The 72,089-nt window shown below is 40.6% G+C and overlaps 3 protein-coding genes across 4 annotated transcripts in view; 1 reads left to right on the top strand and 2 right to left on the bottom strand.

Annotated features, from left to right (window-relative positions):
* Positions 1-7,109, top strand: part of nufip1 (nuclear FMR1 interacting protein 1) — an 8,470-nt gene extending 1,361 nt beyond the window's left edge. The window contains exons 3-10 of the mRNA XM_012849577.3: positions 865-969; positions 1,066-1,128; positions 1,220-1,296; positions 1,404-1,496; positions 3,017-3,183; positions 3,987-4,121; positions 4,206-4,441; positions 6,550-7,109. Coding sequence (XP_012705031.2) covers positions 865-969; positions 1,066-1,128; positions 1,220-1,296; positions 1,404-1,496; positions 3,017-3,183; positions 3,987-4,121; positions 4,206-4,441; positions 6,550-6,984 — 1,311 coding nt within the window. The 3' untranslated portion in view covers positions 6,985-7,109. The remainder of the gene's footprint in view (positions 1-864; positions 970-1,065; positions 1,129-1,219; positions 1,297-1,403; positions 1,497-3,016; positions 3,184-3,986; positions 4,122-4,205; positions 4,442-6,549) is intronic.
* A 4,231-nt stretch (positions 7,110-11,340) lies between these two features.
* On the bottom strand, positions 11,341-21,504 carry LOC105915464 (DNA replication fork stabilization factor DONSON). The gene is made up of 12 exons (XM_012849576.3): positions 21,026-21,504; positions 20,219-20,287; positions 19,935-20,135; positions 19,664-19,842; positions 19,495-19,570; positions 19,323-19,425; positions 17,126-17,216; positions 16,807-16,920; positions 16,504-16,702; positions 15,297-15,366; positions 14,252-14,382; positions 11,341-11,572 (listed from the first exon to the last, which is right to left on the bottom strand). The coding sequence occupies exons 1-12, from the start codon at positions 21,365-21,367 to the stop codon at positions 11,429-11,431; spliced, it is 1,719 nt and encodes a 572-aa protein (XP_012705030.2). The 5' UTR covers positions 21,368-21,504; the 3' UTR covers positions 11,341-11,428.
* Positions 21,505-28,468: 6,964 nt separating this feature from the next.
* runx1 (RUNX family transcription factor 1) lies at positions 28,469-54,417 on the bottom strand. Of its 2 annotated transcripts, XM_036128398.1 has the most exons (9): positions 54,325-54,417; positions 54,073-54,169; positions 44,564-44,715; positions 44,358-44,468; positions 41,267-41,423; positions 35,929-36,033; positions 32,826-33,029; positions 29,820-29,966; positions 28,469-29,722 (listed from the first exon to the last, which is right to left on the bottom strand). In XM_036128398.1, the coding sequence occupies exons 2-9, from the start codon at positions 54,158-54,160 to the stop codon at positions 29,175-29,177; spliced, it is 1,512 nt and encodes a 503-aa protein (XP_035984291.1). In that variant the 5' UTR covers positions 54,161-54,169; positions 54,325-54,417; the 3' UTR covers positions 28,469-29,174. The 2 variants fall into 2 exon arrangements, with proteins under 2 accessions (XP_035984291.1, XP_012705029.2); XM_012849575.3 differs by lacking the exons at positions 54,073-54,169; positions 54,325-54,417 and adding an exon at positions 47,803-48,200.
* Between the last annotated feature and the right edge of the window lie 17,672 nt (positions 54,418-72,089).

Genomic DNA, 72,089 nt, shown 5'->3' with positions numbered 1-72,089 from the left:
ATTCCATAACTGAGCTCCAAGAACAAACATTTCTGTTTTAACACCTTTTTTAGTTTTTAGCACAATAAACTTACAGTCATCTCTTTGGTTGTATTTTGTCTATTGCAGTACAAAATATTTATTATTTTATAATTAACTATATCTTTTAAATTTTATAACTTTAGATTTAAAAAATTATGCATTTGTGTGATCCAAGTACGCTGCCTTATTTATCAGGAGTATGACTTGTTTTTGTTGTAAAACTTTTAATTATTTTAAAAGGTGTTCCCGGTTCTACTCAATAGATCATATATGCAAGTATCAGGGTACAATAAATTGTAAACAATGCGTTGTGATTAAGCAAATCGTTTGTTTTATACAAAATAGCAAGTATTTATGATCCTTTTTTTTTTTTTTTACCTTTATGTAGTTTATATGCTGCCTCCAATGTTAGCCTGCTGTCAACAATGACCCATAAAAACTTTGTCAAAAACTCTCTCAATTTCAATACCATTCATTTAAAATTTTATTTCTCTAAATGCCTCTTTCTTACTTCCAAAAAAACATAGATTATTTTTTTATTTTATTTTTTGCAATATTGAGACAATTTATTGACATCAAACCACGTTTTGAGTAACTTCAGTTCTTTTTTTTGTTGGTCAAGAGAAGATTTAATTTTTTACCAGACAAAACCATACTATCATCTGCAAACGTAATAAACTTACATTGATTTGAAATGTTACATATGTCAATAATAGAAATATTGAAAGAGTTTTGGACCAATCACAGAGCCTTGTGGCACTCCACATGTTATTGTCCTAAACGTTTTCCATACTGTGTTTTTTTTTTTTTTTTTTTTTTTTTTTGTCTTGATTCGACACACAGCAAAAGAACAGGAAGGAGCCGGAGTATTCCCATTACTGCGACACCTGCGACCGGGGCTTTTCAAACCAACAGAAGTACGACGAGCACGTTCTGCAACATGTCAAGGTATCCGACCGCTACTGGTTTGGCATCTTCAGACGCATTTCGCTTTCTGCGTCGGTTCTGACTCGTAACGTTTCCTCCGCTGAACATCCTCAACAGTGTTCTGAACCTGACTGCCGCTTCATGGCTCACGAAAAGTTGGTCGCCATACACTGGAAAAATGTAAGTAGCTTTACACCTGTGTGTGTGTGTGTGACCAAAACGTGTTGGGCTTTTCTATTTCTTAACAAAGAGCACCATGTTCTAACTACAGAACCATGGACCAGGGGCCAAAAGGATCAAGCTGGACACCCCAGAGGAGATCGCCAAATGGAGAGAGGAGAGGCGCAAGTCGGTTCACACCGTTTTTTTTAATTATTTTTTTTTCATGTTTTGCCACATGTAATGGCTTTCCTTAACTGTTCCTGTTATTTTGCTTTTGTTGTTTTTATTTGCAGAAACTACCCAACGCTTCAAAATATCGAGAAGAAGATGAAAGTCATGGCGGTGCGGGAGCAGACTGGAGGGGTTCTGGAAACGGCTCAGTTCGGGTGAATATGCAGATCAAATCTGTTTTGTGCGTCTTTTTCCTGACATGCAGTTACATCGCCTATAAGGAAAATCATTGTGACGTTATTTGAATTCAGCAATTTAATTTAAAAGCTGAAAGTAATATTTTACGTAGACTTATTCCACACATAATGATATATTTAAGCTGTCTGTGTTCATTTTGATAACTCTGGCTTACAGCGGATGAAAACCCCAAATTTTATTTCCTAGTGCAGCCAAATGCCGTATTTTATAAGGTGCACTGAATATTCTTCCCAAGTGTGTAATATCACTCCGCCCCTTCACGTACACAGCTCTCTATCCGTTTTGACTCCGCTTTGACTCTCCAGATGTTTTACCCTTCATAGTCGAGCGTACTGTTGCCTACATTTCTTGTGACAAATTCCTACAATTCCCACACTTTCTGCCAGCGGGATGACGCGGTGGAACGGATGGTAAAAATTTAGCTCTGCACGTAGTACCTGTATGCGCCGAGTACGCACGGACCTCCGCGGAGTTAACTACACCCGAGTATGTGGGGGTCTTTACATGAATGCACTTGTAGTTTAGACATTACAGTCAGGCAGTCTAGTAGACAGCTCAGGGGTCCGATCAGGTAGTGACACAGTGTACCGTAATGCTCTGAATATCTATCGAGCGAATATCCATTGAGCGGAGCGGCCTTGTTGCTTACCAAAGTCATAATTACACATTTTAACAGATTTTCGAGTGCATTGTACCACATAAAATCAGTCAGTAAGCAGAACAGTAGTCATATATAAGGCGCACCATCAATTTTTGAGAAAACTTGAGGATTTTAAGTGCGCCTTATAGTCCAAAAAATACGTTAAGTCTATTAAAAAATCCATTACAGATATTTAAGCCTTCTAGTAAAAATATTTCACTGCACAGTATAAGCACCCAACTCTTCATTGGGACTGCTTTTGCATCAAACAGGAAGTGGTCTGACATTTCCAGCTGTTATGACTTTGGAGTTGATTTAAAAGCTGTATGCAAACGAAATTTCGTTCTGTACGCACTCTGGGCATACAAAATGACAAAGTTGTCTCTTTTTTTCTAAGAAAAAAAAGAGAAGAAAAAATTGGACCAACACCAGCAAATTCTGAGTCTTAATCATGACTGACGGTGCAGCAGGGATGGATTTATGGCTTTTTGGCCTTTCAAATACTTGTGGGTGTATTGCTTTCCAAACAACGGCTAGTTTTTTATTTTTTTATTTTTTTTTTTTTTATTCTGAAGGACCATGTCTGGGATAAGTCGTTTTCTATTTTTCTCCCAAACTTTACCCAACGTTTCCGTCAGCCGAAATGTGCCCTCGGGTGCTGCTGCGTTGTCTCGGCCTCAGACTTTTTATTTCGCCTGCCACTCACTTCAAATGAAGCGTTTATGCCAGGCGTTCTAAAATTTGAGGGCCCGTTAATGTCCAGAGCCACTGAGTTACCAATGGGAACACACCTGGCAGGAAGGTTTTGCCTGATTTGGGTTTTATACTTGTTCTCAGGCAAATGAGAGGCCGAGGCAGGGGTCGGGGCCGAGGCTGGGGTAACAGAGGGCGGCACCAACAAGGGCCACCGCCATCAAACGGCACTGCTGCAAGGACCCCCGAACCGCTCAACCATGTCTCCAAGGGGGGAGATCCACTGGGCATGCTGGCTAAAGCTAACCACGGTGAGTATAGAAGCAAGCTGCAGATACTTTGAGAAAAACTCTTTAGAACAGGGGTGTCAAACTCATTTTGGTTGAGGGGCCGCATACGGCTTAATCTGATCTCAAGAGGGCCACACGACTAAACTCATTGAAAGATTAAATAGAACTAATAAATGTGGACTTGTTGATTTTTATATTAAGTTAATTTCACTTTTACACAATATATTATGAATAACCTCAGCGTTTTTAAGAAAAGTATGTGCAATTTCAACAATACTTTTACTCAGTTAAACATTTACTTGTGCATTATGCATAAGAACTGATCACAGTGATTGTACAATGTTGAAAAACATTTATTCACATTTTTTGGAACTTAAAAACACTGTCCTGCATGACAAAATACATCAAACAGATAAAAATTAAGAAATTATTTGAATTTTTCCACACCTGAAGCTTCATCCGCTAATTAAAACACAGCGCCCCGCGTGGACAATATAGGAACTGCATATTTTCAATTAAACGAAGTACGTGTGTTTTTCAATAATTGTTTTATCATTCTCTTCCTTTTATCTTGTCCACTTGTGAAAGTCAAATCTGATGAGCTCTTTGTGGCATCTTATTGCCACATTGCCAGACAGGACACTGGGAAATTTTTTATTTTTTTTTATATAATGATAATGCATTTAGCCACAGGGCCGGACTAAATTGTTCGGCGGGCCGGACCCGGCCCGCGGACCGTATGTTTGACACCCCTGCTTTAGAAGGAATATCATAAATGGGAATAAATATTACAGATGTGTAACTGGTTTCTGGTGTGCTCCCAGAATCTGATAGAGAGGAGCCAGACCCTGACCACAGTGCAGGTGGCCTGGTCGTGGCCCCGAAAAAGATGAGCTCGGCCCTCGGGTCCTTACTGGCCAACTACGGTTCTACGAGTGAAAGTGATGAAGAACCAGAGGGTGAGCTCATGGGTTTCTCACAAACAGCTCATAGATGTTTCTTCAGTCCTTCTATAGTCGTGTTGACAGCTCTTTGCGTTGTAGATGCTCCTGTTCTGAGAGCCGAAGAAGCAGTTCAAGAAAACCGCGCCCTGCTGCACGGAATGCCGGCAAGTTCTGGGGACGGGGAAAAGTCCGGCGAGAGCCGTGCAGCTCCTCAGCCAGGGTCTGGTCCTAACACGCGGAACGACAGAAGAAGAGGAGGAGGCAGAGGAGGCAGGGGGCGGGGACGTGGATGCAGAGACGTGCCTCGACCACGACGTGCTACCTTACTGGAAATGGTGACGTCATCCGAGATAAAACTGGCATGAGGTTCAAGAGATGCACCAAGAAATGTTCTGCTCGCCCAAATTAGGAGGGTTTCACTTTAAGCAGCATCAGTAGCGATTGGCTGGTTGAAAACCAGCACATATGTTCTTGAAGTCTTTCGTCCTTCCTTCTGAAACCGTTCACTCTTCCCATCATCATCGTCTTTTAGCCATTCAGTTCTTTAGATGATCCACCTGTGGCATCAGCAAGAGGTTCCATTAATCCATCTCGCCCACTTTCTATTGTTTTTCCAGGTTCCATATATAAAGTGAGCCCTGTAGAAATAATTGCTATAACTTCATAGGGAATTCTTGTATTAAGCTTTAAATTGATCTAAAATGTTTAAAAGGAGGCCTGTAGAATTTCAATGCAAAGAATTGGCGGGAACCTTGATGGGCGTGTTTGACTAAGCCAACGTTGGTTTGCAGAAGGAAGCCTGTAGAGTTAAAGGTGAAGTTGGTCAATTTAAGCCAGGCATACACTGTACGATATTTTCAATCGATGTCCTTGGCTACAGCTCAAACTGTACGATGAAACGGCAGGGTTTAAAAGTTCACCGCTCACCATATCTGTTATTACACTGTACGGCCCGACGCTCTGATGCAACGTAAGTGCTCATATTGTACGTCTGAAAACTACACGTAGAAAGATGCCGCTTGTCGGACTCGTCTATTCAGAAGCCAAATGTAAACAGACAAAGAAGAAAAAGACGGAAGTGTCAATGCTCACTAGCACAAAACGCGCTGCCTTGGCAATTCTACGAGTTGCTCCTTCATAGTTTAACTGTTTCGTCTGAGAAGAAGAAGAAGAAGAAATCCCTTGTTTGCACATGCGCAGTGTGCCGGGTTGGGGGAAATCAGCTCGTAGAAGCTCATAGCTCTGCTTCAATAGCAGGGTGCGCCTGCGATCACCTCTGGAGGGCCGGCTGAATGTCAAACATGTTTGATTTTCATCCAAGCGTACGGTTCCTGATCGGGAGGTGGTCGTGAGACGCTAATCGCCCCTCATTACCCACTGGATACTAGACGATGTAGCTAAAATTCGGCCCGATCCAAATAAATTCGCATGATTGAAGAATCTGTCCGAACGGGGCAATAAATCGTACAGTGTATGCCCAGCTTTAAATCAACTATCACCAACTGTACTAAAAGGGCTAATCGCTAATTTAATAGGGCTGCACGATTAATCGCATTTGCAATATAATCACAATTTAAAAAAATAAACGCAATTTCTAAATTGCTGAGGTCTGCAATTTTTGGCTATGTAACAATTAGTGAATCAGACACGTCCTTTAGGTGTCAGTAATATGTTTAAAGTGGGTTTGCCTCCACATGGAAGGGAAGACAGTTGTAACAGTGAGATAATCACTTTTATTTATTTATTTTTTTACTTGTTTTAGATTTGATATAATCACACTGTTTTACCAGAAACTTTCATGAATCTCACCAGAGCAATAAGTACTGGTCAATCAGTTTAATACATAGACTTGCTTGTTGGTTGCACTTTGCACTTCATGTTTTATGTTTATGATTGAATAATGTTCTGTTTGTTTACAAACATCTTTATCTAGAGGCCATTTTTGTTGCTTGTGGTTAATGCAGAGAAAAGTCCAAAATCAAAACGCAATTTTTGGTTTAAATGTATCGTAGACAGAACGCAATCATTTCAACTCCGAGTTGAGATGCAGCGACTCTTTTAGCACCTGATCTGCACAGCGATGAAACAGATTGATTTATCATTTGTATATGTTTAAAAAGACATGATTAATTAAACTGAAAAAAATACTGCATTAAATCGCAATAATAAGATAAAAAATTGCAATTAGATTATTTTCCAAAATCGTTCAGCCCTATAATTTAAGATGCTAAAAGCACTTGACTGCTTGAAGAGAAACCGGAATCAGCTTGAAATCAGTATCGGCTAGTCATAGCTTTAGAAAAACTGGCGATCGGAAACGTTTGATTGGTGCATCTCTTATAAATTAGGTCATAGACTAACTTAATCCACTTTTTTATTCTTCTCTGAGATCAGTATTGATCCCATTACTGATATCGGTATGTTTTTTCCTCCCACTGTGTAGTTATTGGCCCCAGATATCCGCCACGAGAGGAACGTTCTACTGCAGTGTGTACGATATGTTGTCCGCAACCACTTCTTCGGGCTGGAGAGCAGATCTCAGGACCAGGAGGAGACGGAGCACAAAATCCTGCCGGCTTCTCCAACCAGCGAGCACGAGGGGAGTTCAGAAGAAAAACCTCCGTCCCAATCGGACTCCGCCGTCCACGACGAGACGCATTCAGAACGCGTAATCGTCCCGGAGGCCGAACACGTCGACGGTTCAAACGGTGAATCTGCTGGAAGAACTGAAGGAGGGCACGCAGATTGTGTCCAGAGCGTTGACAAAAAGACCGCCACAGATCAAAACAGTCCAGATCCAAGCAGCGCTGATGAAATCACATCTAAATCTAATATCTACGATGATGAAATCTGGGAAACGGCTGCTTCTGCTCTTTAAAATAGTCGTTTTTTTTTTAAAGACTTTAGATTGAGGTACAGGATTATGTTTCTTGTAACGAGAATTATATTGTTGATGATGGACCTTTTTGGTTTTCTTTGTAAAATAAACAAACTAAAATTGTTCAACAGAACATTTATCATAATATAAAGTCTGCTCTGATTCGCCGTTATTTCATCCTTATTCCAGAAGGCATTTGATTTGATCCGTGTGGGGAACAATGAATTTCAGGTGAAGCTGATGGGGTTTTGCAGCTGGGACTTCTTTCCTGGTTTGTGGTCTCCTGCTTCACAATGAGGCGTTGTTTATGGCAGGCTGGAGGTTTGACTGTGGGGGATTTCTGCTGTGCCTCCTATGTGATTACATTTCAACCTTGGGTGAGAGTTCTGGCCCTTTTTCGGACTTTGGTAAAGCCGACTTAGGTCACTCTGAACTTTTTAAAAATTATTTAAACTAGTTACCTAGAATTCGCATGGGTCTTAGACTCTAATGACATACATGGAAACTGAAAATGTCTATTTTTGGCAAAAAAGCTCAGAAGAGTATTCGCAATTTCTACATCTTTTTGTGTATTCATGTTTAATGTAGGTATGGACGTTGAACTTTTCTAACTCAGAAATAGGCTCTGGTTTAAAGCATTCCATAAAAGCCTTTGTGTTTATGGTAAGGAAAATTTATTTGTATAGCACATTTCAGGAAATAGGAAATTAAGAACAGAAGAAAAACAAGTAAATAGGACAGTTGGAATAAGAAGTAGGAAATTGGAAGAAATAAAAACGGGGAAAAAAAAGGAAATAATGAATTCAAAAACGGAGTACAACCTTAAACTAATGTTTCAATTAACAGTTTACCTAGAACAGTAAAAAAAAAATGCATTAACGATAAAGTTATAATGAGGAAAAAGTTGTGTAAATAAGCTTAAATTGTTATATTTTGGAATAAGACTAAAAGCCAAAGAAATCATTGTTTACCATATAAACATACACTGAACACTCCACAAAATATTTCCACTTTCTCTCAATGTTTTGACTTAAATCACCAAACTGAATGTTTACTTTTTTTTCCTTCTCATTTTGACTTGATTGTGTATATATGAAAAGAAAATGCACAAAAAGCATCCAACTTTTTTATATATAGCTGTTGCTCTTTTCAGAACTGTCAATAAATAACTTAAATAGAACCTGTCTGATAACATGAAGTAGTTTAAAACGTTTTCAAAATCACTCTTCAGTGTAAAGAAGTTCAAAAACAGAAACAAAATCACTGGCATCTGTCTTCAAAGGATTATTGGATCACTTGCAATAATTGATGGCGCCATGATTTCTGCGGTCAAACAAAGTACTGATGAAGATGTTTGGTCATCAGCTTGTGACTAAAGTTTAAGAGCACCTGGGTTATGGATCTGAAATATGAACAGTTTTCCGTTTGGACTTTATTTAATTAATTCTAGGGCTGGACCATATAGAAAAAAAATCATACTGGTAAAAAAGAAATATTGATCGATATTGATAATTAACAATATACTTTAAGTGCAGCCTTGGCCATTTTATACTGTTTAACGACCTATTTTTAGATACATAACACACAAACACTGAATTCAATCGGAACTTTTTATTCAACCAACTTTTTACCAAATCTGCAAGTTTAAAAAAAAGAAGAAAAAAACGAATGGTCTCTGAACTCTTTGAAGGGGGTGGAGCTGGGTTCCTGGGTCTGCGTTTGTGATTGGTTGGGAGGATGTAATGACTGTAATATTAACCTACATGATAGGCTAGAATGACCCTTTTTTTTCTATCATAGATACACGTTCTATCGATAGATATATATTGTTATTGAATCATTGTCCAGCCAAAATTAATCCTTTACTAAAACAAATGAAAAGCAAAAAAAAAAAAAAAAAAAAACTATTTAATTCACTTGAATCTTTACTTCTTTATTACCAGGCTGCTGCCTGTCTCAAGCGTTCCCTAAACTTACAGCCAAAGCTATAATAGAATTGCTCAGATCAATAAATTGTTATGAGATTTAGATTCCAACATAAATTAAATTACAATCTGTGGGAAAGTAAAAAAAAAAAATGAAAAAAAAAAAATGTTAACTCTCTCCATCCTGTCCCACAAAAGCAGTATTCAAATCTACGAGGACTATAGGTGAGCTTATTCTGCCAACTAAACCATGCAGCATCCCTATTTTATTTTTGAAAATGCTGGAAAACCACATCTTTTCACAAGTATGTCAGATCGCGTCTTTAAATTAAATCTCAGCTTCAGACACAGTAATGAAGTCTGTGGTTGTAAGTCATAAAAATGTGAGGTTCCAGGGTGGGTGAATGATTTTGCAAGGCGCCATTTTCAGCTCGTTCGCACTTAATTGCTAAAGTTCACTCCAGATACAGAGGAGGAGATCCTCTGGGTTCCAGTAGCAGGGTCACCAATCCACTAAATTAGCAAATTTCATTTGTGGCTGTATCTCTTCTACTGCTGCACCTCTGCTTTTTTCATCGCAGACCCTTTACTAGACTCTGGATGCACTGTCACCAGGAGTCAAGTGGTCAACAAACTTTATTTGATCACCAGTGAGGGATCAGTGTCTGGTAAGTCAAGCGTTTTAATTTGACAGGTATGACACTAGATCTTCATCCAGGCTGTAAAGTTTACAGTGGTTGAAACCCCTCTCTCAAGCGGAATCATAGTCTTTTCTTTTACCAATGCAAGACCAGAGTCCCAACGGTACCTTTAGGCTCAGATTTACAACTTGATGTCATCGGTGGTTTTCTGCTATGATCTTGACCTTCCCACACTATCCTGAGAGCTGTTTCACAAAACCAAGATGGAGGATTATGGCGGGGTTTTCCAGATATCCTGGCTGAATGAAGCTTGGAGTTGGTTTCACAAAAGCAGTGACCTAAATGATCATTGCGATTTATTCTGGGCAGTTAGCCTGCTCCAGATTAGGCTAACAGCCAGGTTTAGTTAATCCTTGTCCCTTCTCTGTTCAGTCAGCGATCCCTCTGCTCAGATATTGTGTTTCATTAGTTTTCTTATCAGTTTTTGGTATTATTTTTAATCAGCCTGCCTTAAAATATCACTGATTCAGCTTGGTGTTCATTATCATATTTTAGTCCTATTATTTTAAAATTATGATGGTTGCCTATTATTAACTTTATTATTTTCCATGCGTGCATTGTTACTGTTCAACTGTGTTTTTGAAGACTGATGCCATAAGTTTGACAGAAAGGTCTTTAATAAAGCATAGCATGTTTTGAGATTAGAGAAATAGCTGATGAAGAAGTAAAGTTGTTAAAGTCCAGTGTTACACCATTTTCCACCAAATTCTATGACTCTAGAGGTCAATGTTTTTCTGACTCTTTCAGAAAAAAAAAATCCCCTAAAGTGTACCAAATAGGCAACCTCACAGCCCCAAAAGGAAGAAAAAAAAAAACTGTTAAAACCATAAGGATCAGTCACTTAACGATTAATAGAAAGAATTATTTTATTTTATATATTTTTTTTCCATCTTGAATAGGTAATTTCATTGCATATCAGATATCCTACATTAACTTCTTTCAATTTGTTTGAGTCTATGCTTAGTGTTTTAAATGCAAACAATATTTGTATTAATAATTAATGCCACTATTCAAATCTGATATGAAATGAACATTATTTTGCAAAGATTATCTGCTGAAAAAGTTTCAACCCTCTACTGCTTTTCTTTCAGGAGTTATGGAAAGGTCAGCGAAACAGCGCCCTCTAGAGTCAGAATCAGATAACTCAGCGACATTTTTTTTTGTTGCCATAGAAGTGGCTCCAAGCAAATGTGTTTTCCTTTGTAAAAGCAGCAGCGTGTCTTTTCTTGAGTATGATGTGCTTCAATTCCTCATAAGGCTCCATCAAAATATGCTGCTTGTTTGGTTTGAAGATTGGCGCACGCAACTCAACCATTATAGGTCGGATCTGCGATCGACCTAGATCACATAAACGTGGAAAAACCGTGTGAATTTATTTATCTTGATATAATTTTTTATACATGACAAGAACCTGGAATTTGAGTAGGGTTGTGTAGACTTTTTATATCCAGGGTATGTGTAATGATTCTATCTAATATAGGAGTTTCTCTGACATATGGATAAAAATGTTGTACTTTTACCCCATACTAGAACTTTTTCAAAATGTACCTGTTTTGTAATCACTACACTCCTACAAATAAGCTCACAAAACACTGATACATTTATTACATGATTGAAAACTCAAAGTTGCAGTGAAATCTTTTGCATAAATATGATTTATTAACAATTTGTAAAAAAATAAAAATAAAACAAAAGCATAAAAAACACACCTATGTTTGATCCACATTTAAAAAAGTCTAAAAGGAGGTAAAAGCAGTGCCATTGGATGCTGTCTCTTCCTTTGAAGTGTGACGGTTTCAGAATTGTGCCGTCTCTGTTCTATCCAGTCTTCCAGGTGTAGCTGTGGTTCTTCATTGTAATGTGCGTCAGAGCAGTCTTGCCCAATGTGGAGGGCTGCTGCAGCTGATCGACCGAAGCAGGAGGAAGACCACAGTGAGCCAAGGTTCCCACTGCCTTGTTACACTGTAATAAACACAAACGGTAAGTGTATTTTTCTAACTTCTTGCTAAATACTTTTCACTGAACAGAAAACGAGGATGCTGACCCTTGCATATCAGAATAAATATCAGCATAGAGTTGAACAGAGGAGTACAACAGTATCAGTTTTGTGCCGTATTAAAATATAAGCAGGTCCTGTGCAGCATTTCTCCTTCTCTGGACTACAATCGATTTCTACAGTCATGCTTTCAATTATGTAAACATCTTTCAGTCTTGGTTGTTCGTTCACATATAGATGGCAGTTTAATAGCATTCCAGTTTAATTATGCTCTTTGCTATTAGGAAACGTCTTCTCACTACAATGCAGAGCAATTCTGTCCAGGGCTGCACTCTGGGCTCGGTGGAGGAAGTGGCAGAGAGGAGGGTGTTGTCTAAGCTTACATCCATTATGGACAACAACTTTCACCCCCTGCACAAGACGGTGAAGGAGCTGAGCAGCTCCTATGGTGAAAGACTTATGCACCCTGTTTGTAGGAAGGAGCGCTACCGCATCAGACTTTACAATGCTGCACTATAACTGCAATAACTTGTGCAACAATTACTGTGCAATTACTATGTAATACCCTGTGTAATAACCTGTTCAACTGTTGTAGTTATCTCAGTACCTCACTGTTGTTCCATACCTGGTACCGCTTTAATGTACAATGTCAAATCCATATGTATGTAAGATACTCCACACTACTCCAGACATTTTAAATTGAGAAAGCTTTCTGGATAGGAAGCGAAACGTCTTCAAATTTCGGAAAAAAGTCCACTGCTTTTTACTTTTTTGGATACCTTTAGTTCTTCACAAAACTTTTTTTTTTAGATCTTTCTACCTAAAATAATGAAGTTTTGCTTACTGCTCCTTTAACCGATAAAAAAAGAAAAGAAATCAAATATAAACAAAACACAAAAAATACAAATAATGTTTGTATAACTGTATAAACAAGATTGTTTTGGATATTTTTTAAGGATAAAATATTCCAACGGGATGAATATACTAATATATACTTTATTTAAAAGTGGACAATGTACAGCTCAAACATAAATGTCACCATTTGATGCACTGCACCAGATTATATCCCATCTAGCTCCCAGATCAGCCTAAACTAATAACAAAATAAGCCACTTTGATGTAAAGTGAGGACCTTGTTTTGGTCTAGAGGTCAGGTTTAGGGCTAAGGTCTTAAATAGGTGTAAATTATGGCTAGGGTTAAGGGTTAGGGTTAAAGGTTATGTTGTCAGGGTTAGGTCATAACAAGGCTTGAAAATGAATGGAAGTCTATAGAAGTCAAGGCACAGTCCTCACTTTGTATTTTAAACAAGGATGTATGTGTCAGAGAGGCAGATGAGGACAAAGTTTGCCTCATGGAGTAAAAATGTAGAGCAGTTTTCAGTGTAAAATGACCTCGCTGATACAGCGCGTCTGCATATAGAAAGCTGAGGTGTCCTTTTTCTTTACTTTTTTCCGACCCCTTCAGGCGTGGTTCATGGTTTGCAAACAATAAAGTTATAGTTCAGTTTGACCCACTCCGTTCATAGTGGTCCTGAATATTAATGTTGAGGCTCTTTAGTTTTTCCAGGACTTCCTCAGAGAAAACCCTCTCGTTTCTCCTCGCCCCTCTGTCAATCATGGAAAAGCAGTGGGTTCATGGCAAAACTCTGCTTAAGTCCACTCGGTTTGACCCTGCTCCTGAGCAGGGCTGGAGAAACCAGGGATACCCCTGAAAAAAAAAAGTCTCTGAAATGCTCGCGAGCGGGCGGAACGCGTCAAACCGAGGCGGTGGAAATGGAGCTTATGAATGATATTATTAAACAATAACATTTATGCTTAAGTTACACCGATACCTGATGAATCTGCACACCCTAAACACCATAAAATGGTGGAAAGAGTGAACTTTAGCCGGAAGCAAGGATACCGCAGGGACAGATGGACCAGGAGGGATCAGGAACGGTTCTTGACATGCATCAATTAGCTTGTCCACTAATTGTGAACTTCTCCCAAATCCTTGAATGGATTTTGCTTGACAATTCACTTAAGGCTGAGGTTCTTTCATCTGCTGGCGCAACTTTTCCTACCACACTTTTTCCTTCCACTCAACTTTCTGTGACTAGGCTCGGATTCAGCCCTCCGAACATCCGGCTTCCTTTTGTGCCTTACCTTCCATGTGCCAATGACTGACTTCTGGAAATATGTTCAGTAAGGAGTCTTCCCCATTAATGTGTAGGCCGTAGTATGATTATTACATAACAGTTACACATTAAACATGCGTTTTAAAAATTGGTCCAAGGCAAAATATTAATTTTGGGATTTAATTAGCCGTAAACCCTAATCATATAAATAACCAGAAATAAAGACTTGAAATATGCCAATATGTGTAATGAATCTACATAATGATTGAGTTTTATTTACTGAAATAAGTGACAATAAACATTGAACTTAATACTTTTGGATGTACCTTCTCTAGGGTAAATCCCATCCGTTTACTAGTTCTGAAAAATAAAATAACTTTATGGTGCCGAGTATAAAGTATAAGGGATCTGTATACAAAAACTAAGTTTTAAGCCAAGTGGGGGATTGGTCAAGACGCGCCATCATGTGACTGACTGCATTTTTGTGTTAACATGCAGATTTTTGAGGATGTCTATATTTCTTCTTACCTGATCCTTGCAGGTCTTTGTGTTCATGACAGCAGTGGGTGTATGAGTGTAAAGAGCAGCGGAGAAGTCGCCTTTTTGGGCGGTTTGAAGAAGAGCCGTGATGGCGTGAAGCGAGGAAGGAAGGATGGGTCCTAGAGTGAAGAAAGAAATGCAGCTCAGTTGATTCACACAACCCCAGCTCATTCATTTCTCACAAATTAAAGTCGCATCGGTCATTCTGATCGCACGGACAGATTACCATCACTGACGCACACTCCAGTCTGATATTTCAATGCAAACCTGAGAACACGGACACTCCCTAGTAAGAGGCAAGTGGAGCCAGTTATCTCCGCACAAACAGCAGCAGAACACATCAACGTGACAAAGTCAACACGAGTAAGTGTGACCTTCCAGGGCGTGGTCTCTGATTGGCTGAAGCCGAACACATAGAAGGCCAAGACGTTGGAAACAACCTGTGTCCCGACGATGCTGCAGGCTTAAATCGGAGGCAAACGGACTATTGCGCAATTTTTCAGAAAACCTTTCGACACCTGAAAGTGTCTGTGAATTCTGGCGGCTCACATGTGAGCAACCTGCAGTTGGAGCGCTGCTGTTTCTAAAGGACACGGAGGCCCATCCTCCAACTGAAGACACACTGTTGCTGGACAACAGTCTTGTGAAGATGCTGAGGGTTGTCTGCAACACTTCATTTTATGAACAATTTGTCCTAGCACCTCTCCAAAATTTCTAGTGTCCCCTGAACAGAACCAGTGTATATCAGCTTTTTGTTGTTTTGTTTTTTTTAAATTGCTGCCTTTGAAATAATAAGATGATGGAGATGAGTTGTTTCTATTTTAAGTGGAAAATTCTTGTTCCACTGGCAGATCAAATCAAGGATATATACACTAATTTTAAGTCAATTTGACTTACTTTTAGCTTGCTTTTGGCAGTGTATGTGCTCATTAATATTCATGTATTAACGGGTTACAGTTTGCATTTCAAAAGGGGACAGAAAAAAACAAAAAAAAAAAACACATTTCCAGCTCATCCTCTGGTGGTTCTGTACCTGTGACCTCCAGGCTGCTTATGTTCTGGTAGGCAGAATCGACCAAGTTCCTCGCATTCACGCTGCGGCCCTGCAACGCACCACAAAATAGATTAGGATAACCAGATATTCCTTCTACTGCCTACCTTTTTCAATGTTTCTAAGAATACTAACTTTTCTTTTCTAAAATGGATTTCCTCCATCCTATAGACTTTTTCAGGGAATCATACCCTTTTTTTTTTTTTTTTTTTTTTTACACAAAAATGGTGTAATCATCAATGTGATCATGTTGATAAAGTGATGTATGACCAAATAACCTTAGACTTCCAACTTCCAACCAATTTCAAGATGCAACGCTTTACATTATGGTACACAAAATTTGATTAACTAGCAGGGAACGCCTTGGGAACTAATCATGTACGAATTGGTAGTTAATCCGTGCTTAATGGGGAACACACAGCCTAGCCTTATTAGGGAACTACTGGTCAGTTACATGGGAAAAACGAAGATGAACTAATGGATAGTTAACCAGTACTTACTGGGGAACACACAGTCCAGCCTTATAAGAGGACTGTTGGTTATTTATTAGGGAATCAAAGAGGAATGAGTCAAGAACTAATGGGTAGTTAACCAGGACAGACTGGGGAACACACAACCAAGCCTTATTAGGGAACTACTGGTTTGTTACCAAAGAACACAGGTTCTAAATAAACCCTACACTAGTGAGGTCACAGCTCGTAATTGTCAAAAACCTGTTTCCTAGTGATTACTTATTTTATTGGATTCTTTCTTTTTTTAAACCTATGGATGCAAGACATTAGCAGTTTTATTTTCTTGTACTGCCGTCATCTTAACGATGTCTGACTATCCCTTACTGAGTACCAATTTAGTGCCTGGCTATTGTTCAATTAACTTCATGTAGTAAAACATCATACCAAGTACTTACTGAGGAACCAATTTTTACTGAATCAGTTCCTGACCAGTCAGATCAGTCTAATGTCCAATATTAACCAATAACTTTTTGATCTCTTACAAATAAAAGATACCTAAACTGATCCGTTAGATACAATTTCTATGATATAGCACTGGCTAATGTGTGTTCTCCAGTAAGTACTGGTTAACTACCCATTAGTACATGATTAGACAATTTCTTCCATGATGCACCCTGAATGAATTCACAGTGAAATAAGTCTTTGTTCCTGAGCGCCAACCAGGACCGTCCCCGTACCTTCAGCACATTCATGGTGGCCCCTCTGAAGGCGGTGGGAGCCAGCAGGGTGGGCGGTAGGCCGGTCTGAGAGCCGGCTGCAGCCACCACGCTCTTGCAGTTGATGAGGAAGTTGATGAGGTTGAAGGAGTGGGATCCCTCCACGCACACAACAGACTCCGGCTTATGGTCCACAGACAGAGCTGGAGCTCCTTTTTGTCTGTACGAGTGGTCAAGGAGAACTTCGGCGTCCGACAAGAACGAGGTGACATATTAGCTCGGATGTGTTAGAAAAAAAACAAAAAGCAAGCAGGAGGAGGATACAGCTGTATGTTAATGCCTTCGGGTGTCCTTATTTTGTCCTGAATTCCCATCTCCTTGAGCCACGACAAGCTGTCTTCTTCGTCTCCTTTCTGGCAGTCGTCGTCCACCTGCAAACTAGAACATTTTAAATGACTACCGCAGTGAAACCAGGAGAAAGCTGAGGATAACACGATTTTAAAAAAATCTGTTGATGGAATAAATGTGGGATATTCTTTTAGGTGGAAAAGCAAAGGAATGAAAAAAAAAATGGACCCATGCCTGTTCAGTTTTGTCATGTCTTAAATGTACAGTGCAGAAAGGGAAACGGGGAAAAGCTCACAACTCTTTGTCCTCCTCTTCCTCCTCCTCTCCTCTCAGTTGCTTACTGATCTTCCTCCTTTCCTTCAGCAGGGGAACACTGAACTCTACACCTTCAGACAGACATGAAATTAAACTACTACAATGTAGTTGAAGTGCAGACTTTAAGGTTTAATTCAAGGGGTTGAACAAAAATATATGATTAAACACTTAGCAATTGTAGCTTTTTTTATACAAATTCTCCTCATTTCAGGAGCTCAAAAGTAATTGGACCAATAAACATAACCCAAAGTAAAAGGTTACTTTTCTCAATTTAAATCGGTACAATCCTAATATATAAGATATATGCACAAAATGTTTAGATGAAAAAGGGACTTTGTTTCATTGTATCCGGGAATGCAGGGAAATTCAAAAAATTTGGAGAGCAACAAAAAAAAAAAACTGTAGAACATCTTGCCTCTAAGGATGTTGCACTAGATCCGGTTTTTCTAATTTTAGGTTTGTATCCAAAAAAAAAAAAACAATTATTGATTGATATGTGCCTACTACAAGCTAAAAGACTGATAGCACTATTCTGGAAGAAAACAACAGGACCAGGTATCAAACAATGGACTTTACCTCTGGAACACTTAACAGATCTCCAAAAAAGGGAAAAGCGAATTATTTGAAAACATTTGGAGACCCTTCCGGAATTTTGTTAAAGGAGTGGACATGTCTCAAGATGAAGAAGCCAGCTAAAATACAAGATTAATGTCGGACCATAAGGTTAAACAAGGGAGAGTCAGCAATGGACTATTATCTTCTGTATACTTCAAGGAATTTATGCAGATATGTGTCTAAGAGGGCGTTTGTTGTTGATTGTATTGGTTATATGGCAGATACATCTGTAAAAAATAGAAATGGAATTGTTTTTTTTTTACTTTTAAATATTTTGCTGAGAATCCTTTGCAGGAGCCTGAAGTCTGGAACCAATGAAAACGCTGGGTTTCCTCCTTAGTGATGCCTTTACTGCAGCTATCTTCAGTCGGTGCTTGTTTGTGGGTCTTTCTGCCCTAAGTTTCTCTTAAGCAAATGAAATGCATTCTCGATTGGGTTGAGGTCTAGTCACTGACTATTGCCATTGCAGAATATTCCATTTCTTTGCTTTAAAAAGCTCTTGGGTTGCTTTTGCTGTAAGTTTTGGATCATTGTCCATCTGTACCGTGAAGCGCCGGCCAATCAACTTTGCTGCATTTGACTGAATCTGAGCAGAAAGTTTATCCCTATACACTTCAGAATTCATCCGGCTGCTTCTGTCTTTTCTCACATCATCAACAAACACAAGTGACCCCGGTGCCATTGGAAGTCATGCATGCCTATGCCATCACACTGCCTTAGAGATGAGACTGATCTTGGTCGCATCTGTCCAAAGACATCCACTTTTTCATGGACATCCAAGGCCTCTTTGAGTTCACACTCTTTTTTTTTTCTCAGAATGTCCCAAACTGTTGTTTTGGCCCCTCCTAACATTTTGTCTGATGGATTTCTTCTTTTTTTTTTTTTTAAGTCTCAGGATGGACTGTTTCACCACCATGGAGAGCTCCTTTGACCGCATGTTGTGTGTTCACAGCAACAGCTTCCAAATGCAAATGCCTCATTTTTGCCCTCGGTTCAAACTAAACAAATTTTGTTTAGAGCCGCAAAAGTTACACATCTCTTTGAAACAAGAGCTTGCTTTTAGTAGTTTAGTATACTATAGGAACTTTTTACTAGTTTTATTAGTTTGGTATACTGTAAGAAACTTGTTTACTTTTAAAAAAAATTAAAGATCAACAGTTTTTATCATTTAAACCAACAGTATTTTTATGTTTAGGTTTAATGCATTTTCTTCAACTGAACATTTGATTTTTATAGCAAACGGCATCAAAATGATGAAAAAGCAACCTATTGATAAAAAGATATTTAATTTAGCTACAGCAAAATATTCTACACACCATTAGTTTCTCTCTTTCTGGAAACGTTATGCATATATTGCAGAACTAAATGCATCCTAAAGCTAGCAATTTTAAATTACCTTTAGATTCAGAAACATTGACCATTGGTCTAAGTTTTTAAGAGCCAAAGCTGAAGGTGTAAAGAGCCACAGGTTGAATGGGCCTCTTTAACTTAACAACAGGGTCACCCCTGAAGATCAGTAACACGTTTAAATGTTCTAAGTGTGTATTTAATCAAAGCCTCACCTTCGGTCCTCATTGCTTCCCTGAGACCTCGGGTCGTCGGAGAAATCAAGGCGGTTATGCAGTGCGACCCTGCGAGGCCTGCTGCCCGGAACAACACTGTGAACTGAGGCGCAGTTAGGTCAGGGGAAGGAAAAAAACAGGAGGCGCGACGCGGCGAGGCGGGTCAACGTACCTGATAGGAGCAGACGTAGAAGTACGGACACAGCCCCGCCTTTAGAAGGCTGTAGAGAGACGACAAACCGACGGACCTGAAGAGAGGGAGGGAGAACGGCTGTCGTTTGGTCGCGGATTTCACAGGAGTGGACCTCCAGGAGAGAGAGTTTATTACGGATCGGCCTCACCATTCCTTCATCAGGCTCTCCTGCACGGCTCCGTCCTGAATCCACGGCGTGTTCTTCCCAGAGAAGCTTTTCTCCGCGTTGATGCGGGGGAACAGAGAGAGCCAGGGAAGGGACGGGTGCTGCCAGTACACCAGGCACCGCTGGAAGGCCGCCCGCAGCTCCGACCACGACCTGGGCTCCTGCAATTCGCACGCAAACAAACCGTAACGAGTGTCATTTTTCATTTAGAAACCCCTCATTGGTGGAGAGTCGTTACACCTTCGGTCACTACCTGCAGGTTGTGCGGCAGGGCGGCGAACTGAGCTCTGCAGCTGTTGCTGAGCCCCAGAGCCTCCTCCTGGGCCTTCGGTTGCTCCGTCCAGGAGAGGGAGGCCGGGGAGGTGAAGAGCACCCGGGTTTTCAAGCTCCAGTCGGCTGGATACTCTGCGCTGCCAGCAGGAGGGGTGGGGACAGGAGCGGCCTGCAGCGGGTCCTGAAACGGAAAACCGTGAGCCCGCCATAGTGTGTGATGTGTAGATCAGAAAAGAAGAAGAAGGGAGGAGAAAAAAAGCCCACCTCAAGCAGCAGATCGGGAACGTGTTGCTCCTCCGTCTCCAGCTGGGAATCACCTTCAGGGAGAGCGGTCTAGGACAAAAAACACAGACCCGTTAATTTTTTTTTTAAATCAGCAGAACAAAGCTGAGCCCGGACCCAGAGATCACCTAATAGTCGGAAATACACGTTTGTCTGTGTATGTAGGAGCATACGGTCAGAAACTCTAAATTATTTCCTTTCATTCTAAGACTTCATACATCAGGAAATATGAATTGGGTCATGATCAGGTTATCATCTATAAAAAAAAAACTAACAGACTGAGCTGAATAGTTTTTTTCTGCAGTCTGATTTCATTGTTTTTATGGGCAGGAGATCCTTAGCCTCGTGAGACAATCCTGATCTCGCGAGCTTTCAAGGTTTCACTCGCAAATCCATCTGGGGGAGTCAGGTTAAGGAGATCCAGCAGAGACGAACTGATGACGCTGCAGCTTCCCTCATCACTCAGGATGATAGCCCACATAACAAATAAGGGACATTGAAGGTTTATTTTACAACTAATGTTTGTAAGAAGAGTCAGGATTTTATTAAAGAGGGGCACTGAGGTGTTTAATGGGTGTGGAATTATTTCAAACTGCTTTGGCAACCTTTCTAGGACATCTTTAGCTTTCTCTTTCTGCTATTTATGTCTCTTTAAGAACAATTTAAAGGGCAAAAACAGAAGAAAGCCTGACGGCAGGAGCACGGACAGGTAGCCGGTGACGTCACGGCCCGCATATAATGGGATAAACGAGGGACTTCCTGCCAGACTTCTAGTCTCGGGCACCCTACCTCCGCCAGGCTGTCTCTGGACGGACACCCTCTGCGGTCCCCCGACGTCCTCTCCGCGGACATCAGTTTTATCAAGCCACCCACGTCCTCATGGTCCTCGTCTATGAGCGCGAATTTCTTCGGGCGACCGAGGGGGCTGTCCGACGTCACAAAAGGATTTCTGCGCGTGCCTCTGCTCCTGGACAGGCCGCGGAGGCCGGGGGAAGCCGTGGGGGGAGCGGACGCCGGAGCGGAGCCGCTGTCTCCGGGACTCTCGCCTCCGTCTCGCGGTCTTTTCCTCTTCAGCCGAATGATGTCAGCAGGCCGCATACAGCTGGACCAGGAGTCGGTCTGCTTATCCATGCTGGAGGTTTTAGTTGAAGGAGACAAAATAACTAAAAATATAGTGAAATAACCCACACACTGAATCACACATTTGGTTATCGCGCCATTCACACTGCGCAAACTCGTTCAACCTTCTTCTTCTCTTGGCACTTTTCCCGTGTAGAGACCAGCGTAAAGGCGCACTACCGCCACCTACTGGAATGGAGTGTAAGATGTTGAATGAACAACAGAAAGCTAAATCTAGATTGCTTTTTTTTAATACACTTGTTAAATAAAACAAAAATACATACGAAATAAATGCAAGTAAATATAAAGTCAGGTTTTCATTCTTTTTCATCTGTCACTATATTTCTGTTCCTTCAAGTTGTATTTAATATCATTCTATTGTTTGCGACACAAACAGTTTGACGTTTTCCTTTCTTAGAAATTGTGTCATTGAATCCTGTGTAATATTGTACATCAAATGGTGACAATTTATTCTTTCCTATTATCAACCCATGTTTGTCTTTTGCCAAAGTAACATTTTAATTTTGTGAATACATTGCATAGAATACAGTAGGTCTAAAGAACTAATGCACACTTATTTGAGCTGATTGTTTAAACACACAGATCAATCAAATCCAACATTTAGCTTACTCAGACTGGACTGAAAAGATGAATCTAACGCAACAAATTCTTGCCTAAGTTTTGAAGTTATGTGGTGAGGAACAGTGACCAGGCATCGGTTTCAGGGTTTAATTGGAGCCAATTAAACCTCGAGGATTTGTTAATGTTTATTAACTATCCAGCAAGTTTGAGCATCTGTGTAAGTCAGAGCCCTTAAAGAAACAGTATGACCTGCATGTCAGCTGTGCGATTGCAGTAGGAAGTATTAATGTCACTTATTAACTCTCCGAGAAGGAGAGAAAGTAAATGATGGAAGGAAATAAGGCCCAACCTCATAGCTTGTGCATCCAATGAAAACTCTGTTAGGTAATTGCTGCTCCTTAAATTTTATCATAATGATTCCTTGTTGTTCTCAGCTGTCACGCCTCCGATATTTTTGCTCTTTTGAGGTTTTCCGTTGTTTGATCAACTGAGTGCCAGCACGCCTGAAATACACCTGTCAACATTTGTTTGTTTTCAACCAAGCGTTGCACTTGTTTGCCATCTGTGTCGATCAGTCTTATAAATTTTCCCTGTTGAACATTTTCATCGGTGTACATAATTTTATCTAAAAAAGCATGTTCCACACTGTTACTCCTCACACAACAATGTCCCCATGTCGTTCTTAGTGTTTTACAATGAGGCTCCCCTTATAGATAGCTAATTAATAGTTTATAACTATGTTATTAATTTATTAATTAATCTGTAAACACTTTATAACTCATTAATAATTGTTTATTACTTATTAACTAAGGATGAGCAAGAGACAAACCTGACCGGTTTGTGCTTCAAAGGTCGTAACTTAGTCTAAAATGTTTGATATAAAGTGAAATACACAGTTGAACAGATTAGGTTCAGTATTTGACAAGAAACCAGTCAATTTTGTCTCGTGCTCACGCTTAAACAATGCAAAATAAACACTTATGAATTAGCTATAATGTTTTTACAGATTATTTCACAACTATTTATTAGCCACCTGTAAGTGGAGCCTTAATGTAAAGTGGTACAGTTTTGTTTAATAAGCCACCCTCAGCATAGGAACAGCCACTTCCTAACCCCCTTTATGCTGCTTACCTTAACAGTGGGTTGAAGCTCATGCAAATGACTTTACTTTTGATCTTCACCTCGTTTATGCTGCTAGGGTTTCATCATGACACTTCAAACCTCTCTTTTACAGATGTTGATGCACATTTGTTTCCTCACTTTTATACTCCTCCAGACTATCCCAGTTTGTCTGTTTCTACAGACTGAGCTAACTATTCAAACATCAATTCTCGCTTACTGCAAAAAAGCAAAAACATATAACTTCTCAACACTGATTATGATTTGAGCGCAGACTCGCACTTTGAACAAACGGATGGCACACTTGAACAAAAAAGCTAAACGAAGACAGGAAGGGATCTATTAACGGGAAAGAGCAGGGGGGGTTGAAAGAGCAGAGGTCAATATTTTTTTTTTTTTTAATGGAGACCACACTCTGACTTGAGCTCCTTCTACAGAACATCTCATACAGTAGATGCCATTTACTTCCATTACAGGAGCTCAGTTTGAGCTTCTGAAACTGGAAAGTACCAGATGTCCTTACACCTACCATGGACGGCAGCTGTACTGCCCTGCAAAAGTACATTTTGCCGTAGAAAATTTTCACATTGCAACCAAAGACATCAATGTATTTTATTTGAAAAGAACTGTATGTCACAGACCGGAAACAAAGGAGTGCATAATCGGGAAGTAGTTCGGTCAATTCTAAACCATCCCATTATATATCTCTCTGCATGTTTTGGGGTTGTTTATACTGCTGGAAGGTGAACGTCCATCCTGGGCTCAGGTCTTCTGCACCCTCTAAAAGTATTCCTTCAAGTTCACAAACATGATAAACCAAAGTGCTTTACATGCTGAAAGATCAACAACTTATTCAAAACATGTAAAAAAAAAAACACACACAGAGATATCCTGCTAAATTTTCTGAATTCAAATACAGCATGTGGTCTGGTTCTGGAGGTGTGCAAGAGCAACTATCCAGTGGACCTAAGAGCCTTGGCTGAAATGTGAAGGTGAAGCAGCTCACATAGGTAGTGCAATGCCAAGCAGTTAAGACCAGTGCAAGGTTGCAATACTGGGGCTATGTGATTGTGCTTTTGGTTCCAGTCAGAAGGCAAGCTGCTGCATTTTGCGCATCCCGCACCAGCGTTTAGCTCCATCCAGCCTCCCCACAGCATGATGCTGCCACCACGTTTCACTTTAGGAATGGTGTGTTCAGGAACATGTACTGCGTTCATTTTTCACCATAAACAGGGTTCTGCATGTAGTTTATGTTCGGTCCCATCTAAAGATGAGACTTCTTATGACTTTCTTTCAACAATCGCTTTCTGCTTGCCACTACTGCCATAAAGGTCAGAGTTGTGGAGAGGAAGATAAAAGGTTTCCCAGTCAACTCGAGCTATGGATTTCTGCAGCTCCTCCAGAGTTACCTTGGGCCTCACAGCGGCTCCTCGTGTCGATGCTCTCTTCCCCCCAGTCAGTGGACGGCAACTTCTTGATAGGTTTGCAGTATTGCCGCACTCTTTCCATTTGTACTTGTGAATTGACCAGTTCTCTATGAGAGACGAGTTTAAACTCTAGCAGATTGACTACTAATCTACAAATTAGTAAGTACTAAATTACTAAATTAGTAAGTACTAATCTACAAATTAGTAAGTACTAATCTACAAATTAGTAAGTACTAATCTACAAATTAGTAAGTACTAATCTACAAATATAGGCCCGGTTCATAGTTCATAGTTCATAGCCCGGTTCATAGCTAGCATAAAAATCCGTCCTGAGAGATCCTAACACACTTACCGGCTGGATATGGGGCTAAACGCCAAGCCACATCACAGAGCGGGCTGTCAACTAAACAATCATGAACCTTGGTAACATCCCAGGTTCATGAAATCCGTTGAACTATGTTGCTATGCAGACATCAGTGCAGCTGAAAGTCATCTGAAAGTCACACTTTTGCAGAGTTATTTTGGCCACAGACTCATTCTTTCTTGTGAAGCTCATCAGAGCGGATGTTAGAACAGAGAATAAATAAAGTGGGGATTTACAAAGCTCAGTATTAGTCGCTGGTTCTCCTTTTACACCAGGCTAGTGTTTTTCACAGTTTTGATTTATTTAGCTACTAATCCAGAATGGACGTGATGCAATGCCGCAGTAGTGAAGATCGGCATCTAAGTTACCATACTAAAATAGTTTTTCACTTACAACCCAGCTGCTGGTAGTCTACTGTAAATGTAAAGAAAATACAATAAATGTACGTTTCTTTTACTACAATAATGTACCGTAACATTGATGACAGTATCATAACTGCATTATAACAGTTTTATTAGTCTTCAGTCCCGACCGAAGGTTTCAAGACTGACAGAAATCTGTTTCACTTTTTAGTCCGGCATTGAGTAAACTTGCATTGTGGCGAACAGTCTAGATTACTACGAGCAGTGTTCAAAAGACATGCAAAGCACGGACGTTCATGAGAATCTATCTAGGCACAAAAACACAATCTGCACTGTGTTTAAGTCCTTCTTCAAAATGACCTGCCAGCATCGTTTCAACAAACTTATTGTTAGCTCAGGGGAAAGCGTGAATACGGGCCAACTGATATCGCTCAGTCCTTCTGACAGAATTAGTGTCAGGGTCTAGTTATGTTCTGGCCTCATTTATTGTTAGTCTTCAGTTTCCTCCTACCCCTCTCACTCAGCTTTCCCTTCACTCCCGCTGCAGTCAGTCACTCCTGTCAATCACTAATTAGCAGTGTTGTAGTACTCGAGTCCGAGACTCGAACTCGAGTCTGAGTCATTAGCTAAATTTAGAGACTCGTGACTTGACTTGGACTTGAGCACTGATGACTCGAACTTGGACTCGGACTTCTACATTCAGATCATTCTGACTCGGAAATTGAGAAAAAGACTCGACTTTTTTTTATATCATTAGGCTATAATTTTAATATGTCATTAGAATATTATTTGGTGTATGATTTTAATATCTAAATTACCACTGCGACACCACAGCTATGTGGATATATTTTTTTTAGTTTAAAAACATGTAGGCTATGCTTACTTTAGTGCGGAACTTGGACTCAACTTGATCAATAAGGATTCGACTCGGACTTGACTCGGATGAGTAGTGGACTTGACTTAGTGTAGTGGACATTTTTAGAGTAGTGGACATTTTTTTTAATGACTTGGACTTGACTCGGACTTGAACACTGGAGACTCGAGCCTGGACTCGGACTCGAGGCATAGTGACTTGACTACAACACTGCCAATTAGTCAGAACTTACTTTACCTGCCAGCCTCCCTATTTAAGCCTCCCTCTGCCCTCACTTCTCTGCCAGTTCGTCTTCAGTACTCCAATACTCCTTGCCTGTCTTCCTGAGTTCTCCCTGCCTTCTGTTGGGACCCTGCCACCTCTGCATCTCAAGTTGAGTTTTGCCTGTTACTGGATTCTTCCTGTTCTGCCACTATCACTAGTTTGCCTCTGCCTGTTTGCTGGACCAATTAGACACCTCTCTGACCCAAGCCTCACCAACAGTTGGTATAACCTGTCTCTCCTGTGCTCCAGTAACCTCAGCCTGCCGTTGATATTACCAGCTGCATCCGTGCTTACCCTCGTGGACTTTATCCGCCAACCTTCTGTGTCTATGCCCAGCAACTGTGGGATTATCCAGCCTCGTCTGTGCAACTATCCTGTTGAGACTCAGATCCGCAAGTATTCATCTAGCCCAGCTGATCATCCTGTTGTAACTCTGACCAGCAAGTATTCGTCTCTACCGTGCTGTGGATCCTGCTACTGAGCTCTGGTTCCCTCGCTTTCGTGCTGTGGATCCTGCTGCTTACTCTGGTCTCCAAGTACCCTCTCTGCCTCTCTGTCTCTGGTCCTGCTTACCAGCTCCTGCACACATCTACACCTTTGCTCCAGTTCAGTCCTGCATCTCTGGTTCCACCTGCCATAATGCATCCACTGTTACAATAAACTCTCAAGTTCAGCTCTGTGTGTGCGTGCTCTGTCCGGGTTCATCCAAAGACCAAATCATGACAATTAGAAGAATAGAATACTTGCTTTAAACTGGAGCTTAAACTCCCTCTTCTTTTACCCCACCATGGTTACCCCCAAGAAAATAAATCCACTGCTGCTTCAGAGGCAAGCAAGCTGTTGCAAGCACCCATATCAACCACATCGGAGAGAGAGCTCATGTCATTGCAGAAAGCATCAGGGTGTGCAAGAAACAATGCTTGAACCATCTTTTAATACAATTAAAAAAAGTAGATCTGTTTGCTAACAATGCAGAGCTTGCTCAGGGATGGCAGCAGGGAGCTGTGAATTTCTGAATGCAAAGTGAGGCTGAGACCTCTGGATTCTGGTCTAGTGTCAAGATGGGGAGAACAGAAACCTCCTCTACTCAAGGAAAAAAATTAATAAAAAATAGGGACAAAGACAGGCGGTAATTACTGGACCAGAGAGATGACAACCCTATTTAGACTGTTAAGGACATCTGGAAAAAAACAAAACCTAATTTGTAGAAGGAAAGCAGAACACTACCCCGTCAGGTGGTCATTTCTCAAAACCCCAAGACCTACTTTGCTCAACGATCCAGGAGCAATATGGTGATGAACAAAAGCTTCTTTTCAAGTATAATGGAGCACCACATCATCATGTTTGATGACTGAGTGCCTTAACCATAACTGAACATTGAAGTATTTGCTTCATGACCAGAACACTACTCAGATCTCCATCCTGTCAAATACCTGTGGTCGTTGTCAAAAAAACAACGACCACAGAAATACAAACACAGCAATTAAAATTCAGCATTGATCGCTGTTAGTCTGGATTTAGCCCTGAATCTGACCGGACGATAATGGAGAGGTCTTAAAGAAGAGAACATAATTCCTTAGTCTGTGAAAGCTTATGACTCGTGAAGTGTTTCAGACTCCAGAGTACCAAACGCCTGACAGTGAACTCTAACAACAATGCCACAGTAACGTTCATAAAATGTGTTTTCGATCGAATCTTGTGGGAATGACTGCAAAGGATGGTAAATGCGAAGGTGCTGAGGGTGAAATCAAGGCTGCAGAGAAGCTCTATGCAGAAAGCGAGGGAGGGTATGCAGAGCTGGCGTGGCAGAGGAGGATGCTTGAAATAGCGTGAGACGGTAGATTTTAACCTGCTGTAGTGATCAACGAAGGAGGGCAGCCAAAATAAGAAGAAATATTATGGTTTCTTGTGTAATGAGTGTTGTTCAGCCTGAAAAATACCATGTGCACAGATACCTGGGATATTGCCTTTTGGAAAATAAGGTCAATACTCAATATTGGTGTAGCCACTATTGTTGTTTTGGGAGGACTCCTACTTCGCTGCTCTACTACATTTACACAGAAATATGAAACAGGCTAAGGTGTTGAATTCTGGTTAGCTAGCATGAAACAAAAGTCTGCAAACTTTCAACCGTTTTATTGACATCCCATGTATAGAACCAAACAACGCCTTGCAACTCTTTCACTGTAACTGTGCGTGTATCCAGATCTGAGACGCTGGATCTCATATGTTGGTGAAGTAGACCTCTTTTACTGTCCGAGCAAAAAAATCTATAAACACTTAATTTAGTGGCTAAGTTGCACAAGCTGACATGTTGATTCATTGGTACAAAACACACACTATACTGAAGGTGATCTCTATTCACAGTCCTACTGCTATGGATTCCATCTTTAGAGCCAACTGGAAATTCATGTTTTTTTTTTTTTTTTTACTGAAAATAGACACCAAAATCTACATTTGTTGTGGTTGAGTAACATTTTGTAAACCCGCATGGAAAATGAGAGCAGTTTTCTGGACAGATCAAGGCTCTTTTTAAGAACCAGAAACCGTAACAGTAACTTTTCAAGACTTCTTGGGATAAAGATGCTCTAAGAAGATGGATCAGTATATCTGGTGCTGACAGAGAGATACCAGGAAGCCAGAAACCTTCAAAAGATTAAATAGTGGATTCCACTTTACAGGGTGTGAGACTTTGGCTTTGCTCCCTCTATCAAACAACTCAAATGATGTAAAGACAAGACTCAATTCACTTAAGTCCTCAAGGTGAAACCACTCTTGGCAGTACTGCCGTGACAAGAGTAGAAAATCTGTCCCCATCTCAGGCGACTCAGTACGGTCTCCACACAGCTTCGGCAGCAGCCATGTTTGTTGGTGAGCTACTGTGGCTGGATTCCACCTCCACCCCTACTCCCTCGTTCTGATTGGGCAAAGAAGGGTGTAGAAGAGAGGAACCCGTGGAAGCGGTGGTGCAAGGCGGGAGGATGCGAGGTGGAGAGTGCGAGTCACTGCTGCTTCCTCCCCCGGGCATCATAGAAAACTGGTATGAGCCAGTGGTGGCGGAGTAGTACAGGTGATAAGGAGACGAAGTGGACTGGAACGGCCCATTCTGGGCTTGGTGAGGGGTGTTTGCCGGGTAAGGTGGAGGCAAATATGTGTGGTACCGTCCTGTTTGGGTGGTGGCCATGGCCGTCGCCATGGTGATGCTGATGGCACCATTGGAGACGGGATTATGAGATGGGGTGTATGTGAACGCGGCTCCTGTGGGAGGGTAGTGGACCCGAGGGTTAGAGAAACGGGAATCGGGCAAAGATGGGAGGGAACTGAAAGGTCGCTCCAAAGCCATCCTGGGGTCACTAAAGGCTGTAAGGTCAGGACCTGAAAAAACAAAACAAACAACAACAACAACAAAACAACAAAGGATTACCACGTGTTTTAGTCTCATTTAAACTCGTTGTGTATATGCATGTGTTACCCGTGAGCCTTGAGGACAGGTCGCCGAGAGACGAGCGACCTGGTGAGAGTGGACCCGCCGTGTGAACAGTAGGAGTAGTTATCTGGCCAAGGTAGGGATACGACTGATCATAGGACCAGGACGGAGAAGACTGTATCTGTCTGGAATCTGAGAGGAATAAACGGACAGAGAAAGGTTAATAGTTCCTAACTTTGCATCAAGTCAAGAGTTGTAGATGGCAGAGCGGCATGATATCGGAAAAAGAGAAATGAGTGTATTTTGTTCTTGAACGTTGTGATACGTCTGTCTGTCTATCTAGGAAGTAATTATTTCCAGGTAATATTCGAGAAACACCGGCACAAACCCCTTTGGAGACTCAACGAAACCTCAACAAAGCAAACACATTACTCGTGACCTCTTCGTGGTCAAACGGCCTGACACGAGTATTCTAGTTAAGGATGACACTCCAACACTTCGAACATAAATCCTGGATGACCACCGCCCAGTGGCACATGCACTTATCATCCTGATATGCAATGAGAAACTGGTGTGGAGTGATATAATGAGCAGGCGGCCAGCAAACCTAGACCGAAACCAGTTTGCCTGTAGGTCCCATTCTTGTGCAGGCAGTTAGGCGCTGTGCTGTATTTTTATCTATTTCTAAACACAGAAGTAGAATAGAGCGGAACCTGGCAGTATGGAGCTGAGGGAGCGGAATAGGGTAGAGCTAAGGAGGTGTAACGCCATCAGCAATACCAGTTGCGCATTCTTCAACTTGCCTGCTTCCGTTCGCATAAGTGCTGTCCGAATAGTGCAGTCAGTAAGGAAGGAGGTAGGAAAAGGAGCCTGTATGTTTCCTATGACAGCTCCTTTAGCATAGGGAGCTCACAATGTCCCTCATTGGCACTAAGGAGCTATAAAGAATCTCACAATCCTTAGGTAACATGAAATATAACATCAGCCCACCTCACGAAAATTTACCCTACTTTACACTTTGTAGTTTTTTTTTCGGAATGCTGTAGACTACAATCATCCATGTGCGTCTCTGCTTTGGTTTACCATGGGAAACCAACGCCTGGACATACACACAGTAGAGTACATAAATATATTTAGAGTTAAACACATTAGTGAATTCAACATCCAGATATTATTCCATTTATACTTGACTGAGCCAAACGGCACCATAATCTTGTTGTTATTCCATGGAAGTGAGAACAACTATAAACATATCTTACTTCTCATTTGTGTTTACTCTATGCTAACATCCTCTCCCCACAAATACCATTTTTCCCCCCTGAACTGCCTCAACAGAATCTTCTTGCACATTATACGGTTGCCATTTCCACTTATCAGACCACTCAGGATGTAAAAAAACAAAAAAAAGACGCAAATTTCTGAAACAGCTGCGTGGCTGGCAAGGTCCAGAGGCATTTCTCCCTCTAGAAGTGCAATTTGTGCAGAAGGACACATGTTACTATACTAAAACTATACTTGTAATATAAATACATATAAAACACTACTTATTTTAATTGTTAGTAATGAATTAGGGCGTGGAAATTTTCACCGGATATGTGTTCCTTTACACGCAGGGATAACCTGGCAAGCCAGATTGATAATGTGTAGCACTCTACGTTCTGCACATTATTAATCAGGGTCCAATCTAACCCATTCTAATCCAACTTTCCAAGCTGACTGGGCGAAGTAACACCTAGTGCCCGCCTCCCAAAGTTGGTTTTAGCCAATCATGGTATCAAATGAAAATGTTGTAAGCAGCAGGTGCCATGAGAAACCACAACAAGTTACACTGGTCAAGGGATAGTGGATAGTGACACTCGTGCATCCAGATGTAACAGCAGCAGCTACGTGTGCGCCCTCTTGCGCTGACATGTTTATTTTGTTTCGGCTGTGGCCTCGGTACCTTTAAATTTCGTCGCAGCTGTATGTCCCGCCTTAAACTATAATACAGCAACATGATTGGCCCGAACCATTGTGGGTCGGTCTCGAACGGTTGAGGTGGGAGCGGGACACGAGACGGATTCCCGTGGGTTTGTGAACGCAACATTCGTTGCCTGATTGTCAACCCATGTAGTGGAGACAAGCCCTCTGAGTTTTCTGAGCATTTGCAGAAGTTCAGTTTCCTAGAGAAAGAACTTCGTTTGATTAACTTCCTCTTTTCTCGTTCCACCTTTTGATCCAGCACCTGCCTGCCTGCTCTTATCATCTTCTCCTCTCCTGAGGAACCCCTTATTTTGGAAAGCTTACCTTCTGCTCACCAGAACCACTTATTACCAGGATCGACATTATCTACACTGCAAAAAGGGAACTAAAAGTAGGTAAAATCCTCTTGAAATTAGTGTATTTTTCATTTCTTTGAGCTGATAAATCAGACTATTTGCCAATAGAATAAGATCTTTGCACTTAAAATAAGAACAATTCATCTCAATCATCTTATTCCAAGTGCAGGATGTCTAATTATCTTAGTTTAGAGGTAGACTTTCTCATTCCATTGGCAAATAGTCTTATTTAGTTGCTCAAATCAAGGGAAAATATGCAAAATTTACGAAAATCTTACTTACTTTTAGCTCCCTTTTTGCAGTGTACCAAGACTGAGCCCCAAGTGGATCAGAAAACTAAACTGAATCCTGACACAAACTGAAGAGTTTCTTTATCGTGCTGTTACAAATCCGGCACAGAGATGTGAAAGAGCCTTAAAATAAATGAACCTTTCATTTAAAACAACACAGCCTGAACTTGAGCATTTTAGTAAAATCTTATCACTAATCTGATTCCTTTTATCTGCTGTGGCACTTTGCATACATCACAAAAACTAAATTCAGTTGAAAAGAAAAAATGAGCCATCAGCTGTTGCTTTGGCTGAAAGGGAGAAACAGCAGATGAGTTGGATGAGGTTCGTTTTGACAATATATATTGAATAGATCTCAAGAATCTAGATAGTTAACTGAGACAATCTAGATAAGCTAACTGAGACAGGTTAGTTTGAATCACTCAGTCTTACTCTCTTCTTACCGGCTGTCAGTCCAGAGTGGGGCGGGCTGGAGAACGTCGCTGAGGTGAGGACCGCCGACTGGTGGCCGTTCGCAGACGGCTGATGGTGATGATTGTGAGGAGGGTTGACTCTGATGGAGCTCCTCCTCAGCTGCTCCAGCTCCGTGAGCCTCTCCGAGAAAGCCAGGGAGCCAGGTTTGACCTCGTCCAGCTTCTGGCGATGACCTGCAGGCCAACAGATCAAGCATTTTTTTTCAGATGGTTCGCCAAGGCGTGATGCGGCACAACACAACACAGGTTTTTTTTCTTCAGTCTAACATGGAGCTCCTTAAACTTGTAGGTAATAACACGGCGTTTATGGAATGGTGATGGGTTGGATGGGGTAAATCTGCCTCCCTCTCAGCGCGTGTGATTACTTTTTGGCTCTATCTGCTGACCAATGCTGCTCATTTTTTCATGGCTATCTTTAAAAAATGACCCAATTCTATTCGACTCGCGGCTTCTGTTAGCAAAGCTCACGTTTGATTCGTCGTTTCCGACTTGCGAGTCAGCTTTGACGGCTGAGTCTGCCGCTGACTCACGAAAACGAAATTCAGGGCTCGCGCAGACGTTTCCTCCTCGCCTCGGAAGTTTAGCAACAGCCAGCTCGCGTTTTTGTCCCCTCAGGGCTTTCTGCTGGTCGGCTTCCTCTGATCCAACAGGAGGTCAACAGGGTTTCAGGAAGCGCCTGTAGTATTGGGATGACGCTTCGCCTTTACTCTTGCTTTCTAGAGAAATAGCTGACTCAGATATTGCAGCCACAGAGTCTTTGGTAAAATTCCAACTCATCTGTACTTAGGATCTCTGACTCCTGTGATGTTTTCAAGACTTTAAAGCTGATTGAGTCCATACTACGCCTAAAAAAAGAGGCTTTCCCCTCCCTGTACATTAGCGTTGGCTTTGAATTAATTTTATTTAGCTGTGCTCTGCGTCACATTGTGGTCTGCCTGATAACTCCCCATCACTAAAATCGTTCCTGAACTTTGCAGAGATTCCTTGAGAATAACCGCCTTTCCTAATATATTTCAAAGCACCTCTTCCGATCCTGATATGGTAACCTTGAGAATACAGAGCAAGCTGAAAGCTTTTCCCATCAGAAGGGATTCTTGAACACAATTTGACACTGAATGCAAGTTTTGACGGCTTTCCATAGAGTCTTTATTATGCTACGCAAATTCTATGAATCTCATCAAGTGAACTCCAGGCGTGTCTTGAAGACAAAAGAACCTGGATGACTTGAAATATTCTGCTTTTAAAGGCAAACAGGTAGCTGTTATCTTTGGACCCGAGTCTTTGAAAAAGAAATTGCTAAGTCGATCATTTAATCTGGTTGGCATTAAATTGGCCTCCGCTAATATATATAAAAAAAAGAAGAAAAAAAAGAACCCACAAACTGGGGGGTGATTTTTTATCAGGGCATTTTATTTCATTTAAGTACCATATTAAACAGGCTTCCAGGGTTTCCTTCTTTCACCTCTGGAATATTGGCAAAATTTGAAATATTCTGTTCAGGAGTGATGCTGAAAAACTAGTCCATGCATTCGTTGCTTCAAGGTTTTCAGCTCATCCAAAACGCTGCAGCAAGAGTTCTGAGGAAAATTAAAAAGATCATATTTCTCCTATTTTAGCTTCCCTTCTTTGGGTTCCTGTTAAATCCAGAATGACATTTAAAGCTCTTAATAATCAAGCTCAGTCATACATCAGATCCTAACAGAACAGTTTGCTCTCAGACTGCAGGTCTACTCGTGGTTCCTAGAGTCTCTAAAAGTAGAACGGGAGGCAGATCCTTTAGTTATCAGGACTCCTCTCCTGTGGAAGCAGCTCCAGGTTTTAGTTCTTAACATAGGTGAGTAGTACTGAAATTGTACTGAATTAAGAATAACACCACTTCAGTAAAAAGTTGTCAGCCAAGAAATCACTCAAGTGAGAGTAAACAATTATTAAGTTAGAAGGCTACTCAAGTACTGAGCAACTAATCATAACATCTGATGATTTAAAATCTAAAATTACGTAACTGGACAAACGAAAATATAAGGTTAGGCGCAAATTCTGTTATTTCAAGGCATGAAAATTAAAAACTATACAAAGAATAACATGATTGCAAAACCAACAGATTCAGGCAAAAGAAGCACTTTTCTAAATCGTTTTTTTTTCAACATTAGTCTTGAAAGCAACACTTACAGAAGTTAATGTATATACAGTATGTTAGAACAGTGCAAAGTATTTCCAATGACAATATCTACTGATTACTGTACGTTTATTTACTATTTATTTATTCAAATGGCTCAAAGAGCTAAGCAGATAGAAAACAATAAAGCTTGTGTACAAATAAGCAGTTTCACTTTAGTTTTTTGTTAAAACAAGTATGTTCTTTATTCATGAAGCAGGTAGAGTAGCAGGAGACTTTACTCAAGTAAGAGTAGCAATACTTGAGTCATAATATTACTCAAGTAAAAGTAAAAAGTATAACGCAGTAAAGCTACTCCTAAAAGTAAATTTTGTTCAAAAAGTTACTCAAATAAATGTAACTGAGTACATGTAACTAGTTACTACCCACCGCTGGTCCTTCAGCATCACGCACATCAGCCGCCCCCTCCCCAGTGTGCCCCCACATTGTTACGATAATATATGGAAAACGTTCATCTTAAATGTTCTAAACTATTAGCAGTTTAGGACTTTTTTTGTGTGCTAACAATAAGCTTGTTTACAGTGGCTACAGCAATGAAACCAGCTGCTGAAATCATTCCCTCTAATATTTCAGACCCTTCGAGACGCTTCAGATGTGGGATAAACGGATTTAGATAAGAAATACCCACGAAGGCCTAAAGGACCTTATGGAACTCGTTGGGTAATAAGCACCAAAGTAGCAGAGAAAACCTGCTTTTATTTGAGGGAGTTTTGCCCCTTTGTTTAGCAGAGCCCACTTACTCCATTCTGCCTCAGGGAGGCTGATTTATTTTCTCAGCTTGCTGTTTGGGAACAAATCAACCTGCCTGCTAGAAAGAGATGGGACCTTGAGAGCAAAAGAAAAAAATAAAATCCCGGATAACCTGAGCTAGGTCTGATGTAAGCACGGGTTACTTACGTCGTGGCTCTCTGGGACCGTCCACCGTGATTTTGATCGCTCTTTGGTACGTAGCTACTTGGGGAGGGTTGGTGAACACCGTGATCGTGAGAGTGAAACTTTTTCCTGAAAGAGAGGAAAAGACGGGGAATGAGGAGAAGGTGGAAGGTGAACCTCTAACAGGTTTGGTTATATATATATATATATATATATATACATATATATATATATATATATATATATATATATATATATATATATATATATATATATATATATATATATATAAATATATATATATATATATGTATATGTATATACAAAATCATATCAGCTCTTTTCTGTCAGGATTGCTTCTGGCTACTGTACGTCGGCGCCACCCAGCTGGGGAAAAACGACTGCATCTGGCTGCAAACTCCTCCGTTTGCCACCACTCAGACCATCACTGCTATTCTGATGAAGGTTACCGCGGCAGACAGATTTCTGCCATTGACACGCATACAGACCCTCACAAAAGTATTAACCCCCCCCTGACCTTTTCACCTTCCAAACGCACACATCTTTGGATGTTTGTGCTTTTAGAACAGACCACCACCACAACCACTGAGTGGGACATCATTGTGAAGTGGAAAGGACAACGATTTGTGATTTGCTCAGTTTTCACTGATACAACTTTGTTTCTCTGCATCAAAAAGGAGTCAGTTGAGGTGGTCGGGCTCGCCCCATGGGTGCCTCCCTTTGGGGGTTTTCCGGGCACGTCGCCCTGGGAGGAGACCCCGGGGAAGACTATATATCCCATCTGGCCAGGGAATGCCTTGGGACCCCTAGAAGGAGCTGCAGGATGAGGATGAGGAGATGTCTGGGGTTCCTCCCTGAAGCTGCTGCTCCTGCAACGCAACCTCAGATAAGAGGAAGATAATAGATGGATCGATGGATGGAGAAGTGGATGGATGGACGGATGGAGGGATGAAGGGATGGATAGCTGGATGGAAGGATGGATGGATGGAGGGATGGATGGATGGATGAAGGGATGGATAGCTGGATGGAAGGATGGATGGATGGATGGTGGGATGAAGGGATGGAAGGATGGATGGATGGATGGATGGATGGATGGAGGGATGAAGGGATGGATAGCTGGATGGAAGGATGGATGGATGGATGGTGGGATGAAGGGATGGAAGGATGGATGGATGGATGGATGGATGGATGGAGGGATGAAGGGATGGATAGCTGGATGGAAGGATGGATGGATGGATGGAGGGATGAAGGGATGGATAGCTGGATGGAAGGATGGATGGATGGATGGAGGGAAGGAGAGAGGGATGAATGGATGGATGGAGGGAAGGAGGGAGGGATGAATGGATGGATGGATGGATGGATGGATGGAGGGAAGGAGGGATGGATAGATGGATGGAGGGATGAAGGGTTGGATAGCTGGATGGAAGGATGGATGGATGGATGGATGGAGGGAAGGAGGGATGAAGGGATGGATAGCTGGAGGGAAGGAGGGATGAAGGGATGGATAGCTGGATGGAAGGATGGATGGAATGAGGGATGGATGGAGGGATGAATGGAGGGATGAAGGGATGGATAGCTGGATGGAAGGATGGATGGATGGATGGAGGGATGAAGGGATAGATAGCTGGATGGATGGATGGATGGATGGATGGTGGGATGATAGGATGGATAGCTGGATGCATGGATGGATGAAGAGATGGATAGCTGGATGGAAGGATGGCTGGATGGATGGATGGAGGGATGAAGGGATGGATAGCTGGATGGAAGGATGAATGGATGGATGGATGGATGGATGGATGGATGGATGGATGGAGGGAAGGAGGGAGGGATGGATAGCTGGATTGATAACTGGATGGATGGAGGGATGAAGGGATGATAGCTGGATGGAAGGATGAAGGGATGGATAGCTGGATGGAGGGATGAAAGGATGGAGGGATGAAGGGGTGGATGGATGGATGGCTGGATGGAGGGATGGATAGCTGGATGGATGAATGGATGGATGAATGGATAGCTGGATGGAGGGATGGATGGAGGGATGGATGGATGGCTGGATGGAGGGATGAAGGGATGGATGGATGGCTGGATGGATGGCTGGATGGAGGGATGGATGGCTGGATGAATGGATAGCTGGATGGAGGGATGGATAGATGGCTGGATGGAGGGATGAAGGGATGGATGGATGGCTGGATGGAGGGATGGATGGCTGGATGAATGGATAGCTGGATGGAGGGATGGATGGAGGGATGAAGGAAAGAGTTGCATCCACTTGTATGGACTTTTTAAAACTGAAGTTATTTTAGAAGGGACCGTGAACAAAGCTTTGAAGCACCAGCATGGCCTCTGTATTTTCACACCACACTTTTTTTATCCACCGGTGGCGGGTGGTAGAGAAAAATCACTGCTTTAAAAACGGTCCCCTGATTAAAGCCTTGCCTATTACCCTAAACACCCGCAGTAACGTGCAGGTTTCATGATGGCCACAAGGTGGCACCTGCCTCCATTTAAAGTCATTTTTATGGATGTAATTCACACTACATGCTCAACAGTCTATGGTGCATATTCGTTAATGTATCATTGTAAATCATTCAACGGCAATATGTGACCATAATTTAGAGCAACAATAAATCCATCTGACAATCTGACTTGGAGGAAGCGATTGTGTCTGTAGTGTCTCTGAGATCTCACTCCCTCACCATCCTCCTAATATAAAAATGGGCTCCTGGTGGGATCGCCTTGTCTGTCCCGCATATCGTTCCTTCCCCTTTAAATGCCTTTGGATAACTGAAGGCTCTTTGGAGGAGATGAACTACGTTTTGCTGGCCTGTTTGTGCTCAGATATTGCAAAACAGAATAATGAGTTCTCTGTTTAAAAGAGGAACTAAGAGTGAGACTGAATGGTAGTCACAACACAAACACACACTAACACACACACACACGCACACACAAGCGGAGGAGCGTAGCATTTAGCGCATTGACAACTGTGGATTTCGAGAACTTTTTATATATGCAGAAACTCTGAGCGCTTTCTTTATTTTAAGGACACAAGACATTTCAGTTCTCGTCCTAAAATTGGATGCTCTGATGCCTGGATGTTGACCCGAAAGCCTTAAAATGTCAATTCAGTTCAACTCTGTGTTTTTATATGGTGCCAATTCATAACGCATGTCATCTTAAGGCGCTTTACAAAGTCAACTCAATCAAATCATACTCACTATATATTCACTATATATATATATATATATATATATATATATATATATATATATATATATATATATATATATATATATATATATATATATATACACACTCTACCTACGCATAAAAACAAGATTTCTGGCTGGAGATTGGAAAACCAGTAGAGTCCTTGCACCTTGACTCATTCACTATATATATATATATATATATATATATATATATATATATATATATATATATATATATATATATATATATATACACACACACACTCTACCTATGCATAAAAACAAGATTTCTGGCTGGAGATTGGAAAACCAGTAGAGTCCTTGCACCTTGACTCATTCACTATATATATATATATATATATATATATATATATATATATATATATATATATATATATATATATATATATATATATATATATATATATACACTCTACCTATGCATAAAAACAAGATTTCTGGCTGGAGATTGGAAAACCAGTAGAGTCCTTGCACCTTGACTCATTCACTATATATATATATATATATATATATATATATATATATATATATATATATATATATGTTTATATATACACACACTCTACCTATGCATAAAAACAAGATTTCTGGCTGGAGATTGAGCGCCAATCTCCAGCCAGCTTCACTCTCCCTACTAATATATTTGGTATAACAGGAAAAACATAAAAATTAAGTAAATAAAAATTTAAAAATCTATTCTTTATTCCCTCCTTCCGAACACCTGACCAGTGTCACGTGATAAGTTTGATAATTGTTTTATTTACTTTTACTTTCTAACCTATATGGAAGGCTAAGGATCTACATTGCACCAAATAAAAACTATGTTGACATGGTGGAAAACGGTATGACATGAAATTAGAAGTGTATTAAACGCACTCTGATTGTGAGGGAACTATGTGATAAAAATGCCAAAGGAACCATGAGATTTCTTCTAGGAATACACAACCTGTCCAAATTCCAGGGGCGGTTCTAGACCAAATTTACCAGGGGGGCCAAGGTGGGGCCAGTGTTTTTTCACAGGGGCACAGAAAAAAAAAATAAAAACAATAAAATGGCAATATTTAACTGTGTAATAATATTAAGTGAGCCACTTGTGGCTCTGGAACTGATCTAGAAGTTGAAAACTTTGCCCCCTGCTCAATACGGCTAAAGCTAAACGTGAAACATCTTAAGTTTTAGATTCTTTTTAGAGTAAAGCTGTATAGGTAAAAAATAATATTGGTCAAAGTGACCAATCAGTTATGGTTTCTTTGCCATTGCAAATAATCATGAGAAGTGTTTTTAACATCATGCTTTAGTACAGGGGCCATAACAGGGGCCAAGGCCATTTCTACAGGGGCACGGGCCCCTGTTGGCCCCCGTCTAGAACCGCCCCTGCCAAATTCTATGCAATTTCTATCTCAAAGCCATAGCTCTGCACATAAAAAAAACACAACAAAGATCACAAGAATTGTTAATTCCCCCAAAACATTAAGAATAATAAAAAAAATTGCCTAAAGGTGTTACTGATCAGGTACTCAGACAATGTGCAGTTCTGAGTTCCTCCAGATCTTGAACTTACATTTCTGTGGGGGGGAGTAGGAATGCTGAACCGCAGAAGTGCCGCTTTTATTTAAATGCGCATTAAAGCAGGTTTGAACTGCGGGTAATTTTCCGCAACACTGGCCTGAGAGTTCTGCCCACCTTTTCTTCTGGGTCTGGAACATAAGCAAGCCTTTGACGCATTCCTGAATGTGTGAAAGCGGCGAGAGGGAATTTGTGTACACAGTAGTGCTGCTTTAAATAGATAGGTCGGGACATTTGCCTATGGCTGATTTAGAGTAACTGTGGTGCAGTGTGTCCGTTAGAGACATAAATGGGGAGGGCGTGGCTTGGCAGAGGCAGGTTGAAACTAAATGAAGTTTTTAGGAGGAAGTTGGATGAATGCTGTTTTTATTCACGGTACTTCCCTTATTTGATCCATTTGGCACTCAGCGCTTGTTCAAAACACGTCCCTTACATTTCAAGCCGGGTGAGACGAGGTGACGAGAAGTGCCCAGAAAACCTCTTTTTTTTTTTTTTTTTTTGCCAAGCCGTGAAGAAAATCGGCTTCTCCCCCGTCTTGTCTCCCATACCTCTCCCGCTGCGGCCGACAAAGCGCAGGTCGTTGAATCGGGCCACTTGGTTCTTGATGACGGCGGTGGCGTTGCGGAGCTCCGCCGAGTAGTTCTCATCGTTCCCGGCCATCACCGTTACCAAGGTGCCATCGGGAATGTCGCCCAGGGTCACTATCTGGTGGGAGCCACCAAAAAAAAAAAAAAAAAAACATCACAGGGGGAGAAACCTCTCTTTTATAATACAATTAATTATTCTTTTCTGTGTTTAAGACATTTTTTTCCCAGTTTCCAGTGAAACATTGAGACAACATTTCTGAAACTTTAGGTATAAAAGAGATAATTGATGCTATTCATTACCTAGGTACCATATATATGCCATATCCTGTTGCAGAGCCAAAATGTTGGGTTCTTGATGGGTTCCCCCGCTTGGCTCTGTTTCAATATTTAACTACCATCCCATTTAACTACATAGACACAGTTCTGTGACATTTTCATCTGCAGTCATTCAAATGTATTGAAAAAAGTATTAACACCCCTTAAAGGAGAAGTCCGGTCAAAATCAGAGTGATCCAGACGACAATTTATGTTTTTATTTTCTTATTGATTAAAGATAAGTTCATTACATGACCACAAACGTATTAGTTTTAGTTATAGCTAATGGCCCCCTGATTTTTCCTTGTTGACCGGACTTCACCTTTAAAACTTTTTCCACATTCGGTCTCAGTCCAACCACAGATTTCATCGTTTTTTTTTGTTTTAATGAATACAATGAATGAAAAATTGCAGAAGAATTTGTTTTCATCCCTCCTTTAGCGTGACGGCCATTGTCTTCAGAGGTCATCGCATTGATAAACAGATTCCAGCTGCGTGTAGCTGACTGAATTACGCACATAAATGAGTATAAATGCCGGTGTTCACTGAAGGCGGTGGAGGTTTGCGGAGAACGTTAGAGAGCCAACGGCACCAAGGGGGCTAAGGAACCCAGGAGACAGATCTGGGAGAACTTTGCGGAGAACTTTAAAGCTGGGTTAAGATCTACAACAACATCTCCCAGAGCGCTGTTAAACCCACCAACTCAACGTGGAGAGAGAGGATGGACCCGCTGCAGAGCTACCAACACGTGGAGGTCAGCCTAAATAAACTGCAGAGGGGAGCAATAACCAGGGAGTGGAGGAGCTGCAGGAATCCGCGGCTCAGGTGGGAAAATGGCAAACGTGGAAGAAGCTGCTCTGGTCGCGAGAGACCAAAACTGTATGATTGGCCACGTGTAGAGGAAAGCCGACACCATACATCACCTAGATCAAAGCAGATTCCTAAATTAGGATGGCCTAGTCAAAGTCCAAACAGTCAATCCGCTGATAAAACTTTATTTACAGACCATTTTCCCTGCAACCAAGTATAACACTTCTCAACGACGCACTGCTTTGTGCTTTGTTCACCACACAGTTAAAATAATTTGGACAACATCTGAAAAAAGCTTGATGGGCGTGAATACTTTGGCCAGTGTATAGCCAAGGCTTTAGAGTCCTTTCTCCTCTTTAACACCGGCTGCTATAGAGCCTCAGCTAGGCTCATTTCCATATAAACGCCTATCTACCCGGAGCATCGCTGAGCAAATGCCCGGGGTAGATGTGTTACTATGGATGGTTTCTCTTCCAACACGGAGCTCTTCAAACAAACAATTACCTGTGAGATAAACATCGGCCGCGACGCGCCTCTAAACATTCACGCGTCGATGTGACAGGAGAGACTCTACCGCGTCGCGATTTGTTCAAAACAGCAGCAGCATCGTGGGCATTAAATCAGAGGAAAGTCCAAAAAAAAGAAGAAAAATAAGAACAAATGAAAGAAAGTCTATATGGAAAAGCCCATGTGAGTGTGCAGATATCCGTAGAGGGAAAAAAATTAATTACCTGCCTGCACGCCCATCGTGTTTGTTGTTCCGACATGCATTTGGAGCTGCACTTTCATGAAACGGCCATTCGTGTGTACATCCCATCCATTTTCAGGAAGAGGTAGTTACAGCCACTCATTATGCTCCATAATGATGCATTATGTACCAAATTCACAAACAAGCAGAGAAATGCATGTGGGAAGAAGACTAATGCATAAAACTCAATAAATCAATCTGTTTTGTGTTCAGAGAGGCTTTTCCACAAATGCGTTGAGCCTGAAAGAGGAGAAAAGCTCCCCCCCCCCCCCCCCCCCCCTATACGGCCACATGTGAGCGAATACACTGGAAACAAATTAAACAGCAGGCCGTGGGCTTTCAGAATGCTGTAAACGAATCAAGAAAGTATTAATGCAGTTATGGTTCACTAGAAGAATTTGAAAAGTGCTCATATTGGAGTTAGATCTTGAAAATACAAATAATAATCAAAGATGATCGGGGATATTATCCCTTATATTAACAGATATTAGCAGAACACCACAGCCCATGATGGGGATGAGATTTATTACTGAAAAAGAAGATATTTCAAACATGGCCATTCACGAATAGTTTTGTGTTTAGTTTTTATGATAATGAATGGAAGGAATTTGAGGTTTGGACTGCAGGTTGGATAGACAGAAAGGCAAAAAAACAAAGAATCCAACAGACACATATTTCTCTCTACCCTGGTCCGAAAACCAACGTCTAACTTTCTGCTGTGGGGCACCGTATAGGGTGGAAAAATTAGTACAATTATATATACATACGAGCTTTTGGAACAATTTAGATTTTTTTTTTTGTCATGGGGCCCAACATTTGTGACGGCACCCCTGCTTCCACAGTCTGTACCCGCCTATCCCTGTACCTGTACCTCTACCTCATACAGGAGTCCATCACAGGGCAGTACAGAGACACACAGCATACACACTCTCATACCCAAGGGTGATTTAGAGAGAGCAATTATGCTAACAGTCCCACATTTGGACTGTGGCAGGAAGCTAGAGTACCTGGAGAGAACCCACGGGTGCATGGGGAGAACATCCAAACTCCCTGACTGGGATTCGAACCACGGACCTTGTTGCTGCAAGGTAACAGTGATACTGTGCCCCCCCCCCCCCCCCCCACAAAAAATAAAAATAAAAAAATATGCAGTGCCATTCTAATATGTCTGATACACACCTTAAAAGCAATCGGAAGGGTCTTGTTACACCTCCAGTGAGTGGGCAGCACAGAGCAGAGGAAATTCGGGCTGTCGGTCTTCACCAGCTCCCCTGGATGATCCGAAATCACCTAAAACGATCAAAAAAGGGCATCACATTTTTCCTCCCCCCCCCCCTAAATTATAAATCAAAGCGCTTGAATTATTGAAGAGTTTGTTGCCGTACTTCAGCCATGCCGTGGTCTGCTATCCGGAATTTGCCCATCACCGTAGCCCCCCCACCCGCCTCCTGGGCTCCTAGAGGCAAAGCCTCGGCCATTTTCCCCCCTGAGGCGAGTGAGGTGGAGGGGGGAGTATATCGCCTGCCAGGGGCTGGATCTGGGAGAGAAATAACACGCTGGTCTGAGTTATGCTATAGGGTGGCTTTTAGTTCTCTAGAAAATGTTAAATAATGTCGAAGACAGTCAAGTGATGAAAAATCTGCAAATACTTGTTTAATAACAACTTTATAAATGAATCACTTATTTTACCATCTACGTTTGACTAATTATATGTAAGTCATTTGGACATTTAATACATGCGCACAGGCTGGAATACAAACCAAACATTTTACAGTGATAGGTACCTCTTATAGAGGTGCATCCATCCTTTTTTATTTTGTGTCCCAGCAGCATAACATATAATATAATAGTTAGAACAAGCCAACATTTAAACTTCAGTTTGCTCATTCTGTGGGCAAACATGTATTTTTTTTAACAAGAATCCCCTCAGTCCAAATACCTTCAACAATTGCTATAAAACAAATGTAACCAAAGGACTTTTTATCATTTAAATGGTAACTGGACTGAACTTATATAGCACCTTTCCAGTCATGCTGACTGCCCAAAGCAATGTACACTATAGCCACATTCACCCAATCACTCTCACATTCATGCATCAAGACGCAGCTTGGGGTTAAGTGCCTTGTCCAGGGGCACATCGACATGTGGCAAGGGGAAGCCAGGATCGAACCCACAACCTTCTGATTGCCAGACATCTACTCAACCCAACAAGCCACAGGTATGAATGACACACACCATAGCCCGGTATAAATGGGAAAGACAACTGAACGTGCCATTTAAGTTATGCAAATATGTGTTCATCTCCATAAGATTTGGAACGTCTGCAGGAAAATAGCAACTCTTCTACTTTAACAACTGGAACTGTGACACACAAGGATGGAGGAGGACCAACAGTCAAGGCCAAAACCTCTGACAGATTTAGATTTAAAATTCTTTCAAGAAGTTTGTTATAGGGAGGGAACCCGAGACCGAGACTATAAAAGAATGAAAGAAAATATAATTAAAATGGCATGTTGAAAGTTATTTACCTTCCTCTCAACAATCCATGAAAACTCTTTTATGGCGTTAAAGTACCGAAGCCCTTTGTCTAGCAGCTGAGCTGCATATTTCCCCTGGTATTTGCATGATTTGGTGATGAGCTCCGAGTCTTTGAAGTTGGAAAGGCTCTTCACCATCACCCTAATCTCTGATTTCCCCCTACGTACTGAAGGGGTTGTTGCTTTCAGGGCACGTATCTCCGTCTCTCTCTAACAGGTTTCTTACATTTCTGTACCAGCCCTATGGTACCAACACTGAGGAGAGCCTTTGGGTCAGCTGCTATATATTTCATAGCAGTTTTGACCAAGCCACACTGAAATGTGTGATCAAGGGACCCAAGGAAACAGGAGCATCTTTGATCAAATTCTCTCTTGAGGAAAAAAAAAAGTTGTCAAAATAGCTTGTTTTCCCACAGGCACATGAATTATGGAACATTTACTTTAATCTACTGGATTTTTGTTCAGTATGAGCAACGTTATTTGACTGTAAACAGCTGTCTCCTTTCGCCACTGGGTCTAGAGCTTCAGTTTGACACGCCGGGTTTTCAACGTAAGGAACGGTGTTTTGAATCACAGAAGAAACAAAAGTACCGCGGCGTTGGTCCGAGAGACTTCAGCCGCCGCATGAGAACAGACCAGGATTGGAAATAGGAAGAATTCTGCCGTATTGTGCTTGGTTGCAGCAGTTTACTTCTAAATTATTTTCTGTAAAATGTCAATGCAATGCAACTGTTTCTGCAGCCAAAATCTGCAGGGCGCCTGGGACTTTTGCTCATGTAATTCCTAAATTGCACCAATGCCTGATTTATTGCTTCTGTTGTTGTTCTGGCACAACAAGAACTATACTAACCCTATTATAGATTTATTTTTTTTTTGGGGGGGGGGGGGGGTAGTTTTAAGTGCATTCTGCACATTTAACATGGACGAAGTGGTGAATCTTATCTGGATCCTCAAGCATTATGCTGGAATTAACTTCTCATTTGGCAGTATGGAAAAAATAAATGTTAATACTTTTTTTTGGGCATGGCCTAGTATAGGTCAAGCTGTATTTTGATCATTGATGGATCCTACACTCAATGCAAATTCTTCACAGGACAGATCTTTGTTTCTTAGAATAACAATAAAAATGTTTAAGAGCCAAAGATCCGGTTTAAACCTGGCTGCAGGTTGTCTACAGACAGAAAAGGTCCTTTTTAAATGTGGACTAAAGGGTGAATTTATCTCTTGATTCTCAAGCAGTAGCTTAAAATCCAAAACACCTATGCCTAAAATGTTAAACTCCTCATATTACGTGACAAAACAAAGCTAAATAAAAAAAAAACAATCTACTAACTGAAGGTTAGCCTTATAGAAAAAAAAGCAATAATTTTTGGGAACACACTTTCCCCTATGCTTTATTTTCTTTTCCACATATCATCCAGACCTGCAGAATTATAGAATCAAGGCTGCATAGGAATTCATTAAACGTAAAAAACCCAAAAACAAATAAAAGTTAAAATTAAGAAACACCCACACAAAGTAATAATAGTTTTAATAAAAAAATCTAAATTTAAATCAAACGGTTGGCATCCAGCCATCAGGGTGCGTTCAGTGTGCAAATGAAAATGCGGGTGTCCGCGGCAACTTGTGGAGAAATATATCCGCACTTTTCTTTACAGCCTAATTATCTCTTAGGGCAATAATAAAAAAAAATCTGAAATATGTGCGAAAAAGTAAGGATAAAAAGTTGTTTGTCTATATTCTAACAGCATGAGCAATGCAGGGAGCATTTGAACGAACAGACAGGAGAGCCGGCGCCGCCTTCCTCGAACGAAGCAGAAAAAAAAACGAGGCTTAAAGACGTGGAACTGATGTCCGAATTTAGTTAAAACTGCTTTTTCGTTTTTTTGATTTTTTTTAGTTTTTGTTATTGTCTGGTTAGAAAATGGACCGGAAACTCTGCAGTCCTGAAGCCATAAAAAGACGTCCAGTGAGCGGAGGGAGCGCAGTGATGGAAGGCTTATTTAATGGTTCGGGGGTCCTTGCTGAAGAAGAAACCCGGGAGACCGGCTCGTGAGACCGGGGGACAGACACCCGTGCAGGCCTACCGTATTTTGCATCCCACAGAAACACCATCTGTGTTGCCTCAGTGCCGCCACACCGCCTCGGCTCTGACCGTCACCTGCAGCCCGCAGCTCCTCCACAGCACCTCGGTCCCAACCGGGGGAGGGGGTTCCGCAGTGCTCCCCGGCTATTTGGGTCGCCCCGGTGTTCGGGTACAAAAAAAAAAAAAAAAAAAAAAAAAAAATCCCAGCCGCCCTGTGGTGCGTCACAGTGCAAACCCAGGGGCTCGGCTTTCCCCAAACAGAAAGTGGCTCGTTGAGATCTGCGATCGGTTCCGAACAACTAGGAAGTGAAAGGAGAAGTTGCGGAGAAAAGGAGATGTGTTGGTGTGAAGCAGCTGCGCACCCTCTTTCTCTCTCTCTCTCTCTCTCTCTCCCACTCTCTCTCTCTCTCTCTCTCACTCTCTCTGTCTCTCCGGGCTTTGGCCTCCTCTACACATGAATGTCCATCCTGCTGGAGACATCGAGCTTTTACCGGCACAGATCCCGTATTTGCATACTGACAGCATGGGCTCAGCCAGCAGCCAATCGGGACGCTCGACACAGGGGCTAAACGCAGCTGACCAATCAGCGTCTCGTCCGTCCGAAACGCTTCAGCGTGGGACAGATTGCGTTCGTCTCGAGCCTCTGGAGCTAAACGCGCATTTCTAAAGTATAATAAAGTTGGCCAGAGTCAGAATGTGGTCATCAGACTTACTGATCTTGACCAGAAAGCAAACCTTTGTGCTGAAAAAAGGCTGGCCCGCCCGGAACGGGGCATCCACCTCGCACTCGCTGGTCCGCGCGTCTCCGGCAGGGGGCAGTGGTACATTTGACACATCCTCTCCCGGCTCGGAAAATAAGAGCGTGTTCAAAGCGAAACATGACGAAAAGAAAGGCTGAAACACAAATCCTTTCCACAAACTCGGCCAAAACCATTCTGTTCAAATTAAAGTGACGTATTTCCTCCTATCCATCCTGTGTGCTTCAATCAATACGCTCCAACTCAGTCCAGTTTCGGTAAATGTATGCAATTCCCAAATAACATTGCACCTATATTGTCTTAGCGTGTTATTTTTCTATAGAATTAATTAAGAATCTTCAACATTAAATCATGTAATGAATGTATTTTTCCCAACAGGGGAAAGTCGTACTTCAGTTAATATCTAATTCATCTGAGTTGTATTTATTCATACATCTAAATAGCTGCTAAAGTTTGGAATTTCAGCTTTTTATTTGATATGTTAGTTTTCATATTTATACCCACAATTTAGTTAAATCTGTTTGAAATGAACATTTAAATGAAATGTACTAAAACACTTTTATTAAATTGCTATTTGCTGTTGTAATAACCAACAATAATAATAATAACAAATTTCCATTACACTCAGACACATTCTGATGTTTTCAAGTCCTCAAATGTCCTTGGATATTCTGCATTATAGTTGTAATAAATTGCATTCTTCATGTACGGTCTAAGAATTCAGTGTTTAGAGGGCCACCTGTCATAACTTTAATATATATATATATATATATATATATATATATATATATATATATATATATATATATATATATATTAACTATATAATTTCTAATAATTGCTTTCATATTGCTTTGTCAGGTTTTGGCCAAAAAGCAATCGACTATTCCTTGGAAAAAAGAGAAAAATTCCTTGGGGGAAAATAGCTATTTTTCTTTGGCTCAAAAACAGCAGGAAAATGTTATTGTTTTTAAGAATTAATCGCTTTATTAAGTAGTTGGCATGCAGAAGACACCACTAAAAATTAAAACACCCTCTTCTTTGAAATGTCCAGCTGTTAAATTGTAGAAGCCCGTCCTTCTGTTTCCCTGATAAAGTATTTTATCTGGGAGGCAACATTTCCTGATCCAAGTAAAAGGGTGCAGCATTTCAGCTTCAGTTCCACAAATAGGCAACAATAAAATCTTAGAATTAAAGCCTTTTTTTTAGGACAGAATTAAGGAGGCCTTCTACTTTAAGAATAACTAAACTATTTAAATAAGGGTGGTCTATGGGCTATTTGCTGGGCAAAAATCTGAAATTATTTCGAAGCTGGAAGAAATGTTTTCCTTCCTTTTAATGGGAGATATTAAACCTTATATCCATGGTGTTCTATTTCTAGTTGAATGCCACTCCAAATACCTTTGCATTGTCTCTCCTTGTGTAGCACCAGGGCTGAACAATAAAACCGTAGGTCCTTCATCTCTTGTCGTGACTGGAGATGGCCATACCGTCGATAACCGCCGTAAATGTCTATACTCTCATATATTTTATAATGTTTTCCTTTAATTAGTTGTTCAGAGCTTTAAGTGATAAAATAATGATTATAAATAAAGAAACTCATGATTGTGTTTAGCAAAAAACCCGACATTTGTCCAGAAGTTATCTTGCTACAACCACAAAGCTGATGTATATCACAGGGATTTTGTTTAATATATCGACACTAAGAGGTTCTTCGTCGTAAAGAGGAAGGAGAAGCTGTGGGTCCTTTGGTTCATGTCTCTATCAGCTTTAAACATCTACAGGCAGAGGTTTTTGTCCATTCCTCTTTGCGGAGCAGCTCCAGCTCCGTCAGACTGGATGTGTAGCAATCTGGGGACATCCGTTTCCAAATCTTCTGCAGCCTTTGACGAGTTCTCCTCCAGGATTGTCCTGAATTCAGCCCCATCCATTTTGCCGTTAACTTTGACCCGCTTCAACGTTGCTGCAGAGGAAAGTCATCCCCACAGCATGATGCTGCCACCGCCCTGTTTTTTTTAGTGGGGATGGTGTAGGTGTTGGCAATGTGTGCTGTTTCCCCCTCTATCTTCATGTAGGCCAAAAAGTTAAAGTTTTGGCCTTATCTGAGCAGAGCACTACTTCTCATGTTCGCTTTGTCCCTAACATGACTTTTGGTCAAACAGGACATATGTTTTTTTTTTTTTTTTTTTAATCCTTCCACTCTGCAATTAGTTTTAGGTTTTATAATCGGGGTTAAGAGATTAATCTATATCATAGGATTTAAAAGATATCTCGTTGGCCAACGCCCCCCACTTGAGCTGTGTATAGTGTAAAGTGTAAAGACAAACCCTCCCACAGCATAATGCTGCCATCCCCATGCTGCTCTGAGGAGATGGTACAGTATATTCATGTCAGTCTTCCACCACACATAAGAACACTTGTTTTTGTCCACGCTTAGCGGAACATCTCCTTCCATATGTTTGCGGTGTCCCCTCAATGGCTTGTGGTGATCTGCAAACAGAACGTCTTCTGACTCCCTTTCAATAAGTCCTTTCTTCCTAACCCCCTTCCATGAAAAACACGGTTTGCAGAGTGGACGATTACCAGCGGCTCTGGCAGCAGATTCCTTCACCTGAGCTGCGAATCTGTGCATCTCCTCCAGAGTTGCAACAGGTTTCTTGGCTGCGTCTCTAATTAACGCTCGGTTTAGGTGGACGTCCGTGTCTCGGCAGGTCTGCAGGTGGTCCATCCTCTGTCCATGTTCAGATGACGGACCGAGCAGACCTCTGGGAGATGTTCAAAGCTTAATTAAGGATAATTAATTTTCCTTTGACCTGAAATTGAAAATAATTAATATTCCTAAGATACATCGAAGTTTATAATGTGACTAAAAGTGGAAAAGTGTGGAAAGGAGTGTGAACATTTCTGCAAGAGGCTGTTTACAGACAAGGGAAGAGTTTCAACTCTTACCAGACAAGTGAATGATTACTAATATTTTCTTAGAAATACACAAAGAGTGCTAAAGTGATGTAAAAATATCCGGTATTTACTTTTTTATTTTTAACCATTTCATTCGTTTTCTTTTTTTGTTACAGTACACATGTTTTGCACTAAGTCATGACGATAGTAACATTCTACATAGTTGCTGTGCGTAGTAGTGCACTGCAAAGCAATATGCAAAGCATGAACATAAGATTAATAATTAGTAATTAATCAACTGATCAATTACCCACCCACCACCCCTGATGCATTTAGCCACTAGCATTTCCTTTCTGGCATTCCTAACTGGTATTTTCTACAGCAGCAGGAAATGATTGGTTGACATTTCTCATGTCCTTCAAATCGTTAATTTTGCCAACTGAAAATAAGGTCCTAAGTCAAAGAAACCCAGACGAGAGACGTTAAAGGCAATAGAAGGACACGACTGAGGGAGTGGTGTTGAGTTTCAGTCATCTTGCATTTCCCATAGACCAGCTCGTAACATGATCATCCTGCTGTCCAACCATCTGAAATCTATAAACAGCCTAAATCACCTATCAAACTTACTGAGAACATTGTGCGCCTTGACCCTCTGCAAATTCGCAAAGACGAAGAGGACCTTGTCATCCCATTCCTTTTTAGTCAAACCTTTATTTTTTTTTCTAACAGTAAGCTAACAACTTAGTATTACATACATTCTTTTGAGTCCCCTCAGCTGATATTGCCAAACAGCTGAGTCATCACGATCATCAGCGTCAGCATCATCATCTTCAGCCCTACCCTTGCAGGGTCATGCCTTTATGGGCTATGTTGACTGGGGTTCTTCTGGCTGACTTGTTTTCACCATTCTGATCCACATCTCAATCAGATCCTCACTGACACAGCCACAAAAATCCCATATATAGGTCCTGGATGAAAATCAACTGTAGGACGTTTTATTTTAAATTTTTATGAAAACGTGGTTAGATTAAAGAGAAACGTATGGGAGGCTGATGATCAAGGCAGACGATCGTTCACGCTGAGCCTGGTTCTGATTATGCTGGAGGTTTTTTCCTTCCTGTTGAAGAGGCGTTTTCCTCTCCACTGTCGCTTCATACTTGCTCAGTATGAGGGATTGCTGCACAGCTGTCCCTGTGACTCTACGCTCTTTCAGGAGGAGTGAATGCTGCTTGTCAAGACTTGATGCAACCTGCTGGGTTTCCTTAGACAGGAAACTTTTTGACCAATCTGCATAATCTGATCCAATCTGTATAATCTGATTGAATTTGACTTTGTAAAGTGCCTTGAGATGACATGTTTCGTGAATTGGTGCTATATCAATAACATTTAATTGGATTGAATTTGCTTCGACCACAGCTCAAATGTTTATGTTGCATCCTTGACGTATTTACATTCTGTTATATTACTCTTGGTTTGTTTTTATTTTAACTTTTGTTTTCCACCAACTGACATGATTGGGTTTTAATTTCTGTTGTGACAGTAATACTATGATGATTAATTATTTTTAATTGAATCGTTTCTATTAAGATGGACAAAAAAGAGGTTATTCTAGACTCACAACAAGATCAATGTTTTATGCAAGTTTATGCTTTGACATGGGATGGAACAGGATATGATTGGCACTAAAGATCCCTCAAAATTAGTTTATAATGGTATTTATTAGATTCAAAACAGGAGTTTCGTGACTCAGTTTAGCCGAGAGCGGGGTTTCCTACAGCCTGCAATGTTTTTTATTACTTTTTTTGGAAAAGTGATCTTTTTCTCATTGCACAAGGTTCCACCTGCCTTTAATGTCTCTTAGTGTGACTACAGATTGATAACATTGGATGGGTGGTTTTTCCATGAAGCACAAGGTGCTTGGTCTCAATATGACGGCGGTAGGACTAGTGAGAATACAAGGATGCACGATTCAAAATGTGTAATGATGACATATGAAATGTCATGATAAAAAAAAAGAACACTGCGTAAACTGAACCCACTGAAATCCGCACTTCTCAGAAATAGTTCTGAAGGAACTGCTGTGTGAATCCTGTACACCTAATTAAACCCACAATACTGAAAGCAAGAAAAACACTCCCCCACTCTCTTTCTTTTTTTATCTCTATTTAAGATAGGCCAGCCCTTGCCTTTTTTAACCCACAGAAATATGTGAAAAATTAGATTTCGGTCCAAAGTCTAACCTCCGAGAGTCAGGCTACGTTGAGCCATTAGATCCAGCTCAACCCCCCGTTAGCCATATTTAGAGATTTTCTGCCACACTTTCACATCGTCTGGGAAGAAGGCAGAACCGAATCGCTGTGGCCATTCAGTAAAACCTTCTTGTGTTTCCAGTCTCTTGGAAAATATTTAAATTTTTTTTCATTTAGTTTCTTCGGTAGGAGAGTTTATTTTAAGAAGCAAGACGCTGCCGGGCATCCCAATGGTACAATGGGCGTGGTGCAGTGATCAGGACTATGACATGAGACACGCTTCTTGGGACAAACATCATCAAATATAATTTCTTTTCTCCATTCATTGCCACCCCCACAACACAGAAAATTTGATGATAACTTTACCAAAGAGTCCTCCGCCCGTCTGGCCTTTCCTCATCAGGTACATGGCCCAGGACAGGGGGCCAGAGCTGGTGAACGCCCCTGGGTTCATGACTCAGTCCTTTCCAACACACAGGAGAAGACAAAGCAAAAAAGAAAACCACAATCCAAAAAGTGGATTAAGAACTATTCCAGTTTTTTTTTTTTTTTTTTTTTACAGCTTGCATCTAAAACAAAATGAGAGATGCAAAAAAAAAAGAAAAAAGAAAAACAAACCTCATGGGCTCCACTTCTACTTTTCCTCACCTTTAAAACCTGCTTTTATATCCTTTTATTTATCCCCTCACCCACTCTTCCCCCTCTCTTTTTCTCACCCTACATATCTGAAACAACTAAAGAGTGGGAGGGATTATAAAAAAAATATAAAAAAAAGGGCAAGAGGAGGGGGAAATATCCACTGAAGCTTAATTCATTCCTTCCTTCTGTAAAGTGTAGCCCCAGGGGACAGAACTTCACTTTGCCCTTAGGCTCTTTAAGGCTGCTAATTTCTTCTCCCTCCTCTCTCTCAAACCTTCCCTGCTTCCCTGTCACCATCTTTCCTTCACTGGTTTCAAGGTCTGGTAAAAAAAAAAAAAATTGAGGTCACGGCTTGAATAACATGAGTAAGACTGAAGCGTCGCCCCCTGCAAATTGGCACTTCATTAACCTGAAGAAGAAGGCATTCATGTTAGTTTTGGGGTTTTTTTTAACGAAGGAAGTGGCCAGTTGGTTTTTTATATTTTTTTTAAATTAATTTCTTTATGCAAAATGTTTTATAAGAACTTGTTTTGTTTTACATACAGACACAGTGGTGACAGCGGATATGCTGGAGGAGACTTCAACCATGATGATAATGATAGATGACAACAATGTTTTCAGCAGCTTTTGAACATGTTTCATTTTTATTTTTTTTTTTTTTTGGGGGGGGGATTTTATATGATTGTAAAGTGTGAGTTGTGATAAAATCTGACTGCACTGCAAAGTAAATAAAATTTTACTTGAATTTAGGGTTTTGGTCTTGGTTTGAACTGGTAAATAAGATGATCTGCCAATGGAATGAGTTTTTTTTACCCTTAACATAAGGTAATTAGATATACTGCACTTCAAATGAGATGATGGGGATGAGTTGCTCCTATTTAAAGTGCAAAATGCTCATTCCATTGGCAGATAATCTTATTTACCTGCTCAAATCAAGGACAAATACACAAATTTAAAGACATTTTTACTTACTTTTACTTCCCTTTTTACAGTTTGAGAACCTAGTCTATTTTGTTGCTTATGTCCTGCAGTCACTGAATAGAAAAGAAGCTTAGCAGCTTTCATCCATCCATCTAGCCATCGTCTATACCCACTTACCCTTGCAGCGACGTGGATGGAGTGGCACCAACTTCCAGTGTTCATTAGGTGAGAGGGGGCGTACGCCGTGGACAGGTCACCGGTCCATAACAGGGCAGAAGTTGGTGACTTCCTAAAAGTATTTTTTCACATTCTGTTTTCTTCCAAACACAAATTCCACTGACTTTTTTTAGGATCTGTCTACAGAAAGAAGAACACGATGGTAAAGCAGAAGGTAAATGACACGGGCTTGGTTTCGTCTAGGAGAGAAACACATAAGTTCTGAGCCAGTTGTAATATCTATGCCATGAAAAGCACATTATTGTGATAGAATGGCCTAGTCAAAGTCCAGAAAGTTGAACTTAACGTTAAATTGCTGTTCTATAAAATTAAGATCAGGACTCTGTGCAGACCAGGCAAGTTCCTCCACAAAAATACTTGTCTTGTTGTTTATGGACATTTTGTTGTACAGTGTTGTGCATTCATGTGGCAACAGTAAGGAACACATGCTGTTCTCACAAAGTAATGAGAATTTAATTCTTTAAAGAGTCTTGGTATGTTGAAGCAGTCAGAGCTCCATTCATCACAACTAACGGATGGAACCCAACTCTCGATAAATGATCCCATGCTGAAATCTCCATCAAACTTTATATTTGACACAATGAGGACAGGCGTGTGCAGTTTTCCTTCAAACTGCTGAACCCGGACATTTCTCCTGGATTGTCAGGCAGAGAGCTGTATTCCATTACTCTGTTAGAACCCGTCTCTGCTCTCCACGGCTCTATTGTGAGGATCTATGGTTATTTGTGTTTTTGGTTTTCTTTTGTTTTTCTGATACTCTTCGGTTGTTCGTAATTGTTGTTAAGGTTTTGCCCGATGAAGTTCTTCCCCCTGTGTTAAGCTTGTCATTTATTTCTTGCGTTCTGCGCAGTTGCCTTTAGATTCGTAGAGCCTTCTTGTTGAATTTTCAGCCCCCTTCTGTGCTCTCTTTGTGTTAATTTGTCTCCTTCTCCCAGTTCTCTCAGCTGTTCTACTTCCCCGTGATTACGCTCACCTGGTTTCAAAAAGCCATTTTTACCTGCCCAAAATTCCTTGATCTGATTGAAATATGTTGGGATTGAAGAAGAAGAAATTATCAGAATACATCATTTATATGGGCACAAAATCAGTTAATCTGATCACGATGTACGTTTACATGCACCAGGCTTTATCCAGAATACAAGCACTGCAACATGCACAGTCCTCACATTTCTTTAAAAACCATAGAAGAAGAAGCTGTGCTTCCGCCTGTGTCAAAGAAAAATCAGACATTTAATTTTAAATTTTTTTTTTACTGAACAATCATAAACAAACAAGAAATTACTTATACACGTTCCAAGAATGGTTGACACGTTACTGCACTGGTTAATAAAGCTACAGGCTCAACAACACATGCTGTTGGTCTTCCTTTGTTACAGGATGAGAGACATGGGGCAATTTGCCCCGATCCGAATGAAATGATCAGAACAAGTGTTTAGATGGACGCTGTTTGGATTACTGACCGGCAAAAAACTCATTCAAGGTACGATTTAATTGTAATATTCTGATTATCTATGTCCATGTAAACATAACCAATGTCCATCTCCACTCCTCAGTATTTAAGACGCAGTTCTTCGGCTAATTCCATTGATCACTCGTGATTTCCTCCGATATGCTTACCACGGTTCCATGTCCTGTTCTATCCCAAACATGTGCACTTTTTTTCTTTATCAAATCCTCTTTATCACCATGCTGCTCCCACGTTCCTGTTTATGCTTTGGTTCTGATCTTACCTCACCACCCATGATATCTAGTCCATGATCTCTTACACCACTGCATCTGAAGACTTGGATGCAACTGTTCAGGCATGGAGAATCATTTCATGAAGCCCTCTCTGTGCAGTTCTTTGGCTTACTGCAGAAAGTTGGTGACCTCAGCATCTCTGACCCTTCTATGTGGTTTTATAAGGCCTTTAAATTCGTGTCTGGGTTGTTCTTAAGTGGAAAAAATGTTAAGATGACAAATAAACAGTGATTTATCATTCTCCTGTCTGTAAAAAAATGCTTTGTGAAAGTTTGGTGCTATTTCTTTCTACATACAAACTATATGTCAAGAGCGCTGTTGTCATCCAACGCACCATTCAACACCTTTGCACCAAAGCGTTTCAGAATTTACACAGTTTCAACTTTAAGAAGATGCAGAAACAAGCGCACGCACTTTGATCAGTGAAGTAGACCAACAAAAATAAAATGACAACCATCCAGTTTCTGCCAGTGGCCACCCCGAGGCCAATCACAGCAGCAGGGATCAATACCACACACACACACACACACACACACACACACACACACACACACACACACACACACACACACACACACACACACACACACACACACGATAGAGTCCAGATAAGACTTTTTTTTTTTTCTTCGGGTTCTTCATTTCATTAGATTCTACTGAGAAGAAACTGGATCACAATAGAATAGAATAGAAAGGAGTCGGTATTGTAGTAGTCAATCTAAAATAAAAGCTAAGTTAAAAGGCACTTTCCCTTAAAAGGCCAGTGATGGAAGAAGTCTTTTTAAAACTCAGTTTTCTAATCATTGTCTCAGATTCGCAGTTTAAATCATCTGGCTCTATCCATCCTACTGCGTCTCACACAAACAGGGACCATCAGATAGAATTCACCCAAGGGTTTAGAAGGACTAAAACCAATCTGGTTTTGAAAAGTGACAGAAAAAAAAATCAATAAGACATACTCTGTTAGAATTAGTTTTGCAGATATCAATGAGCCGGATAAAACACTGCAGCAGCTCAGTAGATTTGTACCGAAGCACTCACCAATTGATCAGTGACTGGAGATTTAGCCTATGCGCACAGTTATCAGTGAAAGACTAGCCGTAACTGTATACCTACCGAGACACACACACACACACACACACACACACACACACACACACACACACACGGTCTCATTCATCATTCATTGATGTTAAACTGTGAAAGCCGTTAGCTAACACTTTAAAAGATTAATCGATTTTTTTTTTTTGTCAGATCAATCAGCGGCAGCACCAAATGTATGGCACTGGAATTAAAAAGATGCACCGTAACAACACAGAAATTTAGCATTTAGAGCAAGTTCAATTCAATTCACATTACAGTAAAGCAATCTTAGGGCACGTTGCAAAAAAAAGGTTAAAGGCTCTAATTTCGATTGGTTTGAATCAAAATGAAGCTTCCTTCTCTCAACACTCTGGGGGGCAAACAGCATCATGTCTAGGACTTATGGAGGATTTTTTATTCTGTACATTACAGTTTTTCTCAATTGTTTGCCACCAAAAGCTGGTACTTGAGGCACAGTGACCGCAGAATGTAGCTCACGCACCAAGCCCTTGGACTAGTTCTGCTGAACAACAAACACAACTCCTGCCCTCCTCTCCTAGATGTAGTTTTAAAACACACTTTTGTCAAAACGCTACACACAGTTATCACACATTTAGCACAATTTTCATAAGGAAAATAAGATAAGATAAGATAGCCTTTATTGATCTCACATTGGAGAAATTCATTCATTCAGTCACATCGGCTCAATAGTCAGTCAATAGTCAGGAGTAGGAAAAGGTGCATCAGTTATATACATTGTATCTTCCTATATACAGTGGATCAAAAAGAAAATGAGGAAGAAATAAGAATAAAAATACAAAAGAAATCGGAGTAGGCAGATGATGTCATGTGTACTTCCCGGTTATATACACATATATTTACATATATATATATATATATATATATATATATATATATATATATATATATATATATATATATATATATATATATATATATATATATATACTATACAGTATATATATATATATATATATATACATACACATACATATATACATATATATACACATACATATATACATATATATACACATACATATATACATATATATATACATATATATATACATATATATATACATATATATATATACACACATATATATATATATATATATATATATATATATATATATATATATATATATATATATATATATATATATATATATATATATATATATATATATATATATATATGCCTACATACACACGCACTGACATATATTCACATATTATAACCAAAGTTATAACAGTTGTGGTTACAGTTATTGATGGCAGCAGAAGTCTCTTCTTTCATGATTATTGCACGGGTTATCGCACAGTGAATTAGATAGATTATTGCACATTGGTTGCAAAAATATCCTGTTCTCACAAGGAACTCGCTGCCATTGACCGTTCTAAAAGCAATTGCCCTGCTTTGCCCATGATGCATCACATGGACAAACACCTGACACACAGTGTCAGGTGTTTGTCCAAACACCATGTGAAGTGTCAGGTGTTTGTCCCTTCTCTGCTCAACCAGAGCTTGAGCAGAGAAGGGCCACAGTTTGGACATTCCGCTTTAGGAAAACAGAGGCCAACACTGGAAACATATAGAGGAGTGAGAGTATGAGGAGGAGGACAGCTGGCTGGATTCGCAACGCAATGCCTGGCCAGGGAAAACATTGCTTTTGATGTGGATGAGGCGCTGTGGCCAGACCCCAACAGGTGCAGCACAATTTGCTTGGTTATTGCTGTTACCGTAAATTTCTGTTTTTTTCATGTGTTGCAACATGCACAACTTTGTATCTGTTGGCTGTAACATTTTTATGTGGGAAAAAATGGAGTGTACAATAAATAATATGTACTGTTTGTGTGTTCTGAGTTAGCGAGTATAAAAAAAATGGTAACACGCCTATGTACTGTCCGCAGCAAGTGTAACTTGTGATTGTGTGTGTGTGTGTGTGTGTGTTTTTTTTTTTAATTGTGTGTAGAGTCCTAAGAATATATGTTTTCAGAGAACGAGTGTGAACATTCGAGAGAAACAGCAAGCCACAGAGCTATTCAAACTTCTGAAAAATATAGATGTGAAACAATTACCATTTGGCTTTTTACTTTTAGGAAATGTTGCAGGCTTCTCTCGGTTGATTATATAACAATGTCAGAAGAGTGTGTGTTTAGAAAAAAAAGATAATTTATGTGTTTTATTTACTATACTTGACTTATTTAATAGATTAGAAAATTACATGCTGAAAAATGGCACGTCCTTTACAATAATCAGTAAAAAAAATAGCTTTACTTGCGTTACAACAATCGCACCTTTGTGCTTCTTTTTTGCAAGATTCAGTTGGTAATTTGAGGATTTATCTTTGGTTATGAGCTCCTTATCCTTAAAGGAGGAAAAAAAAATTACAAACACCCCACCCAATTGATGAAAAGAGGAGAACTAGGAAAGCTTTTAACCCTTATATTATGTTACGGGTCAATTTGACTCATTTCAGTTTTTATGTTGATCAAAGTAAATCGCTTGTACTTGTATAGCGCTTTAACTAGTCTTGACGACCTTCAAAGCGCTTCACACTACAATCAGTCATTCACCCATTCACCCACACATTCACACCCTGACGGTGGTGAGCTATGTTAGTAGCTACAGCTGCCCTGGGGCAGACTGAAAGAGGCGAGGCTGCCATGCACCGGCACAACCGGGGCCTCTGACCACCGCCAGCAGGCAATGCGGGTGAAGTGTCTTGCCCAAGGACACAACGACAGTGACAGTCAATGCAGGGGATCGAACCGGCAACCTGCCCATTGCAAGATGAGCTTCCTAACCTCTGTGCCACATGCTGGTTACCCCTTTTTTTTCTTCATGAAATTTGGTGACTGGCAGAGTATGTATACAAAGATGATGTTGCGGGTCATTTTGACCCGGACACTTTAATGTGGGTAAGTAGCTGTTCAGATCCAAAATAAAAACATCTCTTTGATGTACTTTGCTTATTTTGATTGCCTCTCGGACCCAGACCCAGGTGTGTGAAGGGAGGGAACTTTCTCACACCGTCACTGCTCTCACACTGTCACTGCTCTCACATCATCTTTATGACAAACTCACCATAAATGAACTCCCGATAGGATTACAGCTGAGGAGGCTTTATCACACATTTTGAACTGGGATAGTGATGTAGAGGAAGAGGTTTCTGAGGATCTTTCAGAATGAGAAGACAATGTTATTGTTGATCCAGATGATCAATTTTCCTTACGATGAGGATTTAGAGGACGCGTCTGCCATTGTCCCCCCCAACAGATGAAAACCCAGGAATGCGGCAATCATCTTCCAGAGAGGTGACATGGACATCTAAGGACGGCAATATAAAATGGTCAACATCACCCCACCAGAGTCGAGGCAGACTGTCATCAGCTAATGTAATAATAATAATAATAATAATAATAATACATTTTATTTAAAAGGCGCCTTTCTAGACACTCAAGGTCGCCGTACAGAAGGGTAAAAAACAGAATGTCAGGAACAGAATCAAAACAAAAAACATTTAAAAAATAAATAAAAAATAAATAAATACCGAGGCTGGGACAGGGAAATTGATAATTAAAGAGAATAGGCGGTCTTAAACAGATGAGTTTTGAGTTGTGATTTAAAATTTTGAAGTGAGTCCGTGTTTCTAAGTAGGGGTGGTAGAGAGTTCCAGAGGCGGGGGGCAGAGCGGCTGAATGCTCTGCTCCCCATGGTGGTGAGACGGGCGGAAGGGACAGACAGGTGTAAAGCAGATGAGGATCTAAGAGCACGGGAGGGGGTGGGAATGTGCAGGAGGCCTGACAGATAAGGGGGGGCTAGGTGGTGAAGGGCCTTGAATGTCACCATGAGAATTTTATAAATTTTTTAATAAAAATGACTCCTGGTCCTACAAGATTTGCCATCACACAAATTCCCAGTGAAATTCTGAAGATGCATAGGAAGACCTCAGCATTGCTAAGCGACAGTTGTTTCATACTGTGGACGTGTCTGCATACAATGCTTATGTCCTGTGGACTGAAATCAACCAGCAATGGAATGCCGGAAAATTGTATCAACGTCGGCTTTTCCTGGAAGAACTCTGCAAAGCACTTGTCACTCCCAAGATGCAGACTCGAGCCGGGCCAGCTCGATCCCCAGCAGCAGCAGCTATAACTGAAAAGGTCAAGCTCAGGTAACCCAACCAACATCGAGTTGAGACAGGTGAAAAGAAGCGGAAAAGATGCCAGGTCTGTCCCTCCCGAGAGGACGGTAAAACAAGTACGTCTTGTGAGAAATGTATAAATTACATCTGCAGAAAGCACACAGTAGCATTCTGCCCATCATGTGGAGAAATCTTAGTAAATAGCACATGTTAAAAGTTTAAATATGTTTTTGTGAAGAGGGAATAACTTAAAATAGTTCATAAATAAAGTGTTGGAAATAAAAATTTATTGTTTGTCACTTGACTAAATGTTTAAGTAATCTAAAATAAGTTGGTTATTGGTTTAACCTGTTTTCTTGACAGTTTTGCACGCATTTACACAGTGCGGGTCAAAATGACTCACAACATAATCAATGTAATTTTTTTTCAACATAATATAAGGGTTAATGATCTTACTTAGGTTTAGAAGAAGACGGTCTAAAAGAAGACGTTCCTGGTGAATCCAGGTGGCTGTTTTACAATTGGAGTTCAGCTTTTAATCTTTAGGACTTCTCCACAGGAGACACAAAGCTAAGATCTAGACAGGTATGTATAAAACAAAAAAAATAACTGATGGAGAATATATTAAATATGGCATAAGGAGAGGTGAATAACCTGTTTTATATGGCTGTCAGGAGCTGAATGACTGTCTTCTAGGACTCTAATCAGTTAAGGTCATTCATTACTGATAAGTACCATGGAATCTCCATTGTGAGATCAATAAAGTTCAATTATTATTATTATTAAAGGAGATCCAGCAGACTGCATTGACTCCCTGACTTAAAGCATTCACTTTCCTCATACAATAAGAAACCTCCAGCAGAACTAGAACCAGGCTCAGGGCTAACAGTTGTCTGCTGACACTGACTGTTTTTTTTTAGTGGCTTCTTTAGTGGCTTCATGTAAGAGAGAAACTTAGCTGATAAGCTCTCAGTCATTTTTCAAGTCTAGAGGATGAAATAGTACGTAGCTGCAGTTAGTTGCAGCGACGTGTTAGCCAATGGCTATGTCTAGGAGAGAAATAGAGTTAGGAAAGACTAGTTAAAGCAAGACAAGACCTAGTGTATCATCAGCAGAAGGAGAATATGAAGTTGGTGTCAGCAGTAATTCTGCTGATGCAGCCCTCCAGGAAGGCGTCACAACAGCAACGACCGCCAGGTCAGATGTAGCTAGTATGACGAGAAAAAACACCGGGAGAACATAAATTCAAAAGAAATGATCCTAAAATGAAGTTGACGATCCACTGGGAGGTGGAGGGCGGCGCTGTGAGGTGGGAGATCTTTTGGTGGAGGACGCCTGGGTCGGTGGTGTTGAAGGTCAAGCTAAAGTTCACAAAGATGATCTGGGCATACGTCTCTGGGTGGTCCAGGTGGCGCAAGATGAGGCGTAGTCCCAAAATGACTGCATCTCCTGCCAACCTGTTTGCCTGGTACCCAAACTGGAGGGGGTCCAGCAGGGGGCCTGAGAGCTCCTTTGGGTGCTTGACACCAGTCACTCAAAGAATTTCAGCCCCTACTGCTGTAAACCTTTTCTATGTTCCTATGTAGCTTGCTCAGAAGTGAAGTGAGCCAAACTTTATTGTTGTTATAAGTGTCATAAGTCTTGAGCTGCACACATGTCCTCACAAAAACTGATCTATGACGTCACAGCAGCCATAAAAGTATTCAGATCTGTGGATCTGAGTTTAGGAAACTCTTCGATCTGTGCAGTGAAAGCAGGCCTGTAACACCTCTTTTAACTCGCCAGTTCACATCCTAACAGTCCCGACTACAGGCTTTGAAGTTTTCCATTTCTGCCTCTAGGTGGGAATGAAAATGAACTAGGCAGTGATCAGAAAGTCCCAAAGCGGCCCTGGTGAAATACATCTTTTAAAAATGTGTATGGGCGGTCCAGTGTGTTATCATCCCTGGTGGGACACGTAGCACGCTGTCTTTATTTACAAAACGAATTAGAGAGGTTTGCACTGTTAAAATTCCCCATGAGTCGGTGTGGTCTTTCTCCACATCTGTTACGAGCTCACTGTGTCGCGCTTCAGCCTCTGACGTGCTGGATTGTGGCGGAGATTAAAACCCAGGCCAGAACAAATGAACAGAACTCCCTCTGTGAACAGAAGGGTCATCAGTCTCTAAAAAAAATTACTCAAGGTGAGGACAACATGGCTTCTGCAAGACTGCAACATCAGTACACCGAACTTCAATTACGTAAAACCAGACCACCCCCCCCCCCCCCAGCTCAACATCTAAGCTGACCGGAAAGTGGAGCTTTCAATTCAATTCAATTAAATTTTATTTATATAGCGCCAATTCATGAAACATGTCATCTCAAGGCACTTTACAAAGTCAAAATCAATCATATTATACAGATTGGTCAAAAATGTTCCTATATAAGGGAACCAGTTGATTGCATTAAAGTCCCGACAAGCAGCATTCACTCCTGGAGAAGCGTAGAGCCACAGGGAGAGTTTTGCTGCAATCCCTCATACTGAGCAAGCATGAAGTGACAGTGGAAAGAAAAATCACCCATTAACTGGAAGGAAAACCTCCGGCAGAACCGGGCTCAGTATAAACGGTCATCTGCCTCGACCCACTGGGGTTACAGAAGACAGAGCAGAGACACAACAAGAGAGACAAAAAAGCACAGAAGCACACATTGATCCAGTAATCTGTTCTACATTAGATGGTAATAGCGGGTGATCTGTCTTCTCTGGATGATGTCACAGTTAACAGAACGCCAGACCAGGTGTACCTACTATGAAGAAAAAGAGAGAGAGCAAAAAGTTAAAAGCTGAAATGACAACACGTAATGCATAATTGAAGAACAGTAGAACTCTATAGAGTGAGAAAATTAGATCCTGATATCCTCCAGTACCCTAAGCCTATAGCAGTAAAACTATAAAGGTAGCTCAGAGTAACATGAGCCACTCTAGTTATAAGCTTTTCCAAAAAGGAAAGTTTTAAGCCTAGTCTTAAAAGTAGACAGGGTGTCTGCCTCACGGACCAAAACTGGGAGAGTAGAGGAGCCTGATAGCTAAAGGTTCTGCCTCCCATTCTACTTTTAGAGACTCTAGGAACCACCAGCAGACCTGCAGTCTGAGAGCGAAGTGCTCTGTTAGGAACATACGGGGTAATCAGAGCACTGATATATGATGGAGCTTGATTATTAAGGGCTTTATACGTTAGAAAAATAATTTAAAATTCTATTCTGATAACAGCTGGAAGCCCGGCATCGGAAGAGTGCTGCCCGGGGTGTTCTCACGTCTGTTTCAGTGGAACAGATGGGGACAGATCCCTGGAAGTCTGAGTTCTTACAGGTGAGAAGCAGCACTTTGTCTGTTTCGTTAATGAGTGAACGGTATGTTAGCCAGGGGGCTTGAAAGCAAGGCAGAGTCCCCTTTGCCAAACCTTCACCTGCTTGTCTAGTCAAGCTTCAAGACCTCTAGTCAGGGATTAACTTAGCTTAATGTAATGCTTTTTCTTTTTGGTAATATATCAATATAAACAAGTGAGCTTTGAAATGTTAGTGATGAAGCTTGTTCCAGTGAAACAATGAAACAAAAGAAGTTATTCTAGTTGTGGCTTTAGAAAAGTTGAACAAAATTACTTTAGGTTGGAAACCCCCCAAGGATTTACCAATGTTATTTCTTATTATGAATATAAACAATTAAGTACTGTGATTTTATGCTTTCTGTATGTTTGTTAATGTATACATATAATGTTATAATACTATATAACATATAATGTTATACGTTATATGTGAATTTCTCCAATGTGAGCTCAATAAAGCCAATCTTATCTTATCTTATCTTATCTTATCTTATCTTATTTTGTCTTATCTTATCTTATCTTATCTTGTCTCGTCTTGTCTTATCTTGACTTATCTTATCTTATCTTATCTTAACTTAAGTTAAGTTAAGTTAAGTTAAGTTAGGTTAAGTTAAGTTAACTTATCTTATCTTATCTTATGTTATCTTATCTTATCTTAACTTATCTTATGTTATCTTATCTTATCGTAACTTATCTTATCTTATCTTGTCTTGTCTTGTCTTATCTTGACTTATCTTATCTTATCTTAACTTAAGTTAAGTTAAGTTAGGTTAAGTTAAGTTAAGTTAAGTTAAGTTAACTTATCTTATCTTATCTTATCTTAACTTATGTTATCTTATCTTATCTTAACTTATCTTATGTTATCTTATCTTATCTTATCTTATTTCCCTCTAATGTTTTTCAGTTCATGTACAGCACTTTGAATTGTCTTGTTACTTAAAAGTGCTATTTTAATAAACTTGCCTTGTCTGCTCATTTTCCTCATCTGCAGCAACTGTGCCGCCAAACAAGATCTTACTGAAGTTGGGGTCAGTAAAAATGTGAGAAAAATTGCCTGGAGAGGACCATTTAGTGTTCAGGAGATCTTCTCTGGAGAAAGTGATCACAGAATGGTCACAGAGAGCAGAATAAACACAAAACACCCAAAGTATTAAAAAAAAGTGAAGTACAGAGGCTGCCATCTGTTATAACATCTTGGAATATTTGAATAAATAATACTAAATAATACTACTACTAATAAAATCAATTTTTAAAAAAAATACACAGAAGTTTGTAAATGCATTGAGACAAAATGTGATAAAGTTAAAAAGGTCTGAAAATATTTGCACTCCTCTGTAAATCATAAAAAAACATCTTAAAGTAATTAGACGTCTCTTTTTCCTGCTTTCTCCACCCCAACCACACACACACTCACGCACAGTGACAGCACATTCAGTATTAAAACATGAGAGCTTCTTATTGTCAGGCAACAGTGTTAACCACCACCAGTCCATTTTCCCCTCCTAAACAATACAGTGTAAAATGGGAAAATAAAAAGTTAGACTGATATAAAAAAGTACTTTCCAAAATTGCCTAAATAATTGACAACAGAAAACATAAAACCCTGCTCATGTAAAAATGTGTACATCCATCCCGTCACGGGGTTTGTGCTTACTTATTAAAACAGCCTATTTACTGACAAGTGCGCTTTATTCTTGGTAAGCTAAAATTGATTTTCTGACACAAGAAATGAACAAGAAGCAGAGAGCAGAGGAGGAACATACCCATTCAGTCATGCAAAGAGTCAAGGTTTGTTAAATGTGCATTCTTTCAATCGAGAAATGAAGATAAACTGGAGGAAGACCGAAAAAGAGAAGTTTTATGTATCTGACAGAAGTGAAGGAAGGAGACAGAAATACAGAGTGAAGAAGAAAGAGGTAGATAGAAGTGCCCCAGGCTGCATTTACTTCAATATGAATGACTGAACAGGTGCATTAGAGCAGAAATCCCTCCCTTACACACTTTCTGTCTCTCTCTCTCTCTCTGCTACACACACACACACACACACACACACACACACACACACACTGCAGAATGAACAGTAAATACTGACATCTCATGTGACCGGTTCCGTCGACTTTGTTTTTCGAAGTGACATCTCAGGTCAAGATGGTGCCTGAGTGCTCAAACGTCTTTATTTAGAGAAAGAAAAGAGAAATGTGATTTCCCAATGACCTTTGTCTACGTGCACTTTTCATCTTGCATGAACATGGAAACTGAGGTTGTTGTATCTGTTTTCATGTGGTCTCCAAGCTTCTTCTAAAAACACGCGCAGGTGGGTCATAATGTTTTTTGCGGTCCTACTCCCTCTTACCATCCATCCATCCATCCATCCATCCATGTAAAGGCAGCATTTCAATACAAAGAGTATTGACAGCTTTTAGTAAGTAGATGTACGGTGTTCTTCACTTCCGCTTACCATGTTTTAACTGCTGTGATGGACTGAGATAAAAATGCATGAGGAGTCACAGGAAATTATTCAAAAGTTGTTTTTTTTTATTTTTAACCCAAAAGCCAAAAGTACAAAAATGGTGGGTTTCAGAGTCATAAAAAAGGTCAAAAAAAGAAAAAAAAAAAACTTTAACTGAATCAAACTTTGCCCAAACTAACTGACTTCACAACCAAACATAAAGAAATGACACACAAGGGTATATAGACACTGGCTGATCAGACCAATAACACATTAGGGGTGATTAAAACCAATCAAACACTCACAAATGACAAAACAAAGCAGTACAGTTAAGCTTGGCAATAAACTAATCTAAGAACAATGAAAAACACATAACCTCTAAATACGAACCCTAAGTGAAATACAAAACAAAGAAAGAAAAATACAAATTCCCCCCTTCCAGCAAAAGCAGGTGGAACAGTCCAATTTCCCCTCCCTGTATTTAGTTGATGTCAGCCCTGGCTGCCATCTTTTGTCTGGCCAAACTCCCAGGCACCATGGAAGGTAAGAAACAAAGATTAGTAACAAAACACAAAAAAAGATATGGATAATTGATTAAGTACAAAAGTGAACTAAATGTGCGCGCTTACAAATACAACACATGTACTTAAACTAAGAATACAGTTTTATTGCAAACCAAAGTGTGCATATACTGATTGGTAAATGAAAAGTGCATGTGTGGTACAGACTTTTAAGGTGTGGCCATGGCTTTGGCCATCACACTGCAGTCTAATTTTCTCGATTTTCCAGCCTTACCAGGCCCCTGCTGAACATCTACCTAAGCTTCTGTTTTATGGACTAAGACCTTGAACTGTTCCCTCAACTACAAACCTTGCCTTTCCCCTTGGATTAGTCTTCCCTGTGTCTGATCATCCGTGCATGACCCAAGGCTGTCTCCCAGACTTGGACCAAGCAATAACTATCCTGCAGTGAGTGAGCCAGTTCTCACCTCTGTCTGGCCCCCTGCTCGCTTCTGCAGAAGATCTCTGATGGTCATCCTGATTTTTGATCGTAAACCTTTTAAACGCAACTTGGTGTCTGTCTGTTTCCTAAGCAGAATGAAAGGCTGCCAAACAAAATGGGTCTGTGAAAGAGGCAACATGCTGAGGCTGTGTGCATAAACCTTTCCAATGGTTATATAATGCAGATATCAAACAACTCTGGTAGCAATTAGGAGGCATTTAGGTAGTTGGCCTTTCCAGGAGAATGCCCGGCGCTATTATCCAGTCCCTGTCTTGACCTGTGACAAGTAATTGCTCTAGAGGTCTTAGTTTTGTAGCCACACAGATAATAAAATGTTATTTTCCAAACTGAGAGAAGCGATATTAAGTCTAGTGGAGGAGAAATGTTTCCTGTCATTGCTGTAAAGACTTCTTTTCTGCACGTTTTCTTAAAAAGAGTGGCTAAAAATCAAAACGTGCAAAGTGTTGTGAGTGGTTGGATGGATGATGAACACATATAATAATCAAAAACTTTGAGACTTTTAACTTAACATATTACGATAAAGTTTGACTCTGAAAAATGACAAAAACAATACAGGGAGTATTAAAACTTGCACAAAAAGTGTATGACCTACAAAACATGAGCTGCAGAATTAGATGTTGAGCTGATTGTGTAGCAAATAGAGATGAAACCTATTTAGAGATCCAATTGTATTCAAATGTTTCATGAGCTCTCAGTATAAATAAAATTAATTATAGGATTCAATAAGTTGAGCAAGATTTGAGATCATCAGCTTGATACCAGTCTCCCATCTGGGAATGCCAGTAATTATGACCAGACTCTCAGGAGTGGAACACTTGGTGAGACTGCTTAATTATCACAAAATGTTGTCCTTATTGAATTAAGCAAAGCACTTTTTACATCAATCCTAAATTCTGTTTTTCATCAATCATTCGCTTCAACTACTAGCAAAAAACTAAAACCCAGGCAAAATTACTGTGCATCTTTCTCTGATTCACAATAATTCACATCCATTCAAAATCCAATAATTGTATGTACATTTCATCAACAAAGCAATTTGATGAGTGTCATAGCTCTAGGAATTTCAAATGGTCACGTCACTTATCCAAGATGTTTTAGAGACGGTTATTCAGAGACTGGAGTATCTGTACATAGGACTACAACAAGCCATACACTCCATAGAGTTCAGCTTTAGAGAAAAAGGGCCATAAAAGCCATTAATTAGTGGTAAAAATAAGAACACCCTTTTTAAGTTTACCAAAAAGGTGAAGGAAGGTATTCTGGTCAGATGAGACTAAAATTTAAAACCCCTTTAGTCTAGAGAGGTTTAGGAGCAATTTCTGCCTGAAATTACATACATGACCAAATATAAATCAAGTACAGCTCCACAGCTATAAAGTGTAAATGCAAACTTTTGGTATCTGTGTGAAGGTAAGGCGTTAAATAATATTTTGTGGAAATACTATTGCAAATGTCTGACTGGTGATTAAACATGCCTTGCCTGTAATGCTTTGTGTATGTAGTGAATCCGATAATTCAGTGAAACACAAAGTAGCGTCTAATAAGAGTTCATTACAAACATACATGAAGGTGGCAGATGAGTCAGGCAGTCAGGATTAGGCAGATGGAGAATGACTTGACCGGGTAATGCCGGCAGGCGTTAGGCTTGACCAGGTGTGGCTGACAGAACCAGAACTGATCAGGTGATGCAAACAGCCGTTGACTTGACCAGAAGTTGCTGATGAGTCCCCAGTGAAGTAGAGCGAGACACAGAATCCTCAGGAATGACCAGAACCAGGCCGTGCACACAAGCACTAGTTAAGGCAACAAGCGAGGGCGGGGAGACAACAGTTCCACAGGATCAGCAGGCAACGTACCAAAACACTAGGGAAAACAACATGCAGGCAACGAGACAAGATGAGTCTTTCTGGCCAGGAGTGGTGTTCTTCATTTTGTGTAATGGCAGATTGCAACCATGACTTTTAGGTGCATACCGACACCTACCATATCGGAGTATGTAGCATGAATCATATCCAATGTGATGAATACTTTACATATATATCTATCCATCCATCCATCCATCCATCCATCCATCCATCCATCCATCCATCCATTTTCTAACACGTCTATCACTTGTGGGGTCGCGAGGGTGCTGGTGCCTATCTCCAGCTGTCAATGGGTGAGAGTTGGGTACACCCTGGACAGGTTGCCAGTCTATCACAGATATCTATACACATCTATATACATACATACACACACACATATGTATTATATACATCTACATATATACACACACACACACACACATATATATACACATATATATATATATATATATATATATATATATACAGAACATTTAAAATCTTATAATATATTTCTATATTCTCAATATACTGTATAACCGCTTTCTGTATTTTCTTTATCCCCTCTCCTGTTGTTCCTATTAATCCTTCCATATTCCAGGCCAGAAGTGTTGAGCTAGGCACGTACAATAAGGCAGGGAAACAGGTGGAATGACTTGGAGGTAATTAGTGGCAACAGGTGGAGCTGATCATGGTGCTGAGTGGTGGCTGGGAGGTGTGGAGAATGGTGGGGAAAAAGCAACAGTTCAAAATGCAAAGACAAAACCCAAATCATAGTATCGCCCCAATGGTTTTCAAAATAAACACTGCAAAACAGCATGGAAACCCTTATGAAAATATAGAAGAAGCCTCAGACTTTATAGGTCCACATCTTGATGACAACAGCAGCACATCACCCCAGTCCTAAAGT

This window comes from Fundulus heteroclitus, chromosome 24, assembly GCF_011125445.2.
Source record: "Fundulus heteroclitus isolate FHET01 chromosome 24, MU-UCD_Fhet_4.1, whole genome shotgun sequence".
Lineage (NCBI taxonomy): Eukaryota > Metazoa > Chordata > Actinopteri > Cyprinodontiformes > Fundulidae > Fundulus > Fundulus heteroclitus.
Note: the sequence above shows the minus strand (reverse complement) of the source record. Positions and strands in the feature narration are given on the sequence as shown.

Bases quoted from the DNA above. Each gene is read 5' to 3' on its own strand.
- LOC105915464 (XM_012849576.3), bottom strand. From the start codon at position 21,367: ATGGATAAGCAGACCGACTCCTGGTCCAGCTGTATGCGGCCTGCTGAC. The intron at 19,843-19,934 runs GTAGTGACCGAA...TGCGAATTGCAG, and splicing joins CCCTGCCGCACAACCTGCAG to GAGCCCAGGTCGTGGTCGGA. The intron at 16,921-17,125 runs GTGAGCTTTTCC...AAAATGTTCTAG, and splicing joins GAAGAGGAGGACAAAGAGTT to TTTGCAGGTGGACGACGACT.
- runx1 (XM_036128398.1), bottom strand. From the start codon at position 54,160: ATGAACCCAGGGGCGTTCACCAGCTCTGGCCCCCTGTCCTGGGCCATG. The intron at 44,469-44,563 runs GTACGGCAACAA...TGATCGTTTTAG, and splicing joins CAGACCACGGCATGGCTGAA to GTGATTTCGGATCATCCAGG. The intron at 29,967-32,825 runs GTAAGAAGAGAG...TATTCCTCTCAG, and splicing joins CCACTCTGGACTGACAGCCG to ATTCCAGACAGATACAGTCT.